General features: G+C 42.6%; 1 long non-coding RNA gene across 1 annotated transcript; it reads right to left on the bottom strand.

Annotated features, from left to right (window-relative positions):
- Positions 1-34898: 34898 nt before the first annotated feature.
- Positions 34899-50568, bottom strand: LOC134346341 (uncharacterized). Its single transcript, XR_010017910.1, has 4 exons — positions 50444-50568; positions 49434-49515; positions 36326-36459; positions 34899-34984 (listed from the first exon to the last, which is right to left on the bottom strand). It is a non-coding gene; the product is annotated as an uncharacterized LOC134346341 (long non-coding RNA).
- Positions 50569-72089: the final 21521 nt, after the last annotated feature.

The following is a 72089-nucleotide window of genomic DNA, read 5'->3' as shown; positions in this document are numbered from 1 at the left end:
AAATAAATGTGCTGGGTTTTCTAAAATTGACTCCTTCTACCTCAGGCCACGAACTTATCAATCACCCCTCGTAAACTGCGTAAAATGCAAGATGCCTGGCTGAGCGCCAAGGCAGATGAATTACAGGGGTATGCCGAGAGAAACGACTTGAAACGATTCTATGAAGCCCTCAACACTCTCTATGGACCTCAGTCTCTCGGGAGTTCACCCCTCCTGAGTATAGATGGTACAAATCTCATTACAGAGAAGGCTCAGATCCTACAGAGATGGGCTGAACACTTTGAAGCCGTCCTCAACCGACCGTCATCTATTAACAATGAGGTGATAGACAGGATTCCCCAAGTCGACATCAACAGCACCATGGATGACCTACCGGTAGTAGCCGAAGTCATGGAAGCTGTCAGCCAGCTATCCAGTGGCAAAGCCCCAGGGGCAGACGCCATACCCGCAGAGATCTACAAAGCCGGTGGTCCTGTACTTATGGATAAGCTCACCGAGTTGTTCCAGTCTTTTTGGAAGCAAGGATCCATTCCTCAGGAACTTAAAGATGCATCCATCGTACACTTCTAGAAGAAGAAGGACAATCAACCAGTATGCGACAACCACCGAGGAATCTCGCTGCTCTTCATTGCAGGAAAAGCCCTTGCAAGAGCCCTGCTAAATTGTCTGGTCACTCATCTGGAGTTGGGCCAGCTGCCAGGGTCACAGTGTGGCTTTCACAAAGGTCGTGGGACTATTGACATGATCTTTGCCCCGCACCAACTTCAGGAGAAGGGTCAGGAGCAGAATCACGAACTCTACACAACATTGGTTGACCTCACGAAAGTCTTTGACACTGTCTGCCAACAAGGCCTGTGGAGGAACATATCAAAGTTTGGCTGCCCCGCCAAATTCATTCAGATGGTATGCCAGTTCCATGGTGGCATGGTGGCCAGAGTGCTGGACGACGGAGAATCCTCTGAGGCGTTCCCAGTCACCAATGGTCGCACCCACACGATTCAGCATGATGTTTACTGCCATGCTGAATGATGTCTTCCAGGACAGTGATGCTGGAATCAGCCTCAAGTACAGAGTGGATGGGAAGCTCTTCAACCTGAGGAGACTTCAAGCTTTGACCAAAGTGAAGGAGACTGCTCTGAGAGACTTCCTCTTTGCCGATGACTGCGCCCTGTATGCTGGCTCGGAGCCAGAGATGCAAGTCAATATGGACAAATTCTCCACGGCTTGTAACATCTTTGGACTCACCATCAACATCAAAAAGACTGAAGGCATGCACCAGCCTGCCCCTCATGCACCGTACACAGAGCTAAAAATCACAGTCAAGGGACAGAAACTACAGGCAGTTGACCAGTTTACTGACCTTGGCAGCACCCTCTCCCGAGCAGTGACTATTGATACAGAAGTTAACTGCAGAATAGCAAAGGCAAGTTCTGTTTTTGGTAGACTACGCTCCACTGTATGGGAACTTCGAGGAATCAGTCCAGCAACAAAACTGAAGGTCTACAGAGTCGTGGTAATCACTGCCCTCCTGTATGCCTGTGAAATGTGGACTGTGTATCGAAGGCATGCAAGACAGCTCAACCATTTCCACATGACTTGTCTTCGCAGAATATTAGGCATCGGGTGGCAAGACAAAGTACCAGACACTGAAGTTCTCTCTGGAGCAAGTCTACCATCAGTCCACACATAATTGGTTAGAGCACAGACCTGGTGGGCAGATCATGTCATCCGCATGCCGGACGAGTGCATATCCAAGCAGCTCCTTTTTGAGGAACTCTCTGCTGGAAGACGCTCACATGGAGGGCAGAAGAGATGTTACAAAGCCACACTAAAGGCCTCCCTGAAATTGCTTGACATAGACACGGCCACCTGGGAAATGCGGGCACAAAACCACCCTACCTGGCGTGGCCTCATCCACAAGGGCTGTCAAGCTTGCGAAGCAAGGTGCAGTGCTGAAGCACAACATAACCGCGAGCTGCGCAAGTCCAGAGCCACCAGCGCAACAACTGCAGTGCCTACACATGTCTGCCCAACATGTGCCAGGACATTCCGTGCCTGAATTGGCCTGACCAGTCATCTTCAGACACACCGCATCCAGTCTCAGAAGTGACTAATGGTGTCGAGGTCTTCATCGACGATGACAATGGACGAACAACATTTTCCACCTGTCACCCTTCAGCTTCTCACTTCGTACCCCCTCCCCCACCCACTCACCTTCCTCCTCACCTGGTTTTAGCTATCGCCTGCCAGCTTGTACTCCTTCCCCTCCCACCACCTTCTTATTCTGACTTATTCCCCCTTCCTTTCCAATCCTGATGAAGGGTCTTGATGTGAAATGTTGACTGATTATTACCCTCCATAGATACTGCCTAACCTGCTGAGTTTCTCCAGCGTTCTGTGTTTGTTACTTTGGATTTCAGCATCTGCAGAATTTCTTCTGTTTATAGTTACATTGCCTCCTCTGATTGATTCTTCCCAGAACAGTCAGCTATTAAAGTTCCTTTGACCAATTGAACAATATACACTGCCTTTGACTGTAGTGGGGAATGGAAGAGAGTGGACAGGGAAGAAAAGCTTCACTGACAAGAAACAAGTAGTTCCTAATATTTGCAGACCTCTTTTGGTTTGTAAGAATGATGGGGTACAGGGTGGAAAATGGGGCTCTCGCCAAAATCTTAACTTCCCTTAAGTCCTCATTTTAATGGGTTCCGAGCGTAGCATGTTGCTGAATTCTTCTTCATCTTCTGCTACCTCGACACTAGAAGACACTAGAATATTACAGCACAGTACAGGCCCTTCAGCCCTCGATGGTGTGCCGACCCATATATTCCTTAAAAAAAAGTTCTAAACCCACACTACCCCGTAACCCTCTATTTTTCTTTCATCCATGTGCCTGTCCAAAAGGCTCTTAAATACCCCTAATGTTTTAGCCTCCACCACCATCCCTGGCAAGTCATTCCAGGCACCCACAACCCTCTGTGTAAAAAACTTACCCCTGATGTCTCCCCTAAACTTCCCTCCCTTAACTTTGTACATAAACCCTCTGGTGTGTGCTATTCATGCCCTGGGAAACAGGTACTGGCTATTCACCCTATCTATGCCTCTCATACTCTTGTAGACCTCTATCAAGTCCCTTCCTATCCTTCTACACTCCAAAGAGAGAAGTCTCAGCTCTGCTAACCTTGCCTCATAAGCCCTGTTTTACAATCCAGGCAACATACCGGTAAGTCTCCTCTGCACCCTCTCCATAGCTTCCACATCCTTCCTATAATGAGGTGACCAGAACTGAACACAATACTCTAAGAGTGGTCTCACCAGAGATTTGTAGAGTTGCAACATGACCTCTCTACTCTTGAACTCAATCCCCCTATTAATGAAGCCTAGCATTTCATAGGCCTTCTTAACTATCTTATCAACCTATGCAGCGACCTTGAGGGATGTATGGATTTGAAGCCCAAGGTCTGCCTGTTCATCCACACTCTTAAGTGACAGACCATTAACTCTATACTCAGCCTTCTCGTTTGTCCTTCCAAAATGCATCACCTCACACTTATCCAGATTGAACTCCATCTGCCACTTTCCTGCCCCAGTCTGCATCCTGTCTATATCCTCTTGTAACCTTCGACAACCTACAGTTCCATCCACAACTCCTCCAATCTTTGTGTAATCCTCAAACTTACTCACCCATCCTTCCGTCTCTTTATCCAGGTCATTAATAAAAATCACAAAGGGCAGGGTCCCAGGACAGATCCTTGCAGCACTCCACTAGTCACCGACCTCCAGGCAGAATACTTTCCTTCCACGACTACCCTCTGCTTTCTTCCTTTAAGCCAATTTTTTTATCCAAACAGCCAAGGTTCCACTGATGCCATGCCTCATGACTTTCTAGATGAGTCTCTCACGGGGGACCTTGTCAAATGCCTTGCTAAAATCCATATGGATCACATCTACCACCCTACCATCATCAATTTCTTTTGTTATCTCTTCAAAAAACTCAATTGGGCTCGTGAGGCACGACCTTCCCTTCACAAAGCCATGTTGACTATCCTTGAGTAGACTATACTTCTCAAAGTACTTGTAGATCCTATTCTTAAGAATTCTTTCCAATAGTTTGCAGACCACCGAGGTAAGACTCACTGGTCTATAGTTCCCAGGATTCTCCCTATTACCTTTTTTAAACAAGGGAACTACATTTGCCATTCTCCAATCCTCCGGCACCTCCCCTGCAGCCAAGGAGGATTCAAAGATCATAGCTACTACTCCAGCGATCTCTTCTTTCACTTCCCACAGCAACCTGGGGTATATAACATCTGGCCCTGGGGTCTTACCAATCTTGATGTTTTTAAGAAGATCCACCACTTCTTCTTCCTTAATCTCCACATTGTCCAGCATGCAGGCCTGTTCTATTTTGACCTCACCCTGAACAAGGTCCTTTTCCCTTGTGAAAACTGAAGCAAAGTATTCATTTAGGACCTCCCCAACTTCCTCCGCCTCCAGGCACATGTTGCCTTATTTATCCTTTAGTGGCCCCACCTTCAATCTTGTCATCCTTCTGTTCCTCACATATGCATAGAACGCCTTGGGATTCTCCTTAATCCTACATGCCAAGGCCTTCTCATGCCCCCTTCGAGCTCTCCTAAGTCCTTTCCTAAGCTCCTTCCTGGCTACTCTATATTTCCCATGAGCCCCTCCTGCTCCTGCTTCTTATATCTAACATATGCTTCCTTCTTCCTCTTGATGAGCTGCCTCACATGTTTCGTCACCCACGGTTCTCTTTTCCTACCATTTTTTCCCTGTCTCAGTGGGACAAACCTATCCTGAAGCCAGCACAAGTGATCCCTAAACTTCCTCCACATTACTTCTGTGCTTTCACCCTTGAACATCTGTTTCCAATTTACTCTCGCTAGTTCCTGCCTCATCCCTTCATAGTTAGCCCTTCCCCAGTTAAGCACTTTCTCAATTCGTCTGTTTTTATCCTTTTCCATAGTTATGCTGAAGCTAAGGGAGTTGTGGTCACTCTCACTAAAATGCTCCCCCAACAAGAGGTCTGCCACCTGACCAGGTTCATTACCCAGAACTAGATCCAGTATGGCCTCTCCACTCATTGGCTGATCCACATACTGTGTCAGGAATCCTTCTTGAACACACCTGACAAATCAAGCCCCATCTACCCCCCCTTGCAGTCAGGAAGTGCCAGTCAATATGAGGGAAGTTGAAATCGCCCATAACTACAACCCTGTATTTCCTGCACCATTCTAAAATCTGCCTGCTTCTCTGCTCCTCGGTGTCCCAAGGGCTATTTGGGGGCCTATAGGCTACTCCCAGCACAGTGATTGATCCCTTCCTATTTCTGACTTCCACCCACACTGACTCAGTGGACCCTCCCTCTGCAGCGTCCTCCCTTTCTATAGCTGTGATGCTATCCCTGACCAGTAATGCTACTCCCCCCCCTTTTCTACCTCCCATCCTATTCCTTTTAAACACCTAAACCCCGGTACCTGCATCGGCCAATCCTGCCCTTCCTCCAGCCAAGTTTCAGTAACGACCACAACATCATAGTTCCACGTACTGATCCAAGTTCATCCCCTTTATTCCTAATACTCCTAGCATTGAAATAGATACACTTCAACCCCTCTAACTGGCTACATCTATGTTTTGTCCCCTGCCTCTCCTTCCTCACCAACTCAGAACACGTAGCATCATGCCCTTGTCCTTCTACCCTAATCCCTGCACTCACATTCTGATTCCTACCCCCCTGACAAACTAGTTTAAACCCTCCCCAACAGTTCTAGCAAAACTGCCCGCCAGGATATTGGTCCCTTTCCAGTTCAGGCCAGACCCTCCCCAGAAGAGATCCCAATTTTCCAGAAATCTGAATCCCTTGCCCCCTGCACCAACTCTTCAACCACACATTCATCTGCCATAACTTCCTGTTCCTACCCTCTCTGTCTCGTGGCACAGGCAGCAATCCCGAATCTTGAGGTCCTGCTTTTTAACTTCTTTCCTAACTCCCTATATTCCTTCTTCAGGACCTCATCCCTACTCCTATCTGTGTCATTGGTCCCCACGTGGACCACGATATCTGGCTGCTCACGCTCTCTCCTGAGAATACTGAGAACTCCATCTGAGATATCGCGGACCCTGGCACCAGGGAGGCAACAGACCATCCGGGATTCTCGACCTCTCCCACGGAACCTCTGTGCCCACTTCATTTCACACTGGATGTGGATGCATTCAGAAATTCATTCACATTTTTTTCCCAGTCCAAGGGACCGCGTGAGGCAGTTACAACCTGTTCTGCTCTTCCATGGAGAAACTACAGAACAGCCACAGTCAGTTTGCAGGACTGGCTCACAGTTTCCTGTGTTACGTACCCCGTAACTGGGTTGCCAAACCAGCAGAAATGGATCACTCAGTTGGAGTCTGGATTACTAGAACTAAGAAAGTTTTATTAAAGAAACAAGCAACACAGTACTCTAATCAAAAGGATAATGAATGCAACAGTTCAGCAATGATAAATATACATGTACACAGAATTAAGATAACAGGATCAATCAAGCTCTATTGTTGTCTAGGGGTAAATGACCAGTTTCAAAGTGACGCAAAGTTCAGTTCAGTTCGCAGTAATCGCTGCCGTGGCGATGGACAGTGGGGGGAAGGAGAGAGAGAGCAAAACGAATGAATATTCAAAACGACTTCCACACAGACCTTCGCAGTCAGCTTTCGGGCGAGTCCTTTGTGATGTCATCTGAGGTCACCGACCGTGACCCCTCCGTTTCCAGATACAAATCGTTTCCCAGCAGTGAACCTGGCACCCAGGCAAGGGTGGACACACACCAGGTTCCCGCCGATCGTGCCTTTCCAAAACTTCCCACCGACTTGTGAGAGACGCACCGCTTCCAGGGTCTCGTTACCTCGGGTGTCGTGTGTGTCTTGCCTTAGCGAACCTGTCCCTTTTTATCCTCCTGCTGGGGTATCGCCTGTCCATCACTTCAAACAGTTCAGGGTTCAAAGGGGGAGCCGCTCCGGACAGCTCTCCTTCCTTCATTAACATCTCCAGATGCTGCTCCATTGTTTTCCTTATCTCTCTCGCTCCTGAAGACAGGTGGCAGACCAACCGCTGATTCCACTGGTGCTAGCCCAGGCCAGCTACATCTTAATCTATGTGTATTCTTGTCATACCTGTTGCCTATATATTAATTCATTATCCCTCTTAGACTGTGTCCTCATGAACTGTAACAGCAGGGTCCAACAAAAGCTTAAGTAAACAACACCTCACCCTCGATCTAGGCATACTGCAGCCTTCTGAAAATATTCAGTTCAGTAGCTTCAAATAACCAGTGTCCATTATTACAACTGGACATGCCCTCTTCTCATTGCTACCATCCGAACAGCTGGTTCCTCTCCACCATCATGTTTCTGAATGGACATTGAACCCGCCTATGAACACTACCTCACTATTTTTGCTCACTTTTTGCACTACTTGTTTAATTTAATGTTATGCTTCTTACTGTAACTTATAGATTTTTTGATTACTATGTATTGCACTGTACTGCTGCCGCAAAACAACAAATTTCATGCCGTATACCAGTGATACTAAACGGGATTCTGGATTTGATCACTGCTGCAAATCATCCATCTCTGACATGACATCAGATTGACTGGAGCTAGGGCTATACTCTTTGGAGAAAAGGAGGATGAGAGGAGACATGATAGAGGTGTACAAGTTAATAAGAGGAATAGATAGAGTGGATAGCCAGCGCCTCTTCCCCAGGGCACCACTGCTCAATACAAGAGGACATGGCTTTAAGGTAAGGGGTGGGAAGTTCAAGGGGGATATTAGAGGAAGGTTTTTTACTCAGAGAGTGGTTAGTGCGTGGAATGCACTGCCTGAGTCAGTGGTGGAGGCAGATACACTAGTGAAGTTTAAGAGACTATTAGACAGGCATATGGAGGAATCTAAGGTGGGGGCTTATATGGGAGGCAGGGTTTGAGGGTCGGCACAACATTGTGGGCCAAAGGACCTGTGCAGTGCTGTGCTATTCTATGTTCTATCAATTACACAGCCTAACCTGCAGGACATGCCCTACCACCCTGTACTGGCTCTTTTACTCTTTGTTTCTATTCCCACTCCCACTCTGCCCTCATTCCATGGCTCATCCAGCACATCACTGGCAGGGGCGTACCCAGCATCAAGGACATGCATACAGAAAAGTGCCAGAAAAAGTCAGCAATGTCATGAAAGATCTCACCCAACCTGCTAACGGACTGTCCACCACCCCCTCCCCCCATCAGGGAGGAGGCTATGCAGCATTGATGCCTGGACCACCAGACAAAAAAAAAACAGTTACATCCCCCAAGCTACCAGACAAATCAACACCTCCACCAGTCAGCCAGTTCCAGAATTCCCTCTGTCTACACTATGTCCACATCATGTGCCTATCTAAATATCTCTTAAAAGTCTCTAATATGTCTACCCAGGCAGTGCATTTCAGGCATTCACCATTCTCTGAGTAAAAAACTCGCCTCTCACATCTTTTTTGAAATTCCCCCCTCACCTTTAATGCATGCCCTCTACTATTAGATATTTCAACCGTGGGCAAAAGACACCCTCTGTCTACTCTGCCTAAGCCTCCCAAGATCTTATAAACCTCAAGCAGACCTCCCCTCAGCCTTCACTGTTCCAGAGAAAAAAATGCAAGTTTGTCCAACCTCTCACTGAAGCACGTGAACCTTTTCTGCACCCTCTCCAAAGCCTCAATGCCCTTCCAATAATGCTGCATCTGGAGTGTTTGCAATACACTAGATGCAGCCAAACTAGAGTTTTATAAAGTTGCAACATAACTTCCTGACTTTTGAACACAATGCCTCAACTAAAAAAGACAAATATGCCATTTGCCTTCTTAACCTCCCCATGAACCTGTGGAGCGATGAACTTGGACCCCAAGATTCCTCTGCTCGTCACCACAATTAAGCATCTTGCCCTTAACAGTGTACGGTTTCCTCACATTCTACCAAGGTGCAACACTTTACATTCTGCCAGGTTAAACTCCATCTGCCACTACTCCACCCATAAGTGCAACTAATCTATATCTCGCCATATCCTTTGCCAATTTCTTACGCTATCCACACCACCCCAATATTCATATCATCTGCAAACTTACTAATCTAACCAATCCATCTATATTTTCATCCAGGTCATTTATATACATCACAAGCAGCAGAGGTCCCAGTACAGATCCCTGCGGAACACCAATAATCACAGACCTCCAGCTAGAATGAATCCTTTTGACCATTACCCTCTGTCTCCTATGGGCAAGCCCGTTCTGAATCCAAATGGCCAATTCACTATGGATCAGAATCTTCTAGATGAGCCTACTATGAGGGACTGTGTCAAATATCTTACTAAAATCCATGTAGACAACATCCACAGCTCTACCTTCATCAATCACCCTCGTCACCTCACCAGAAAACTCCATCAAGGTAGTAAGTAAGACACAGCTTGCTTTGCACAAAGCCATGCTTTCTCTCCCTAATTAGGGCATGGTTCTCCAAATGTTCATAAATCCTATCCCTAAGAATTCTCTCCAGTAACATCCCTACCACTGACATGAGACTCGCCGGTCTATATTTTCCAGGATTATCCCTGGTTCCCTTCTTGAATAATGAAACAAAATTAGCCAGTCCTCTGAGGCCTCACCTGTGGCTAGGGAAAACACAAAGACGTTGGTTAAGGCCCCAGCAATCTCACCTCTTGCTTCTCTCAATAACCTGAAGTATATGTGATCAGGCTCTGGGAGCTTATCCACCTTAATGCTCTTTAACAGAATCCTCCCTTACTTCAAAATACCCTTGCATATTAATACTCTCGATACTGATCTCCCTATGCTCCATGTCTTTCTCCTTGGTGAATACTGATATAGAGTTCTCTTTTAAGACCTCACCTACATCCTCCACATCCAAGCATATGCTGCCCCATTTATCAATCAGTGGTCCTACCCCCTCCCTAGTTATCCTCTTGCTCTTGATGTAATAATAGGATGCATTGGTATTCTCTTTAATCCTACTTGCCAAGGACATTTCATAGCCCCTCCTGAATTTTCTAATTCCTTTCTTGCGCTCTTTTCAGAGGACCATTCCTGGCCCCAAAGCGTATGAGCAATTATGACGAAAGCATAGCAGTGCCTCTATTTCCCTAAAACTTTACAAAGATTTGGCGCAACACCTAAAACTTTGACAAACTTCTATAGATGTGTTGTGGACAGTATATTGACTGGCTACATCACAGGCTGGTATGGAAAACACTAATGCCCTTAAGCAAAAAATCCAACAAAAAGTAGTGAATATGGTCCAGTCTATCATGGGTGAAGCCCTCCCCACCATTGAGCAATCTACATGGAACATTGTTGCAGGAAAGCAGCGTCCATCATCCAGGTCATGCTCTCTTCTCACTGCAGCCATCAGGAAGAAGGTACAGGAGCCATAGGGCCCATGCCATCAGGTTCAGGAACAGTTATTACCCCTCAACCATCAGGCCCTTGAACCAGAGGAGATAACGTCACTCAACCTCACTCACCCCAACACTGAACTGTTCCCACAACCTATGGACTGACTTTCAAGGTTTTTTCATCTCACGTTATCAATATTTATTGGTTATTAATTAATTAATATCTCTTTTTTATCTTTTGTATTTGAATAGTTTGTTGTCTTTTGTACACTGGTTTTCTGCCCTGTTGGGTATGATCTTTGAATAATTCTATTATGGTTATTGGAATTACTGAAAATGAATCTCAGGGTTGTATATGCTGGCATACATATGTGTACTTTGATAATAAATTTAATTTGAACTTTGAACTTTCTGGCTTCTTTATAAATCTCAAGGGCTCTGTTTTATTCTAGCTTCTGAACTTTACATGCTTTTTCTTTTTCTTCTTGACTAAATTCATCACCTTTCTTGACATCCAAGGTTCTCTTACCTTGCTATCCCTGATCTTCCTTCTGACTGGAACATACCTGTCCTATACTCTGTACAGCCAGTCTTTAAACACCCTCCACATGTCACTTGCCCAAAAACAGCTGTTCCATACGTCCTGCCTAATGTTCGTGTAACTTTCCCCACTCCAATTTAATACTGTCTCACAAGCTCCATACTTATCCTTATCTATAGCTATCTTAAAACCTAAAGAGTTGAGGACACTGTTCCCTAACAGCTCACACATTGAAAGGTCAGTCAGCAGGTCGTGCTTGTTACCCAACACCAGGTCCAGTACAGCCCTCTTCTCACTGGACTGTCTACATATTGATTTAAGAAACCTTCCTGGATGCACCTAACAATTACTGTCCCATCTAAGCCTCTTGCACTAAGAAGGCCACAGTCCCCATGACAACAGCACTATTTTTTGCACCTTTCCTTAATTTGTCTTCGTGTTTGTTCCTCAATATCCTGGTGGATATTGAGGGGTGGAGGGGGGGATATAGCTTGTAGTACAAATCCCCCCCTCCCACCTTGTACCTCCTTCTCCATCCTTACTAGAACATAAAGGCCCTGGGACATGAAGCACCCGTTCCTGTTCCTCTCTCAAACAAGTCTCTGTAAAGGCTACAACATCATTGTTCTGTGTACTGATCCATCCTCTAAGTTCATTGCCTCTACCCATAATACTCCAACCATTAAGACACACACACACTTCAAACTATCTCTCCCATTGAATTTATTATTTAGCTCCTGCCTGTTTTTACTGGCCCTGACATCTGCCTGCCTCTCCATCCCTCCACTTTCTGACCTGGTGCTCTAGCTTCCAGTTCTATATAACTGTAGAAACTTTAGCAGCTATTTGGCCCATCGTATTTGTGGCAATTGAAAAAGAACTCTCAATTGTAATTCCATCATGCATCACCCTGGCCCTAGCTCTGTAGGTTACATCTCTTCATCGTCACTCGCAAGCTATGTTCCCCCTAAGCTGTGCGCATGTGCGCACGCACACCCGTTTTTCAACCAGCGCACAAAGGAAATTAATGTGTGCACCAAAGGTTAGTTACTGAAATAATGTAGTAATTAATAGTTATACTTATTGAAACTAATCTTTTAGCTAAATGTTTCTGTAAACTAGTTGGTCGGTTTTTCAAATACCACAATGCATGTCACTAATTTACATCACGTCACCTTTCTTGTTCCGGTTTGTACAGCTGCATCACGGCGGCAGCCATCTTTGGCGGACAGTGTTCATATCGTAAAGTTTACAAAGATCTGTTTCAAATCCTGTAGATAGCTTACTAAGTTTTTATTGGAAAAAATATTGATTCACTATGTCGAATTCAAAAGAAGCGAAGGGTGTGAAGCGCAAAAGAACTGCAAATTTGTTTAAAGTTGAATAGCTTAACAAAATAGTAGAAGCTCCTACACTGAAAGCTCATGAGGTCATTAACGTTCAGCTACGAGAAATATTTATGTATGACTCAGAAACTGGAGTTATCTGTTTGCATTGTCGTGATGTGAAAGTTGCTGGAGAATTTGCTAGTGGAAAGGAGTGGGATGATATTTGGAAACTCGACTTTTTGAAGCGTCATTTGGCAAGTAAATCGCATTTGGACGGTGTACAAAAGCTCAGGCAACAGAACCCGTCATTACCCGTTACAGGAATGCTACACATGTTACGGTTGAGTGCAGATGAGCGACAGTGAAAACCATCAAACCCAGGGGAGATCAAAGTGGAGGTACAAGAATGGTCAGCTTTTGATTTCTCCGCAATTGCAGATTGTGACTTCACATTTGGCGATGAACAGGTTAATGCCTTATGTCTAAAATATCATGATTTTCTAGCTGAAAATACTGTAATAGTTAAACAGTTTAATGATTTCAAATTTTCTGTGCAAGAAAGAAGTAAATCCAAACTGATTTCAAACTTTGCTCAAGTGGTGGCATTTGTACTTCAAAATGAACAGTTTTGTGACCTTGCACAGTTGATGGACATTGGGGGAACCTTTCTTGCGTCTCGTGCGGACTGTGAGCGAGGTTTTAGCCTAATGAATCAACTCAAAAACAAGCTGAGAAACCGTTTAGGTGAATGTCATTTCAATATGTTAATGAGAATCAAAAGCTATCAACTGGATGGATGTTCTATTAGTCTAGATAGAGTTTACAAAGAATGGGCAAATGCCAAAGACAGGAGAGAGAGAAAACAACTGAGTGACTTAAATATGTATGTTATTTTGTTGTTACTCTGTGCAGTTTTACATCAAATATTTTGTAAACCTACATAAACTGTGCCATGTGTGCATTCAGTGCGCACGTACTTTTGTCACAGGAAAAACATTTGCACAACATAAGATTTTTGCACACACTGAGTACTAAAAATTAGAGGGAACATTGCTTGCAAGTATCTTAGAAATGTGACAAAGGGTTTCTGCTTCTAGCTCCTTTTTGGTGGGGTGAAAATGTTTTTCATCGTGTCCTCCGCCCCACCCAATAAATCTGTTTCCCTCACATCCCTCCCCCTCCGCCCATTACCCAGCATACCTCTTCCCCTCCACCCATCCTCACCAACTCCACCCTCCACCTTTCATCTCAGTCAAATCTTCCTTTGGCCTCAAACATCCTCTGCATCCTCCCCAATGCAGTCACATATTTTGGTAATATGGTCACCAGAAATGTATGCAATAGTCAACCGACTAATTTATTGTGTTTCTGCGTGATTTCCATGGTCGTATATCATTTCTCAGTCAATAACTTATAGCATTAAGTATGTTTATTTTTCCAACATAATTGATCCCTCCTGCTATCTTTGAAGGTCACTGCAGTAATCTCCAAAATCCACCAGTTCCTCTCATCTACACCTACGCTTCCAAATATTATACATTCCCTCGCCGGGTTGCACCTCTCGAAATGCATTACCACACAGAAGCCTGGATTATATTCCACTTACGATTTTCTGTAGAGACCATTTATATCATCTTAGTCTAAAGCATCCCCACTCACTGTCAACCACACTGCCAATTCTGTATCATTTGTAATCTTCATTATCATGGTCCCTGCATTCAGGTCTATCCATTATTATATACTATATAAAGCAAAGCAAACTACTCATCTCCTTGGAACCTGTTGATAATACCCTCCAGCCACAAAAACACCTACCAACATATAACCAATTACTCCCTTTCTGGTGAGCCAACTTTGGATTTCGTTTGCCACAATTCTTTGTATTACATATATTTTTTGAACAAGGAACCTATCAAAAGCCTTGTTAAAATCCACATTGATACATCAAATACCTCAATTCATTTTAACTATTAAATGAATTCAGTCAAGTTCACTGGACTTGACCTTCCCTGAATGTGTGCTGACCGTCTCTGATTAATTTTTTGTTTTTCTAAATGATGATTTATATTGTCCCTCTGAATGAATACTAATCATTTGCACACTGCTGAAATTAAAATAACAAGTTTCTACAAACCTGGTTTGTCCTTATTTCTCTTTTTTAAATATACTTACAATATAAGTTAGAATGGTGTTTTTTTTTTGGAAGTGAACTTACAGGATATTGTGCTCACGGATACTGGAGAATTCAGCATGGAAAGAGGCCCTTAGGCCTATATGGACTTGACTGAGGCATCTGACAAGCTCTAGCATGGTAGGTTGGTCATAAAGGTTATGAGACATGGGATCCAAACTAATTGCAAACTAAATTGGCCTGACAATAGGAAGCTAAGGATAGTGACAGAAGGATGCTTTTTTAATTAGATGTCTGTGACCAGTGGCTATCACAGGAGGTGGTACTGGGACCTTTGTGACATAAATCTGTAACTTGGATATGAATACAGGAGATATGATTAATAAATCTGATGGATGATGGAGTTAAGGGAGGAAGATTGTCTAAATCAGGGGTTCCCAAACTTTTTTATGCCATAGACCTCTACAATTAACGAAGGGATCCACAGACCCCAGGTTGGGAAACCCTTGCCTAAGTGAACAGCAAGATACAGTATACCATATATCAGATGGAAAGTTGACCACTTCAGGCTTAAAATGGACATGTTCCCCCAGGCTGTCAGTCCTGCCCTTTGGTTTTATATTTCTTTTACCTGAGAGATCAGTGAAGTATTTAATGGATTCTTCCACTGCTCATAATGATTAGTGCTGGAACATGTGGCAAGCAAGTCTGTATTGATTGAGCTTCTATTGGCCATGTTATTGGGTTCACTGAAAGGTTTTCATGAGATTATTAAGCTGTTTTGAACTATCAATAATAGTTTACCTGTTTTGGTATTAGACTAAAGAGGTCCATGTGAGTATATGCCTAGATAAAAAGAACTGTGTGTGTTTGTGTCTTGTCATACCAGAACTTTGCCAAACTTTGTTCAGGCATAAAACTTTTTCCTCATTTAGGAGGATGAGCTAGTAACAGAAGTCTTACATTGGATCTTCCTGAGAGAAATAGTTCTATTCTGTAATACTTCTCTCAGTGTGATTTTCAGGGATGGGAGCTGCTTTTTCTATGTTCTTGGACTCTTGCAGATTGGCCTGACCAAGCTATTTCCCAGAGAAAGCACAGATAAGAAAGAAGTGACTCACAGGATTGAAGTGAAATATAAATTCGGCACTATAGCCTTTTGCTGATGACTGCTGACCAGAAGTAACATATGAGGTGATTAAGAGATAAGATTATGCTTGGAAGTAAGCTTTTGCTCACAGCAGTGCTCTCCTATGGTGTATGTACCATCCAGTGTTAGGAGAGAGCCCACTGCTGCCCCGTGATCTGTGAAGGCATTTCGTCAGTGTTATCACTGGGTCCTTACAGCAAGATCTGCTTATGTGGCTTGCAACAAATCAGCACTTGTTCCTTCTCAAGCCTTGAATTCTCACAGTCATTCTTTTCTGCAGTGCTTGTAAAAATATAATTGGCATGGAAACCATCCAGCATAGTAATTAGGTAGGACATCAAGTCTGCTTTCATAGCCTACCTTGGAAATTGGAATGTTCAAATGTACTAATCCTCTAACAAGACAGAGGTATGTACATCATTACTGCCAACCTCCCCCAAGAACATGTCCTCCACAAGTCAATAGGAACAATGCAGACATGGAATAAAAAAAAATTCTGCCCACTTGCACTGGACTACTTAAATAAACTATTGCATACAGCCACTCGATTGCATTCCTTGAGGCTCATTATATGTAGACATGAAGAGCACTTCCCACACAACCTTTGAGATATGATATAATTGCGAGTTCATTTGAAGATTTCAGTTTTCTATTGTTTGCCATTTGCATGAAAAGTGGGTGGAAGTGCCTTGTTACAGACCTTGGGTGAGTTTTTCGATCGAGTTTGCTAATTTACATCAGATAATTAGGTGAAGTCAGTTGGAACATGTATCTTATCATTAAAATGAACTGTGCTGAATCACGAAGATCAAGAAGGACCTAGTTTCTAAATGTATTCGCATAGGTGGCGGATGTCAGTCTAGGAAGCTGTGAAGATGACAGGGGATTCAATTAAATGTGATATCCCCCAGTATTTGAAAAGCCCACTGACGCTTAAAGTCACGGCTCACTTGATAAACAGCAGGATCTACCACGCACTGATATATATATATCACGAACAGTAAACACGTCAGGTCAAGACCTTTCACCTAGTCTGAGAGATGGTGTGGAAATAGCCAGCATGAAGAGGTGAAGGAAAGGGGCGGAGCAAGAGCTGGCAAGTGACGGGTGGATCCAGGACAGGAGGATGATAGGCAGATGGAGGAGGGAAGAGTGGAAGTTGTGACAGAGTCTGGAAGGTGAAAGGTGGAGGTGACAAAGGTCTGCAGATGATGGGAGTTGATAGGAAAGGGAGATGGCACATGAAATCAAATAAAGGAGGTGGGAGGAACAGTGAAGGAGGGGACCCGGTGGAAGGGAGTGTGTGGTTGATGGGTAGATGGAGTGAGAGGAGGTGGGGAAAGAGACGAGGTGATGAGGGGCTGAGGGAAGTGGGGTGGGTGTAGGAGGAACTAGGTAGATCAGGAGAAGAGGCATAGAGTAGAGCAGTCTACCTGACACTGGGGAATTCTTGATTACTTTTTAAGTATGTTTGAAACATAATCAAGAATATAATAAGTAAATAGTGTGGCTAATTCAAGTGTAGCGAGATCCCACAAATAAAATGAAGTACTTGTTATCTAATGACATTGGTCGGCAGATAAATATAAAGGAGGAAATAAATTGTGCAGACTAGTTATCTACATCTTACATCCATTTATAGAAATGTATTCTTTTATCTACCTGTTCCTATCTGCTGCATTCTGCATGCTGAACTCCTGATTGCAATTTATCTTTCCTTCATGTAGTTTCTAACTGAAGAGACCTCCTGGGCTAAATCACAATATCTTACAACCATTCAGCCCATCTTGTCTGTGCTCACTTTTGAAACAGCTATTTAATTGGCTCATTTCTCCTGCTATTTTTGCATAACACTGTAACATCAACATTCACCTTCTGTTTCCAAAGCTTCTGCTGGACATTTCTCAAACTTCTTTACAGGCCAGGCCTTCCAGATCATAACAACTTACTGCAAAAATAAAGTTCTAATTTCACCTCTACTTCTTTGACCAATTACTCTGAATCTGTGTGCACCTATTACTGAAACTCTTGTCCATAAAAGCAGTCCCTCCTTATTTCCTCGATCAAGACTCTGTCATTGTTATGAACAGCCTGATCCAAGCCCTGCCCATAAAAACCTCACCATATCCAGCTGACCATTATCCCCTGCATCATTTTGTTTTTCTTCACTGATTTATGAATTTCAGAAAATATAAATCTGGGATCAGATATACAAGATTCTAACATATCATTAGTCACATGGACTAAACATGGTCGTGGAGAAGGATATTTGCACTTTACATCAATTCTAAACTTTGGAACTAAGTTTTGGAAGTCAAATGCATATGCACTTGGCACAGCCAAGGAAAAAGTTCTACTCCATGTTTGTGGGATGTTGAAACTAATTGGGCTCAAATTCCCTTCTATTTGAATATTTCTTTCATGAAACAGCATTATTCTTCCAGTAAAGAAATTAAGTTTCTAATTAAGACCTTTTCTTTTGTGCATAACCTACTTTTGAGCCAGTAGAATATTTTATGCATTGCAGACTGACTTGCAAGAGGACGCCTATTTTAGCATTACATCATCGTCTTCTTTTAGCGCATTAAATCATTCACAGCAAGTCATTCTATTCGTGGCTGCACTTTGCAATCCGGGTATAACATATTGTGCACGGTGGGCTTCTCCGTGATGGAAGGATGTTAAAAAAAGATAAAAATAAAACTGAAAAAAATTGCTTTCACTCTTTTGGAAACAAATAGCCTGAGAAAAAAGTGAAAGCTAATTAGCAGCTGGCAGTACTCTAAAGGAAAACTGTACCTGGAACACTTAAATATGAGTCAGAGACAGGAAAAAGGCTCTGCTGTTTATTGAAGTTCTCATTTCCATTATCCTAACTCTTGCGATACCACATTCAATTGTGATTTAAACAATGTTTTATTGCTCCAATTTGACTGGGCAGACTATTATAATACCCTTTTTGATTAAAAAAATTCCTAAATTTAAAAAAAGTAGCATTTAACTAATTTCCATTATCTGTCTGGGCATTGGTGACTTGGACACGAAGATGTCCAGTGTCCTCACACATGACTGGGATGACCCCCTGACGTTACATCTGCCTACTCTATTACATCACTGAGCCATGTTTAACTTAACCCTGCCTCTGTTAATTTCAACTTTTCAACACAACAGCTTTTCCTATGAGTCACAGATAATGGGCTGGTCATCCTCCAAACCCCTGTCTCCGCTAATGTTCCCAAACACAGTAGACAGCCACATTGGCAAAGCACCTGAGCTAGCAGACTGTTGAGCTCTGGTAAATCAGCTTTCTTGCCGAAGCCCAGGAGTCCAATTGTGTTTTCACTCCAGTTGGTCAAGGATCCCATTCTGGGATGTGTGGACATCTAATGTCCAGATCAGATAACTCAAACCTCCAACTATGCAAATTGCCAACATCAAACGTCGACATGAGGCAGTGTAGGAAATGTGTAGGACCAGGAGGTATATTGGCTAAATAAAGTTCCTTGTCAACCACTTGCTTCTTTGTCAATCACTAACTTTCCAGTCAATTTCCTAATTTCCCCTTACACTGTACAGCATTCCTATAGCATTGTTGAGGACGTCTTTAAAAGACAGTGCCCCTAGAAGACAGCATCCATCATTAAGGTCACTCAGCATCCAGTTCATGGTCTCTTCTCTTTACTACCATCGGGGAGGAGGTACAGGAGTCTGAAGACACACTATCAACATCTTACAAACAGTTTCTTCACCTCTGCATCAGATTTCTGAACTGTCCATCGACCAATGAACCTCATTGTTTTTTCACTACCACAATCTATATACAGTGTATATAGATAGATATAGATATAGATTGATATTATAGATATATAGTAATTTACAGTATTTTTATGGACTGGTGTTACAAAACAACGAATTTCAGAATGTCGCTGATAATATAGATGATTCTGAACGGGGTGTTACAGTTACATGATGCAGCTACAATGAAGGAATTGCAATATCTTTTCCAGGTGAGGTTGAAGCTTAACCAGGGGGTGCTTTGCTCATCGGTTGTTATTCTGGACTGACAACCCAGGTTTGGGAGTTCTTTTGAAGAGTTCTTAGAAAATTGCTGCAACATTTTGTAGATAGTGCACTATGTACTGGTGGTGAAGGGAAGAAATATTTAACATGGAATCAATTAAGCAGATTGCTTCATTCTGAAATAGTGTCCAGCTGCACTCCTCGAGGCAAACGTAGCATAGTCCTTCACACTGCTCACTTGCAATTAATAGGTGGTGATTTTAGAGATTTGCAAAGTGAATCATTATCCACAGAATAAAATCATAAGATATAGAAGCAGAGTTAGACCATCTGGCCCAACAAGTCCACTTCCATGGTTGATTTACTATCCCTAATTGTGCTCTGCATCTGCACGTTGGCTTTTAGTGATATGGTCAAGTTTGAGTTTATTGTCACATGTGCAAATATATGTACGCATGGCTGCAAACAAAAGCTTACTGGCACGTCAGATAAGAGTATTCGTGAAAAAAACGTAAGTTAGACAACTTGCAATTTTTTTTGAAAAACAGAACATAATTACAACAAAAAAACTAAGCCACGGTCAAAGGAAAATAGCTGTTTTGAGCCTGGTGGTGTGGACTTCAGACTTCCCAGATACAATTTTTTCCAAATTATGTTCCACCTGCCATGGTGTCACCACTCACTCATCTTGTCCATATTCCCTTGAAGCCCCTTCACTCCCTTCTCTGTGCACGGAAGAGCCTTTGTGTACGGAGTGAGGTGACGTTAAATGTGGAGGAGGCAAAGGCATAGATGAAAGACCGGCTGTAGGACTAAAATACTTGTCTGTTGCATCAGGGCTGCCTGGAAAATGATGCCACATAATTTAATGCAAACTGGAAAATGAAATGTGTCAAAAGGTTCTCCTCATTTATTGCTTGTCAAGCTGAATCTACTTTATAACATGAGCATTTTTAGTTGCATTTTCATGCATCGCCATCCTTCAGCAGAGAGCCACTGTGATTCCATTCCTGATATCTTCCTCCAGAATCAACTTAGACATGTAGCAGCAATTAATTATCCCTGCAAAATGTGTGATTGTGCTGGCCCAAGGCACCTCATAGTGTTCTGAACAAAAGATGATCAAAGTTCAAAGTAAATTACTACCATGAGATTCATTTTCTTGTGTGCATTCACAGTAAATACAAGAAACACAATAGAATCAATGTAAAACCACACACAACAAGACGGGCAAGCAACTAATGTGTAAAAGACAACAAACCGCAAATAGAAAAAGGGAAAAAAAATTAATAATAAATAAATAAGCTATAAATATTGAAGGCATGATATGAAGAGTCCCAGAAAGTGAGTCCATAGGCTGTGGGAACAGTTCTGTGTTGTGGTGAGTGAAGGTGAGTGATGTTATACTCTCTGGTGCAAGAACCTGATGGTTGAGGGATAATAACTGTTTCTGAACCTGGTGGTGTGGATCCTGAGACTCCTGTACCTCCTTCCTAATGACAGCAGAAAAAGAGAGAACAGCCTAGATGGTGGGGTTCCTTGATGATGGATGCTCCTTTCCTGAAACAGTGCTCCTTGTAAATGTGCTCAATGGTGGGGAGGGCTTTACCCATGATGGACTGGGCTGTATCCACTACATTTTGTAGGCTTATCCATTCAAAGGCATTGCTGTTTCCATACCAGACCATGATACAACCAATATACTCTCCATTGTCTAGCCATAGAAGTTCATCAAAGTTTTAGATGACATGCTGAACCTTCACAAACTTCTAAGAAAGTGGAAGTTCTTTATACATAACATGAGTTACTAAGAACAAACCATATTCTAGAAACATAGAAACATAGAAACATAGAAAATAGGTGCAGGAGTAGGCCATTCGGCCCTTCGAGCCTGCACCACCATTTATTATGATCATGGCTGATCATCCAACTCAGAACCCAGCCTTCCCTCCATACCCCCTGACCCCTGTAGCCACAAGGGCCATATCTAACTCCCTCTTAAACATAGCCAATGAACTGGCCTCAACAGTTTGCTGTGGCAGAGAATTCCACAGATTCACCACTCTCTGTGTGAAGAAGTTTTTCCTAATCTCGGTCCTAAAAGGCTTCCCCTCTATCCTCAAACTGTGACCCCTCGTTCTGGACCTCCCCAACATCGGGAACAATCTTCCCGCATCTAGCCTGTCCAATCCCATTAAAACTAGAACTTTTATTTACAACAGCAAACAGCAACCACGTTTTCACCATACAATTTCTAGATCATTCTGTCATTTCTGCGCATGCTCCGAACTCTGTCCAATCACATTCTTACATGTGACACGTGATATCACCACATCTCCCTTTCCTTAAAAAGTAAAACAATTAGCAACATTAACCAAAACAAATGCATAATTTAACATGTCTCTATCAGTCTCTCTGGGGGTTTACAAACATGAGTAGACCCTCTAAGTGGTTCACACAGTTCTTGTGTTTCGTTGTTATTTTCATGTGTTGTCTGGTCTGCATCAGTTAAATGAAACTCTGAAGTTGGCTCTTTCTTGAGGTATGATCTGGGTTGTACTTCTTCAAGTACTGTAGCTTTCTGTGTCCATGTGTCCATTTTGTCTTGTATCCTAACTTCATCTCCTTGGTGCAGCTCAGGTAATGGATGAGAACATCTGTCAAAGTATGTTTTCTGCTTTACTTAGTGTTCATCTTTCCATCTTTTCACTTGTTCACCTCCTTCTGTTCTCAGAAGGCTCTCATCTACTGGTAGACTAGATCTCAAACGGTGTCCCATCAAGAGCTGAGCAGGTGAAAAGATGAAAAGATGAACTTTGTTTTCACAAAGCACATCTATATAAAATTCCTCGCCTTCATTTTCAAACACTGCATTTATGTGTTTTATTTCCTTTCTACTTCTGCAACAGCGTGAAAAATGATTACTCTTACCGTAGGTGTTGCATATTTTTCGATACGCTGGACACATTTTTTAGATGATGTTGCTGTCCACAGCGATCACAAAGTTTTTCTCTTTCAGATGACGTCTTGCTCTCTGTCGGTTTCATTGTCGCTGCATTATTTTTTTCTAATATGTTCGCACTTTACAGCATCTACGCAGCCGTTATTTTATACAAAGCGCTTTAGCCTACAACATCACAGTCTCAGAAGCTTTGCAGAGTGCCACCGCCTTTTCCAAATTCAAATCTTGTTCTAACAGTCTTTCTCTCAGACCATTATCCAGAATGCCGCAAACAATTCTGTCTTTAATGAGAGAGTCTGTAAGCTCTGCAGACTCACATCTTTTACTGTGGTTTCTCAACTCCATAACAAATTGATCAATCGTTTGACCAGGTCTCTGCCGACATTGGAAAAATTTATAGCACTGATACGTCACATTACGCTTCAGTGTACAAAATTCATCAACTTTGTCGATTATCGCTTTTAGATTCAAATTATCTCCATTTTCAAAAGTAAAATGGTTATATACCTCAATTGCGTCATCCCCTATTATGTGGAGTAGAACTGCAGCTCTCGTTTTTTCTGTTTTATTACCTGCTCCAATTGCCGATAAATAAATTTCAAAATATTGTTTGAATCTTCCCCAGTTCTCAGCTACATTCTCAGATAAATGAAGTGACGGTGGAGGTTGCAGTCCTTCCATTTGTAAAACCGTTAGCAAGCACCAAAACAGCTCGCACTCTTTTTTCAGAAACTTATCTTTGTTTCTCTCGTGTTAGCGAACGTACTATTCTTCCAGATCGACTTCTGACACCATGTTGTGTTGTTTATACATACCGTGGGTTACTAAGAACAAACCATATTCTGGAAGAATTAAAACTAGAACTTTTATTTACAACAGCAAACAGCAACCACGTTTTCACCATACAGTTTCTAGATCATTCTGTCATTTCTGCACATGCTCCGAACTCTGTCCAATCACGTTCTTAGACGTGACACGTGATATCACCACACTGTCATGCTTTCGTTTTAATAGCGCTTACATGCTGGATCCAGGACAGATCCTCAGAAATGATAACACCAAGGACTTTAAAGTTGCTGATCCTCTGGCATAGTTTAAGGAGAGAAGGAAAGACTTAAAGAGGACCTACGAAGCAACTTTTTCATACAGAAAGGTGAGTATGTGGAATGAGCTCCCAAAGGAAGTGGTAAATTACAACATTTGAAAGACATTTGGACAGATAACGTTGAGGAATTTAAAGTTGCTGGCCCTCTCCACCTCTGATCCCTTGATGAGGATTTGCTCATGGACCTCCTGTTCTCTCCTCCTATGGACAATAATCAGTTCTTTGGTTTTGCTGACATTGAGTAAGAAGTTGTTGTTGTGGCACCATTCAGAAAGATTTCCAATCTCCTTCCTAAATGCTGATTCGCCACCACCTTTGTTTCAGCCAGTGATAGTGGTGTCATCAGCAAACTTAAATATGGCATTGAAGCTGTACTCAGCCTCACAGTCAAATGTATAAAGCAAGAGGACTTGCTGACCAACACTTTAGGTCATTTTTCGTAATACAAGGCAGGCCAGTTGATTGGTAGAGATACTAAGAAAAGTGATAACCTTGTGACCTACTTCCAAGCCTTTTTGACGATTTTGCTGCAACAATCCCTTCTGCAGTTTGTAAAGCCCTGTTCTGTGGAGCTGAAACACACTGGGACATTTGACCCATATAATTGCCATATCACTGCGTTTATCTGAGGCCATCTCTACAATAAAAGTTACTCAGTGTGTTGGACCTAATTCTCTGAACAGGCCAAGTGTCAGAGGCTGTAAGTAAAACTGCCAATTGAGTTTTTCTTCTTCTATCAGTTGATATTTATATTACAAGTTTCAGAATAATGAAAAAGTACAGGGCATATAAAAAGAATATTCACCTCCCTTGGAAGTTTTCATTTTTTATTGTTTTATAATTTTCAGTCACAGTAGATTTAATTTGGCTTTTTTGACACTGAGAAAGAAAAAGATCACTGAAGCAGGAAAAGATTCTTTTGTGTCAAAGTGAAAACAGATATCTACAAGGTGATCTCAATTAATTACAAATATCAAACACATACTAAATGATTGCATAAGTCTTTGCCTCCTTTAACATGACACACCAAATCATCACTGGTGCAGCCAATTGGTTTTAGAAGTCACATAATTAGTTAAATGGAGATCATCTGTGTGCAGTTAAGGTGTTTCAGTTGATTATAGTAAAAATATGCCTGTATCTGGAAGATCCAACTGCTGTGAGTCAGTATCCTGGCAAAAACTATGCTGTGAAGACAAAAGAACACTCCAAACGACTCCACAGAAAGGTTATTGAAAAGCACAAGTCAGGAGATGGATACAAGAAAATTTCCAAGTCACTGAATATCCTTTGGAATACAGTTAAGTCAATCATCAAGAAATGGAAATCTGCCTAGAGCAGGCTGTCCTCATAAACAGAGTGACAGTGCAAGAAGTGGACTAGTGAGGGAGGCCACCAAGAGACCTATGACAACTCTGTAGGAGTTACACACTTCAGTGGCTGAGATGGGAGAGATTGCACACACAACAATTATTGCCCAGGTACTTTACCAGTTGCAGCTTTATGTGAGAGTGACAAACAGAGAGCTAATGTTGAAAAAACCTCAAGGATAGTAAGGGGGTCAGATAGGCGATTCTGTGGACGCAGTCCAGAGACTCGGATGGTAGTTTGCCTCCCTGGTGCCAGGGTCCGGGATATTTCTGATCGTGTCCAAGATATCCTGAAGTGGGAGGGTGAAGAGCCAGAGGTCCTGGTACATATAGGTACCAATGACATAGGTAGGAAAAGGGATGAGGTCCTGAAAGAAGAATATAGGGAGCTAGGAAGGGAGTTGAGAAAAAGGACCGCAAAGGTAGTAATCTCGGGATTACTGCCTGTGCCACGCGACAGTGAGAGTAGGAATGCGATGAGGTGGAGGATAAATGCGTGGCTGAGGGATTGGAGCAGGGGGCAGGGATTCAAGTTTTTGGATCATTGGGACCTCTTTTGGCGTAGGTGTGACCTGTACAAAAAGGACGGGTTACACTTAAATCCTAGGGGGACCAATATCCTGGCAGGGAGATTAGCGGGGGCTACTGAGGTGACTTTAAACTAGAATGGTTGGGGGGTGGGAATCAAATTAAAGCGGCTAGGTGTGAGGAGGTTAGTTCACAACAGAGGGATGGGAACCAGTGCAGAGAGACAGAGGGGTGTAAAGTGAGCGTAGAAGCAAAAAGTACAAAGGGGAAAAGTAAAAGTGGCAGGCCGACAAATCCAGGGCAAGCATTAAAAAGGGCTAAGAGAGTTGTAAAAGAGCGCCTGAAGGCTTTATGTGTCAATGCAAGGAGCATTCGTAATAAGGTGGATGAATTGAAAGTGCAGATTGTTATTAATGATTATGATATAGTTGGGATCACAGAGACATGGCTCCAGGGTGACCAGGGATGGGAGCTCAACGTTCAGGGATATTCAATATTCAGGAGGGATAGACATGAAGGAAGGGGAGGTGGGGTGGCGTTGCTGGTTAAAAAAGAGATTAACGCAATAGAAAGGAAGGACATAAGCCGGGAAGATGTGGAATCGATATGGGTAGAGCTGCGTAACACTAAGGGGCAGAAGACGCTGCTGGGAGTTGTGTACAGGCCACCTAACAGTAGTAGTGAGGTCGGAGATGGTATTAAACAGGAAATTAGAAATGTGTGCAATAAAGGAACAGCAGTTATAATGGGTGACTTCAATCTACATGTAGACTGGGTGAACCAAATTGGTAAAGGTGCTGAGGAAGAGGATTTCTTGGAATGTATGCGGGATGGTTTTTTGAACCAACATGTCGAGGAACCGACTAGAGAGCAGGCTATTCTGGACTGGGTTTTGAGCAATGAGGAAGGGTTAATTAGCGATCTTGTCGTGAGAGGCCCCTTGGGTAAGAGTGACCATAATATGGTGGAATTCTTCATTAACATGGAGAGTGACGTAGTTAATTCAGAAACAAAGGTTCTGAACTTAAAGAGGGGTAACTTTGAAGGTATGAGACATGAATTAGCTAAGATAGACTGGCAAATGACACTTCAAGGATTGACGGTGGATATGCAATGGCAGGCATTTAAAGGTTGCATGGATGAACTACAACAATTGTTCATCCCAGTTTGGCAAAAGAATAAATCAAGGAAGGTAGTGCACCCGTGGCTGACAAGAGAAATTAGGGATAGTATCAATTCCAAAGAAGTAGCATACAAATTAGCCAGAGAAAGTGGCTCACCTGAGGACTGGGAGAAATTCAGAGTTCAGCAGAGGAGGACAAAGGGCTTAATTAGGAAGGGGAAAAAAGATTATGAGAGAAAACTGGCAGAGAACATAAAAACGGACTGTAAAAGCTTTTATAGATATGTAAAAAGGAAAAGACTGATAAAGACAAATGTAGGTCCCCTGCAAACAGAAACAGGTGAATTGATTATGGGGAGCAAGGACATGGCAGACCAATTGAATAATTACTTTGGTTCTGTCTTCACTAAGGAGGACATAAATAATCTTCCAGAAATAGTAAGGGACAGAGGGTCCAGTGAGATGGAGGAACTGAGCGAAATACATGTTAGTAGGGAAGTGGTGTTAGGTAAATTGAAGGGATTGAAGGCAGATAAATCCCCAGGGCCAGATGGTCTGCATCCCAGAGTGCTTAAGGAAGTGGCCCAAGAAATAGTGGATGCATTAGTGATAATTTTTCAAAACTCGTTAGATTCTGGACTAGTTCCTGAGGATTGGAGGGTGGCTAATGTAACCCCACTTTTTAAAAAAGGAGGGAGAGAGAAACCGGGGAATTATAGGCCGGTTAGCCTAACGTCGGTGGTGGGGAAACTGCTGGAGTCAGTTATCAAGGATGTGATAACAGCACATTTGGAAAGCGGTGAAATGATCGGACAAAGTCAGCATGGATTTGTGGAAGGAAAATCATGTCTGACGAATCTCATAGAATTTTTTGAGGATGTAACTAGTAGAGTGGATAGGGGAGAACCAGTGGATGTGGTATATTTGGATTTTCAAAAGGCTTTTGACAAGGTCCCACACAGGAGATTAGTGTGCAAACTTAAAGCACATGGTATTGGGGGTAAGGTATTGGTGTGGGTGGAGAATTGGTTAGCAGACAGGAAGCAAAGAGTGGGAATAAACGGGACCTTTTCAGAATGGCAGGCGGTGACTAGTGGGGTACCGCAAGGCTCAGTGCTGGGACCCCAGTTGTTTACAATATATATTAATGACTTGGATGAGGGAATTAAATGCAGCATCTCCAAGTTTGCGGATGACACGAAGCTGGGTGGCAGTGTTAGCAGTGAGGAGGATGCTAAGAGGATGCAGGGTGACTTGGATAGGTTGGGTGAGTGGGCAAACTCATGGCAGATGCAATTTAATGTGGATAAATGTGAAGTTATCCACTTTGGTGGCAAAAATAGGAAAACAGATTATTATCTGAATGGTGGCCGATTAGGAAAAGGGGAGGTGCAACGAGACCTGGGTGTCATTATACACCAGTCATTGAAAGTGGGCATGCAGGTACAGCAGGCGGTGAAAAAGGCGAACGGTATGCTGGCATTTATAGCGAGAGGATTCGAGTACAGGAGCAGGGAGGTACTACTGCAGTTGTACAAGGCCTTGGTGAGACCACACCTGGAGTATTGTGTGCAGTTTTGGTCCCCTAATCTGAGGAAAGACATCCTTGCCATAGAGGGAGTACAAAGAAGGTTCACCAGATTGATTCCTGGGATGGCAGGTCTTTCATATGAAGAAAGACTGGATGAACTGGGCTTGTACTCGTTGGAATTTAGAAGATTGAGGGGGGATCTGATTGAAACGTATAAGATCCTAAAGGGATTGGACAGGCTAGATGCGGGAAGATTGTTCCCGATGTTGGGGAGGTCTAGAACGAGGGGTCACAGTTTGAGGATAGAGGGGAAGCCTTTTAGGACCGAGGTTAGGAAAAACTTCTTCACACAGAGAGTGGTGAATCTGTGGAATTCTCTGCCACAGCAAACTGTTGAGGCCAGTTCATTAGCTATGTTTAAAAGGAAGTTAGATATGGCCCTTGTGGCTACAGGGGTCACGGGGTATGGAGGGAAGGCTGGGTTCTGAGTTGGATGATCAGCCATGATCATAATAAATGGCGGTGCAGGCTCGAAGGGCCGAATGGCCTACTCCTGCACCTATTTTCTATGTTTCTATGTTTCTATGAAATCTTGGCTAGAGTTTACCCAGAAGGCATCTGGGAGACTCTGAAGTCAGCAGGAAGAAACCAAAATTGAGCTTTTCATCCCTCAGATGAAATACTATGTTTGCATAAGCTAAACACTGCACATCATCAAAAACACACTATCCCTACTGTGAAGCATGGTGGTGGCTGCATCATGCTGTGGGCATGTTTCACTGCAGCAGGCTCTGGAAGGCTTGTGAAGGTAGAGGGTAAAATTAATGCAGCAAAATACAGGGAAATCCTGGAGGAAAACCTGAGGCAGTTGGCAAGAGAACTGTGACTTGGGAGAAGATTTGTTTTCCAGGAAGACAAAGGCCCCCAGCATAAAGCTAAAGTTGCACAGGAATGGCTTAAAAAGGAGAAAATAATGTCCTGGAGTGACCAGGTCGGAGTCCAGAGCTCAATTAATTTGAGAATTTGTGGCTGGACTTGAAAAGGGCTGTTCACTCACGATCCCTATGCAATCTGACAGAACTAGAGCAGTTTCGTGAAGAAGAATGCAGAAAGACATGCAGTGACCAGATGTGCAAAGCTGATAGAGACCTATCCACACGGACTCAAGGCTGTAATTGCTGCCAAAGGTGCATCTACTAAATACTGACTTGAAGGGGGTGAATACTTATGCAATCAATTATTTTGTGCTTTATATTTGTAATTATTTTAAATCACTTTGTAGAGATCTGTTTTCACTTTGACACAGAAGGGTCTTTTTTCTGTTGATCAATGTCAAAAAAGCTGAAAATCCAAAAAATTAAATCCACTGTGATTCAACGTTGTAAAACAATGAAACTTGAAAACTTCCAAGTGAGGTGAATACTTTTTATAGGCACTGTATGTAAATGAGAATATTGTATTATAACGGTACTTAAAGCACCAGTAAAGGACTCTTCCAATCTGTGAATCAGTTCCAGTGCAAATGAGTAAACTTAATGAATTAATACAACTAGTTACAGGGAGGGACAAGGTCATAGCTGCAAAAGATCACTACTGCCCCCAATTCATTGGGGAGTAGGCAAGCTGTCTGATCTTTTGTTCTGTACACTTGTTCTTCCACTTAAAGCCAATTACTTCTCCATCCCTAAGAGCACATGGTCTCCATCCTCAGCCAATCAGTAGCAGCCTAACTGGTATGTACACATCTACAATGACTTGCTTTCATTTTGTTTCTACTTGCCAATGCAAAATTAGTTTTGGATCACAGAAGTGTAATAACACAGCATTGTGCATGTTGTAATTCCAAACTCAAAACAGAAAATGCTGTAAAGTATTAAGGATGTGAGATGCTTAATAGTGAGTGACTTTAACACCCAATCATATTTTTGTTATTAGTGAAATTAAAGAGTGAAATTAACACAGTTATTACTTCACTGATATTAAAGCCAAGAAATAGCTTGAAAGTCACCTAGCCATCAGCCACCCAATGATCCCTTACTCCCTTTTTTAACCACTGTAAATCTACTCTCATGCTGTGCAGAGTTGAGGAGATAGATGTAGCCCTTCTATCTCAATATTATTACTTCTTTGTTGAATATTTTTCCACAACTTATGGCTGCAGACTTTATTTTGGTTTTTTTTTGGCAGGTTTAATCATGTACAACTGTAATGGTATTTCAACTGGAAATATGCAGTTGTTAACTGTAACACAGAGGTTTATAAAATTATGAGAGGCAGTGAAAGAGCAGACAGCCAGTCTTTTTCCCAGGGTAGAAACACCTAATGCACTTAAGCTGAGAAAGGGAATGGTCAAAGAAGTGCAAGGCAACACACAGAGACTGATTTATAGGTGGACGGCAAGGGAGCTGCATGCCTTGGTGGTAGCAACGTCTAGGCCTCCAGCCGCAGTGTTGCCTGTTTGCAGTTGCCCGGGAGAGAGGCATCGGAACCGGTGCGTTCCACCAGAGGGGGTGTGACGTGGCGTCCAACTTGGAGTCAGAGCTGCCTTCCGGTGTTCGCTCGGCAGAAGACAAGCTATGTTGTTTTCAACTGCAGACTGCTGCAACATTCATGGAGTCAAGGTCTTGGACTGTGATGCACGACCAATTACTCCAAAAGACTGGAAATAGAGTAAATACTGAAAGGCTTTTATTAACAGTAAATGGACACTCGTCCATGCTGAATATCTGTCCTGGACTGAGGGAGGAGCAGTGACACAGTCGCCTTTATTCAGGGGTCTGTGGGAGGAGCCACAGGAGCAGTCAGCGGAGGGGCATGTCCAGACAGATAACCCAGTTACAACATATATACATGGTTTACCACAGACTATATTTTTTGTGTGACTGTTTTCTACTGATATCTTATATGTGCTTGCTATCTTGTATGTACCTTGTGCTGTGTGTGACTGTTGGTACTGTGTTTTTTGCACCTTAGCCCCAGACTATCACTGTTTCTTTTGGATATATTCATGGGTATTCATGTATGGTTGAACGCCAATTAATCTTGAATTTGAACTGCTTAAGAACTCAGTGGGTCAGGCAGCATCCACAGAGAGGTATGATTAATTGACATTTCAGGCCTAGGCCCTTCATTATGACTGGAAAGGAAGAAGGAAGAAGCCAGACAAGGATGGTGGGGAAGGGGAAGGAGTACAAGTTGGCAGTTGATGGGTGAAACCAGGTGAGGGGGAAAGTGGGTGGGTGGGTGAAATGAGAAGTGCAGGACAAGATTATTTTACACAGCGAGTGGTATAGTCGATCCATGTAAAGCACTACCAGGGGTTGTCATGGAGGAAAATACAATTGTCATTGAAGAAACTCTGAAATGTCTCTATTTTATTTGTATATGAATATGCAGGAAATGGAGGGATATGGACTATGTGTAGGTGTGTAGGCAGATGGGATTAAGTATCATTGGCATAATTAGTTCAGCAGAACATTGGGGCTAAAAAGATGTGTTTCTGTGCAATAAGTTCTGTGTTCTAACTCCAGAAGTTTCAGGTATCAACAATGTTTAATTCCATGAGTTCCTCTATCAGTTTATGTCTGTCAGCGTTAGAGCTTTATGCTAATCCTCTTCCATTGAGCAAACTTCCACAGATTGATCACCTCAGCCAGGAGATTGATCTTTGAATTTATATCAAGGAACAAGACAGAGGAAAGCCGAAAGACCCTAACGATTGACGTCCTCAAGTTGAATTGTGCAAGTCGTAGTCTAACATCATGCAACACTGAGAATACCACATTAAAGTGGCTTGGCAGGTTAGGTTATTTGGCCATTCTAAACTGGGTAGTGACAATGGGTGTGTGCGGCTCAGACAATACGTTGAAAGGAAATAAGTGAGAGAAATGAGACTGGTGGATTGTCCTGGCAACTGGCATGGACTCATTAGGCCAAGTGGCTTCTTAAGTTGTGTACATACATCTATTGATGCTTCTGGACACATCTTCAGTGATGTTCCTGGAATCATCGGGTGTTTCGGGTCTTTCAACATTATTCAACCTCCTCCAGGTGACCCAGCCGGGGCTGATCAGACCCCAGCTTGTGTCCAGATGGCTAGCTACTTATGACTCCATAGCCCCCCTCTTTTGAGCCACAGCCATCTTGAGGCCCTCTCTGCCGCATCGGTGGTACTGCGGATGGCTCTCCTCTTCCTCGCTCCCTCGATGCAGCTTCCTATCAACCCCTCCCTTCACCGTTGCCTCCAGAATTTGGTTAACATCGTCATCAAACTGCTTCCACAGTGAAGTCAAGTTAGCTGCAGGCCATTTGATCTGCCTCCTGTTAGACTTCATGTTCGAGGGATTAGTTTGCAACACTTGGAGGTTCCGGGCACTAGTAAGGAAATATGGAAATACAGTCAATACACATTGTAGATTGGGAAAGATATTGCAGTGCCATGAAGTTAGGTCAGGCACCTAGTTCTCCAGAAGGCTTCGACCCACAATTTCTGGTAAAAATAATGGTTTTCAGAAAACGATTGGGAAATCCCACATTTTTTTGTTTTCTGACAGCAAACTTTTGTAGAAGAATTTATCTGGCAGGAAATCTAGAAAAGGGGAACTCATTCTTATTTTGCTGTTTATTCATGGGCTATGAGGCTGACTAACAAAGTGAGGATTTATTGTAGGCCCAATTGCTCCTGAGCAGGTGCAGGTGAGCTGCTAAAATGAGTCATGCGGAGATGCTGTTTGGGCTAAAGACTCCAGATTTTGACTCAGTGATAATGAAGGAAGCTGAGCTCCCCAAGTTAGGACAGTGTGCGACTAAGAACAGAACTCGAAGAAGAACCAAACAGAGCTGTGCTCATATTCCTCAAAGCCTGAAAGTACTACATTTTTTCATGAATTTATACAAAATGATAGAGGAAAATCCACCAAGTTTTCAGCGCTGAGTTATGACACCAAGAGCAGTAATTGTAATTATTTGGCTTGCTAAGCGATGATATTTTTTAAAACGTAATTATTAACTTACAAGAATACAAGAGCCACAAGGTAATATTGCAGCTCTATAAAACATTGGTTAGACCATGCTTGGAATATACTATACTATGCTGTAATGTTCCTGCCAAAGGGTCTCGGCCTGAAACGTCGACTGTTTACTCTTTTCCATAGGTGCTGCCTGGCCTGCTGAGTTCCTCCAGCATTTTGAGTGTGTTGCTTGAAATATTGTGCTCATTTCTTGTCTCCTCATCCTAGGAAGGGTGTGGAAGTTCTAGAGGGGATTTACCAGGATGCTGGCTGGACTAGAGGGCATGTCTTATGAGGATAGGCTGAGCAAGCTAGGGCTTTACTGGAGTGATGGAGCATGAGAGGTGAATAGATAGAGAAGTATAGGGCATTAAGAGGTAGATCGAGTGGATAGCCAGAGACTTTTTCCCAGGGCAGAAATGGTTAAGATAAGGGGCATAATTTTAAGGTGATTGGAGGAAAGTACAGGGGAGATGTCAGATATAAGTTCTTTACACAGAAAGTGATTAATGCGTGGAATGTCCTGCCAGATGCAATGGTAAATGCAGTTACATTAGAAGAATATAAGAACCTCTTAGCTAGGCATGTGGATGACAGAACAAAATGGAGTAATGTAGGACAGAAGGGTTAGAATGATCTTAGAGTAGGCTTAAAGGTCAGCACAACATCATGGGCCAAATAGCCTGTACTGTGCTATAATGTGCTATGTTTTAATGATGGCAAATTTGGGTGCTTACATTTTAAAGTAATGGCCAATACTTCAGCTGTTGTTCACAAGGGCCATCTTACATCTGCACCGTTCTGTAATGAATCTGACAATATTTGCATTCTCGTTTGGATCATTAGTGCATGACTGTCTCATTAACCCAATATGCGCACGTATCATTACCTGCTAATCCTAGAAGCTAGGAGACAGGAAAAGGATATCCAGCCTGTTGATTCCGTGAAAGAGCTATCTGATTCATGCAGTTCCCCTTGCTCATTTCTCCATAATCCTTACAATTCTCTCCCCTTCAAGTATTTATTGAATTTCATTTTGGAAGACAGGACTGGACCTGATTTCAGGCTGTGTATTGCAAAGCATAATAAAAGCTGCTGTATAATATAAAATCTCAATTCACCATAGCCTCTTTTGCCAATTACCTGAAATTTGCATCCTCTGGATACCAATCCAGTTCCCCCTTCCTGCCAATGCAGAACAGGACTGACATCATCCCTGGACATGGAGTGCAGATCTTGCATGGACAGAGGGTAGGGAGGATTAACTAATCAAAGTTCTGATTGGCAGATCTAAAGCTCTGTATTTTGCATGTACCAACTAATTATAAGAAAATCCTGCAATTGCTTTTGCCTCTGAAGCTAAAGTAAAGGACAACTAATGAGTGAGATTTCTTCTTTTCAATTTTGTGCATAGCCTACTTTCGAGCTAACAGAATACTTTAGATGCTGCAGCCTGACTTGGAAAAGGACGCCTCTTTTGACATTTACATTACATCATCGTCTCTTTTTAGCACATTATGTCATTCACAGCGAGACGCATCTTCTCGCTGGCTATCCACTGCAGCCAGCCTGTAACATTGTGTGCAGGGTGCTGTTCCATGGTCGGAAATCTGTTGAGGAAAGGATTATAAAAATAGTACTGCAACACTTACTTTTGTCGTTAGAATGATTTAATTGCATAACCTTAAGAGCAAGGAAACGAAACAAAAATGTGGTGGTGTTCTCTATTCACATTGAACCTGTGAAGCAAAAACAATAAGGAATTTCACCATTGATGTTAGCATATTAGCACACAAGTATAAACACATTAACACCGATTTAATGTTTTCTAAATTGGAGGGGGAGGGGGATGCACCTGTATAGATGCCTGTAGTTCTTAACATTAATCAAAAGATTGTAATAATTTAGGCTCCCCTGACACAATACATTTACTGCAGGGGTATTTTATACCTTTGCCATCAGTGTGAATAACTAGGACAGTAGATTCTGGGCATTCGGTTGTCATGAAGATCTCATTTGTTTGCAAATCATGAGCACAACAGATTCTGCAGATGCTGGAAATCCAGAGAGAGAGAGAGACACACACACACACACACACACACACACACACAAAATGCTGGAGGACACAGCAGGTAAGGCAGCAGAACAAACAGTCAGCATTTCTGGCTGAGGCCCTTCATCAGGAAGAGGGGAGATGCCAAAATAAAAAGATTGGGGAAGGGGAAGGAGGCCTAGCTAGAAGGTGATAAGTAATGCCAAGTGGGTAGGAAAGGTAAAGGGCAAGGACAAGTTCCTAGGAAGTATACGCTGCCATGGTTGCAAGCCTGGGTGAGGACTTGGTCAATGAGTTGGATCACAGAAGCGGAGCAGTAAGAGAGGGTCTCACTAAACTCAAATCGAAGAGAAGATTTAAACTTCCTCAAGGCAGGCATCCCTCAAGCAGCTGCTCTGAGTTAAATTACTTTCTACAATGTAAACTACTGGAAACTTGCTGAATTGAAAATCCAGGTTATTGCAGATGAAAGTCTGTGACTCTTAGTAACACACACAAAATGCTGGAGGAACTAGGCAGGTCAGGTAGCATCTATGGAGAGGAATAAAGAGTCGATGTTTCTGCCACATTCCTTTCATCAGGGCTGCAAAGGAATGTAGCAGAAGCCAGAACAAGAAGCTGGGGGTGGGGGTGAGGGGGGAGTACAAGCTGGCAGGTGATGTGGTGAGGGGGAAGGTAGGTGGTAGGGATGCAGTGAGAAGCTGAGAGGTGATAGGAGGAAAAGGCCCCAAACATCGATTGTTTATTCCTCTCCATACATGCTGCCTGACCTGCTGAGTACCCCCAGCGTTTCCTGTGCTATACTCTCGATTTCAAGCACCTGCAGATTCTCTTGTGTCTGGGATTCTTACTTCTAGAGTCAAACATTCAAAAAGGGATCATAACAAAAGTGAAAAGAAACCCAAAACAAAACTAAAATACCGACGAACTTGCTCTATTACTCTGCCTAACTGCTCCCACTACACTGTAATGACCAACAGGAAAGATCAAAGATGAGATCCTGGATAATGTGGATCAACTTTCATACCTTGGGAGCCATCCCTTGGCAAAAGAGAAATTGATGATGAAATTCACCATCAACATCAGTGTATCAGCTTCACTTGTGAAAGGAGGGTGGTCAAAGGAAAAGCCCATCAATGTATCCCACTCATTTTAGTGAACCTGCAAGATTTGGAAACACAAAGTAGGCACCTCAAAGTGATGGAGAAGTGCAACTGACGTTAGGCTTACAAAATCTTCCAAAACCATTGGAGGAATAATCAATTCAACATCATCATCCTTCCCAAGGTCATCTCCCTAGGACCCGGGCTCTAGTCATATGGAGCTAGCTTCCAAGTTCCTAGGAGTTCACATCGTGGACATTCTCTCTAAGGTGTGTGCGTGCAGACACATCTTTAGCTACTAGTGCAGAAAGGAATTTAAATTGTGCATGAAAGGTTGTCACCCTCTACCTCGTTGGTGTGATAAGTATATTTCACGATCGTTCACGATCGTACACAATCACATTTCCTTTTCCGGTTTCTGATGCAGATGGTGTTGACAGCATGGAGTTTGCAATGATTTGTCTGCAGATTTTAGAACTGGCTTATTTATACTGTTTTTAATTGGAAAAATTATTCAGTGTGCACATGTTGTTATCACTGGGCAAAAAAAAATTGCACAGCACAAGATTTTTGTGCACACTGTTCATTACAAATTAGAGAGAACATTGCTGACCTGGTCCCTTGATATCACCTTCCTGAACAAGAAGGCACAGCAGCACCTCCTCTTCCTAAGGAGATTGAGGCAAGCAAGGCTCCCCCCACCCCAAATCTTCCCTGAATTTTATAAGAGCACCATTGAGAGCACCCCGGCAGGCTGCATCTCCATCTGGTATGGGAGCCGTGAGTATTGGACCGGAAGGACTGTGAGAACGACTGAGAGGATCAAAGGGGTCTCCCTACCATCCGTCAGAGACATTTATCAGGAGCGCTGTGTTCGCAGGGCCCTTAGTATTATTAAGGATCCCACCCATCCACCCAGCATCCTCTCTGACTTTCTATCGTCGGGCAGGAGACTCTGATGCATAAAAACAAGAATGGACAGGATGAGAAACAGTTTCTTCCCCCAGGCCATTGAGCTGGTGAACTCCCTGTCACGTTGCGTTGAAAGTGCCACTGGTTCATCTGTTCTGTACCTGACAATATTTAATTTACGCACTTTGTTAGTTTATGCATAATTCATTCATAGATTTTATCCTTACTTTCCTAAGTTTGTGTGTTATGTGCAGTACTGTGCTTTACACTTCGGTTCCGAGAAACATCATCTCATTTGGCGGTATACATGTACGTAGTTACATGACAATAATCTTGACTTGACATGACTTCAGAGAGTGGACAAGACATTCCACGTGCCAGGCAACAGATTCCCATAATGGGCATTCTTCCCTGACTTCTGTCATGGCAAGATAAACCTGTTGTGAGGGGGAAAAAAAAAGCCTTTCATCATCATCTGTTATCTTCTTAATGCCACCATTCATCCTGTGCATCACACAAATTTCGTTCCTTCTTCTCAAAGTCTCCTTGAAACTAATGCAACATCCTAGTGGAAATCCCTGACTCCTCAAAACGCAGAAAGGGCATCAAGACAAGTAATAAAAGCATGTAGTCCCATAGTCAGCACCACACAAGAGTCCAATGAAAAGAATGAAGCCTTCAAACCATCTGCGTCTGGAAGCGTCTGAATATTCCACACCGGTCACATCAGCCGCCTCAGAAAACACGCAGCCAGACTGGAACCAACCCAGAGGGACGGCCAATGCGGAGAAACAGATGATCAATATTCAGATGGAAGGGCAAATGTGCTGAATGGTTTTGCAAGCGTTTTGACCAGGTCAAAAGGTAGAAATACCTTTGTGGAGCACATGCACTTCCTATGGGTGTAAGTGACTTCCAACACTCAGATTACAGAGCAGGATACAGTCAGTCAGGAGCGTTGCACTGACTGGGCAGAAATATGATGTGAAAGCAGCAGTAACAAATACTCAGCAGCTCACTCAGCATGTGGGGGCAGTAAAATAACAAGCAATTGCTTCCAGTGATTTGTTTCAACCTTTCAAATTTAGTAGACCGTGTTTATTACAAATTGATTTAATGTGAAGTTGTTACATTGCTGCAGGCAGGCACAAATATTACTTTCTGATCTAACAGTATCATACATTGAATTCACTCAGAATCAGAGATGGCTTTGTAAGAATGCTTCAGAGTCCGTGTCTCACTTTGACCTCTTGGTCCTTCTCAGGGAAGGCAACGCCTCATCTTTCAGTTCGGCAACTTACAGTCTTCTGGATAGAACATCAAGTTCAGAAGTTTCTAAAGATAGCCATAGCCATTTTATGCATCTTAGCACCTCCTATTATCTGCCATGTCACATGCATCTTGTTTCTTCTTCTCTTCCCCCTTTTCTTGTATTTTCTTGAAAAAGACTGTTACATTTTTAGTTCAATTTCTGATGAAAAATAATCAATCTAAATATTGTCTCTAACTTCCTGTCAACCAGATGACCTCTTCCAGATTTCTTACAAAGAGTATGATACCAAGCCTCACGAGATATTAGTGAACTCTGACTGGTGGCAGGTATCACTTCCCCTTCACTGTCTTGTCTAATTTATATTCTGTGTTATTATTTATAACTGCGTTGGCTGAACTGTGCAAAAGACTTAGGCCCCCGAGAATTTTTATATGATTCGGACGGTATGGCCTCCACAGAGCCCTAATCTCAACATCATCAAAGCTGTATGGGATTACCTGGAGAGACAGAAGCAAGAGAGACAGCCAAAGTCTGCAGAAGATCTGTGGCAAGTTCTGCAAGATGCTTGGAACAACCTACCAACCAACTTTCTTACTAAACTGCATGACAGAGAATTGATACACTTTTAAAGGCAAAGAGTGGTCACATCAAATGTTGATCTGATTTAGTTTTTTTTTACTGTTTACCTTATAGTTTAAAGTTTAGAAACTTTTCATTTCATTATCTTCACTTTACAAAATATTCTTACATGTGCCTGAGACTTTTCTACAGTACTCGACATGTTTGTGAAGTTGCTGCAAGCCAGTTTTACTTTGTACTGGTATCTCACCAGACTAATGCACATGGTAATAAATTAATCTAGATCTTTTATCTGAAAGTATGCCCCTTCTCTCTACATCTGGAGAAAGAACCTGTAAATCTGTCTGAGAAACTCAAATGTTTTAGTGAAATCACTATTCATTCCTCTTAAGGTTATTACAGAATGCAAAAGCTCATGGCTGCCCTCTAATGTGTTAGAAGTGGGAATTGAGATGCATTGATGTTAATTTTGCAAAATTCCACAAACTCATGGAAGGTTCAATTAGATTGGAAAATAATAACTGGAACTGGGTTTTTTTTAAATGGAAGCAGTAGGAATCTACAGCCTATTTAGTTTATGACATAAAGAAAATGTTATATTACTAAGAACAAGTCACTTAGAAAATTTCAAGGAATGAAGCATATTTTTGTGAAAGAGAAATCAGGTATGACCAACTTATTGAAGTTCTTTGAAGAACTAGCCTGTGTTATGGATAAAGTGTACGTTTAAGACTTCCAGAAGTTATTTGACAAAGCATCATATTAAATGTTATTGTGGAAAATAACAGCTCATGGTGTGAGCAATAACATATTAATGAAGGTAGAAGATTGGCTGGCTAATATGAAATAATAGATCTTTCCTGATTAGCAAGACATTGCAAATGGCATGAACGGAGATCAGTCCTGAATTCTTTAGATTTTACAATTTACAGTATATAAATGGATGAAGAGGTCAAACGCGTGGTTGCTAAAGTTGGTAATGGTGTAGTATATTTATAAATTATAGGGAAATAAGGCTTCAACCCAACTCAATCATGCTGAACATGTTGCCTACCTGAGCTAGCCTCATCTGCCTGTGTCTATTTAGCCTATATCTCTCTAAACCTTTCCTACCCATGTGTCTGTCCAAATATCTTTTAATCGTTATAGTCGTATCCTCCTCTACCACTTCCTCTGTCAGCTTATTCCATATATACCTCTGTCTGAAAAAATTGCTTCATAGGTCCTCTTTAAGTCTTTCCTCCTTACCTTAACTTTGAATTCCTGGGTGATATCATTTCAGAGGATCTGTACTGGGTCCAGCCTGTACAAAACAAGCAGGGAAGAGCCTCTGCTTTCTTACAAGTTTGCATAGTTCGCATGTCATAAAAAAATGGCAAAGCTCTATAGCTGGGCAGTGGAGACTATAGTGACTGGTTGCATCACAGCCTGGTGCGGAAACACCAATGCCATCCAATGGAAAATCCTACAAAAAGTAGTGGATATGGCTCAGCTCATCACAGGCCTAGCCCTTCCCACCATTGAGTACACCTTTACGGAGCGCTGTCGCAAGAAAGCACCTTCCGTCATCAAGGACCCCCTCTCCACCAATGTTCCCTCTAATTTGTAATGACCAGTGTGCGCAAACGTCTTGTGCTGTGCAATTTCTTTTGCCCAGTGATGACAGCATGTGCAAGCTGAATAATTTCCTCAATAAAATCAATATAAATAAGCCAGTTCTAAAATCTGCAGTCAAATCATCGCAAACTCCATGTTGTCCACACCAGAAACCGGAAAAGGAAATGTGATTGCGTATGATTGTGAAATAGACTTAACATGCCAACAAGGTAGAGGGTGACAACCTTCTGTGCGTAGTTTAAATTCCTTTGTGTGTGTATACACACACACCTTAGTGGGAACTTTGCCCACCATCCAGGCCATGCTCTCTTCTCACTGCTGCCATCAAGAAGCTGGTACAGGAGCGTCAGGACCCACACCTCCAGGTTCAGGAACAGCTATTACTCCTCAACTATCAGGCTCTTGAACCAGAGAGAGGGGAGGGGAACGTCGACTCAGACCATGAGAGGCCTGCGTCAGGCATTTTCATGCCTTACAAGGCACAGATTGGAAGTCTGTGTGGGGTACTACTCCTCGCACAAACACTAGAGCAATGTGTGGTTAAATGCCTTGCTCAAGGACACAACACGCTGCCACAGCTGAGGCTCGAACTAGCGACCTTCAGATCGCTAGACAAACGCCTTAACCACTTGGCCACGTGCCAGAGGGGACAACGTAACTCGACTTCACTCACCCCAACACTGAACTGTTCCCACAACCTATGCTCCCATTTTCTCAATATTTATTGCTTATTTATTTATTATTATTATTTTGTTTGGGTGTTATTTGTTTCTTTGTATTTACTGTGAATGCCCGCAAGGAAATACATCTCAGGGTAGTATATAGTGACATAAATGTACTTTGTTAATAAATTTACTTTGAACTTTGGAATTTGAATGCCTTTTAGCTTTTAGATGTTGCCACTTCTGGCAGCTCATTCCACATGCTCACTTGTTCGTATGAAAAAAGTTGCTTCATTCATCTTTCAGACTTTCCTTCTCACCTTATCCTGGGAAAAAGACTGTGACTATACACCTTTTCAATGCCCCTCATGATCTTATAAGCACCTAAAATGGTCACCCCTCAGCCTCCCTGCTCCAGGCAAAGAGCCTCCGCCTATTCAGTCATTCCTGATAACTGAACACCTCCAATCGCAAGGGTTTGTGATGGCGAATATAGGGAAGTTACAGAGAGATATACACAGGATTTGTGATTGAGCGAGACGAGGGAAAATGCTAAACCGTCTCTTTTGACAGGGAAAGAAAAGCATATTATTTAAATAGCAAGACATTGAAGAGCTTTGAGAGGCGAGAGGATTTGGATGTCCAGTGATAAATTTGTTAAAGATCAGATTGCAGATGGAACAAGTTGTTAGGAAAATTAACAAAATGTTTTCATCTGTCACGAGGGGAATTGAATTCAGATATAGGGAGGTTGTGCTTTAGTTATAGAGGGTGTTGTTGAGACCATATTTGGAGTGCAGTATAGAAAGCAGCTGATAGAATGTTTCCTGGACTAATACTGGGTAGGAATGGACAGGTTGCCTTATGAGGAAAGGTTTGAGAGGCTAGTATTATATCCACTGGAGTTTTAAAGAGGGAGAGGGAATTTGAATGAAACTCTCTTTTCTGCTCAAGTATGGAGTTTTGGTGACCCCCCCCCTGACACAGCGGTGAGGAGTAAAATGCGAGCTGTAGCAAGAATCGTCAATGACAGCTAATGACCCCAGGGCTCAGGAGGACTGACCTCTGAACTCCATGGGGAAATAAAGCCATGTCAGTGTTTGCATGAGATCACAGATCTTGGTGAGATAAGGAAAGTAGTTTGAGTGTTATCTCTTTAAATAGCCTGGCTTCAAGGGAAATAGTGCCAGTGAAGGTTGTTCTGTAGTTAAATAAGAACTGCAGTTTTTCAGCAAGGTTGTAAATCTCATTGTAGACAAATGCTCAGTTCTACACAGTTGCTGATGTCACTGCGAGAATACAGAGTGAAACTCTTGCCAAGATTTGGAGTCCAATTTCCTATATGTCTTAAGACACCAGGAATGAGTGGAAAATTACTGTGCCCTGGGTTAATCCAATTTTCCAGCACTCCCCATTGTTCTCAGTCCTTACAAAGCCCCATCCTCACGTTGCCAGCTATTAAAGCTATGAGTGACATTTAATGGTTTTAAAGTTTAATAAGTAATAAAGAAATACATATAATTTTTGAAGGTTTGAAAATAAAATTAATTAAAAGCACTTAAAACCCAAACAAAATAATTAAACAGAAATAACTTAAATTCCCCTTTGCCCTTTAGCCTACAAACCCATGATACCAGCTAAAAATCAATGGGGTCTCAGATCTTGGCTTAAGATCAGAAGGGGGGATTCACAGTCACTATACAGCCAGTCCCTACAATTCTGTCAGTGTACAGGTCACAATTAAATGTCCCGGTTTCTTTCATTTAAATAACTACCCAGATCACTTAGAAGTGATGGACTGGTAATCTTATACAATACAGTCACAAAGAGAAGGCAACCATTTGAGCAGGTACTAATATTGCAGACATATGATACAAGGCAACAGAATTAATTGATTGCACTGTTTTTGAACTTTATCCATGGAGATTCTTATTGATTGCTTCGAACAAGACAATATCACTTTAGAAGATCGGCACTTTATGTTGGATGAGGATTGAGGTTTAAGACACATTAACAGGAGTTTCCTTGAAGTTTTGGCATTCTTTCAGAAGTACAATTTCTGAGTACTGAATATCCTGATTTTTTATGATTTTCACATATATTTTTGCAGCTAAATGCCCATGGGCAATTGCTGCACCTTATTCTAGACTTGAGCCTGGCATGGTTTTCGAAAAATGGAGGAGGAGGTAAAAGGGGAGGGGAGTTGTACTACTAATCAGGGACAATATCTCAGTTGCACTCAGGAGGGACATAATGGAGGGGTCAGACCCTGAGTCCATTTGAGTGGAATTTAGGAATAGGAAGGGTACAATCACACTGATGGGATTGTACTACAGACCCCCTAATAGCTGCCGGGACATTGAGGGACAGAAATGTAATCAGATTAAGGAAATGTGTAAAAATTATAGGGTTGTTATCATGGAGGATTTCAACTTCCCTAATATAAACTGTGACCTTCCTAATATAAGGGGTTTAGATGGGGCAGAATTTGTTAGGTGTATCGAGAAAAGTTTCTTAAATCAATATGTAGATGGTCCAAAGAGAGCTGGGGCCGTACTAGACCTGGTGTTGGATAATGAGCCTGGCCAGGTGACTGACCTTTTAGTCAATGAACAGTTGGGGAACAGCGACCACATTTCCTTAACTTTCAGGATAGCTATAAATAAGGATAGATATGGTCCTTGTGGGGAGTTTTAAATTGGAATAGGGAAAATTGGAAGAGCATTAGGCAGGAACTAAGAAGCGTCAATTGGAAACACCTTTCTTCTGGCAAGCTCACATCAGACATGTGGAGGGTGTTTAAAGATCAATTGCACAGACTACAGGAAAGGTATGTTCCTGTTAGAAGGAAGGATGGGGATGGAAAGATAAGAGAACCTCAGATGTCCAAAGAGGTGATGAATTTAGTCAAGAAGAAAAAGGAAAAGCATGTAAAACTTCAGAAGTCAGGATCAAACGAAACACATGAGGTATATAAAAAAGTCAGGAAAGAACTAATGAAGGAAATCGGAAAGCTAGGAGGGGCCATGAAAAGTCCTTGGCAAGTAGGATTAAGGTGAATCACAAGGCATTTTATACACACATCAAGATTAAGAGGATAGCTAGGGAGATGGTGGGGCCACTTAAGGATAAAGGGTGGAACATTTGCTTGGCTGCGAAGAATGTGAGTGAGGTACTTAATGAGTACTTTACTTCAGTATTTACCAAGGAAAAGGATATGGAGGACCAAGAAATCAGTGCTGAGTGTAGTAGGACATTTAGACCTAAAGGAGGAAGAAGTGTTGGGCCTCCTAATGAGTATTAAGGTAGAAAAGTCCCTGGGGTCTGATGGGATTTACCCAGGTTATTGAAGGAGCCAGCACGGCGTTGTGCATGGCAGGTCATGCCTTGCCAACTTGACTGAGTTTTTGACATGGTGATGAGAGAGACTGATGAGGGTAGGGCCGTGGATGTTGTCCACATGGATTTTAGTGAGGTGTTTGACAAAGTCCCACATGGGAGGCTAATCCAGAGGATTAAGTTACATGGGATCCACGGTGGATTGGCTGGTTGGATTCAGAACTGGCTTGCACATTGAAGACAAAGGGTGGTGGTTGAAGGGACTTATTTGAGCTGAAGGTCTGTAGTTAGTGGAGTTCTGTAGAGATCCGTGCTGGGACCTCTGCTGTTTGTAAAGCATATAAGTGCCCTGGATGAAACTGTAGGTGGGCAGATTAGTAAATTTGCAAATGATACTAAGATTGGTGGAGCTGTGGATAGTGTAGAAGACTGGCAAAGAATAGCACGATATAGATCAATTGCAGATATGGGCTGAGAAATGACAGATTGAGTCTAACCCAGATAAATGTGAGGTGTTGCACCTCAGTAGGGCAAATGCAAGGAGTCGGTACACTGTTAAGTGCAAGATCCTTAACAGCAACAGTGTTGCTGAGCAGAGAGATCTTGAGATCCAAGTTCATAGCTCCTTGAAAGTGTCTACACAGGTCGATAAGGTGGTTAAGAAGGCTTATGGAATGCTTGCTGTTATCAGTCGAGGCAATGAGTTCAAATGCAGGTTATGTTGCAACTTTATAAAACTCTGGATTACTGCGTACAGTTCTGGTTGCCTCACTCTAGGAAAGATGTTGAGGATTTGGAGAGGGTGCAGGTTTACCAGGATGCTGCCCGGTTTAGATGGCACGTGCTATCACGAGAGGCTGGGTAAACTTGGTTTGAGTACCAGAGGCTGAGGGGAGATCTGATGGAGGTTTTCAAGATTATGAGAGGCATAGATCGAATGGACGAGGAGTATCTGTTTCCCAGGGTTGAAATGTCCAGTACCAGAGGGTATGCATTGATGATGAGAGGAGGTTGGTTCAAGAGGGATGTGAAGGTAAGTTTTTTTACTCAGAGAGTCGTGGATGCCTGGAATGCGCTGCCTGGTGTGGTGGTAGAGGCAAATACATCAGAGGCTTTTAAGAGACGTTTGGATAGGCACGTGGCTGTAAGGAAGGTGGGGGGATAGGAACATCGGATGAGTGTTTGGGTGTTTTGATTTGCTTTTTAGTTGGTTCGGCACAACATTGTGGGCTGAATGGCTTGCTCCTGTGCGGTACTGTTCTCCATTTAACCCCTCAGTCTCACTTGCTACTGGGAAAACAGTTCCAGCATAACCAGTCTCCCCTTGTAACTCAGGCCCTCTAGACCCAGTAGCATCCCTATGGATCCTTTCCGTGTCCTTTCCAGATTAATGACATCCTTCCTATAGTGAGGTGACCACAGCTACACACACTACTCCAAGTGCCTTCTCTGTAGTTGATGTAAGATGGGGGGGGTGGGGAGGCACAAAGAACCATTCATGGCTTCTTTGAACAAAGCAGACTGGCTAAACGTGCATGCTAGTCTGCACCAAAAAGGAAGCATTACATGTAAAGGTAGCAGTTTTCATGATTTCTTCAAACATGGAAAAGGCTTAGTGAAAATTTTCCTGCATCAGACAGAAAAACTTTGTGCTTACTTCCGAGTTGGGCTGGAAACTGTGGAGGCAATTCTCCTTTCTTGTCGCCAGGTGGTTCAAAAGTTCAAAGTAAGTTTATTATCAAAGTACATATATGTCACCATATACATCCCTGAGATTCATCTTCCTCCGGGCATACTCAGTAAATCCAAGAACCATAACAGAATCAATGAAAGACCGCACCTAACGGCCGACAACCAGCCAATGTGCAAAAGGCAACAAACTGTGCTAAAGAAAATAAAAAGATAATAATTAGTAAGTAATAAACATCAAGAATATGAAGTGGAAAGTCCTTGAAAGTGAGTCCATAGATTGTGGGAACAGTTCAGTGATGGGGCAAGTGAGGTTGAATGCAGTTATCCCTCCTGGTTTAAGAACCTGATGGTTGAGAGGTTATATCTATTCCTGAACCTGATGGTGTGGGTCCTGAGGCTCCTGTACCTTCTTCCTGATGGCAGCAGTGAGAAGAGAGCCTGGTCTGGGTGGTGGGGGTCCTAGCTGATGGGTGCTGATGATTGTGCTTGAGCCTCAAGAACTGAATAATGCCAGATACAACTAGTCTGCCACCTGGAGTTCCTATAACCCCCTGCTACTTCTGTCACTCTTTCCCAAGAAACATTGTCTGAGGGGAACACTGAAATCAGTCCTCACAGCTTACAACTGAGTAGCTGTAAAGCAAAACATTTCGGGTTTCCTTTATCAATATGCCAAGCTGATTCATGACACTTCGTGCAGAATAAAAAGCCCTCTCTGATCACTGAACTAAGAAAGAGTATGGAAGTCTGTTGGGGGGTGTGGGGTGGTTACTGGACAGGATCAAAGGAAGCTAAGGAAAGGTGTAAAATTAGTCACCACCATCATGGGTACTAGCCTCTGTAGTATCCAAGTCACCTTCAAGGAGCGGTGCCTCAGAAAGGTGGCATCCATTATTAAGGACCCCTCATCAACCAGGACATGCCCTCTTCTCATTGCTACTGTCAGGAAGGAGGTGCAGAAGCCTGAAGGTACACACTCAACAATTCAGGAACAGCTTCTTCCTCTCTGCTATCCGATTCCTAAATGGACGTTGAACCTACGAACACTATCTCACTTTTTTATTATTTCTGTTTTTACACCACTATTCTCAATTTAACTATTTAATAAACATATATATACTTACTGTAATTCATTTACCCGTTTCTATATTTATCATGTATTGCAATGAACTGCTGCCGCTAAGTTAACAAGTTTCATGACATAGGCCAGTGACAGTAAACCTGATTCTGATTTTGATTTAAATAGAAAGCATTGGAAATACTCAGCAGGACAGGCAGCATCAGTGGAGAGAGGCAGTTAATGTTCCAGGTCAAAAACCCTCTATTAGGTCATGGTTTAATGTGGGTATCACCTTGAAATGATTGTGCAATTGAACACACTCTCCATGGGCTGGTATTTTGAAGGACAACAGATACTGTCTGACTGCCAGGTATTTCCACCATCTGTTTTATTTCAGATTTTTTGCATCTGCAGTGTTTTACTTAAGGAGGAAATAATTTAAAGGCCATAATATTTAAACATATATGCCTTTATTTCATATGTGATACCTGACAGTCTCCTAATTTTGTTATTTTAAAGGTTGCTCATAAATGAAAAATAATTGAGATTTAATTGCAGGCAGCTGTTTAGACTGTGAGACTGAGATCCTCTTGCACAGATCCACCTGAGACATTTAAATAAACATGGTTCATGGTTACTGATTAACCAGGGTAAAGTCCCTGAGGTCACATATGTTTAAATTACAGTAAATGGGCTGTTGGTGTTTCCCTCTCTGCTGTGAGAAGTTGGAAAATGTCTGAGATGGCTAGAGCCCAATGCCTCCACTTACAACTTCACAAAGGAATCTGGGACAGCTTTGAACAATGGTGTTCTTTATATCCAACATTCCTCAGTGACAGTGATGGAAGGCCTGATGTATGTGTCACTTGGTCAAGATCATGCATTTGAATGTGACCAGTCACCTCTAAGCTTGTCTAAAAATGATTAGTGAGAAAGCACTCAGGCCCTCATTGGATATTCAGATGGATATTCTGCCTGCTGTGTCCTACAGTCTTACCCTTACGCAGAATATTTCATAGAGATTTCCACGTTGTTTACTCTTTGACAACATAAGGACATGGAAACAAGCCACTCAGTCCAACTCATCTATTGCAATGTCTGTGCACCTTACATGTCTCCTCACATCCCTCTTCATACTTTATACTTTATACTTTATTGTCGCCAAACAATTGATACTAGAACGTACAATCATCACAGCGATATTTGATTCTGCGCTTCCCACTCCCTGGATTACAAATCAATAGTAAATATTAAAAATTTAAATTATAAGTCAGAAATAGAAAATAGAAAAATGGAAAGTAAGGTAGTACAAAAAAACCGAGAGGCAGGTCCGGATATTTGGAGGGTACGGCCCAGATCCGGGTCAGGATCCTTTCAGCAGTCTTATCACAGTTGGAAAGAAGCAGTTCCCAAATCTGGCCGTACGAGTCTTCAAGCTCCTGAGCCTTCTCCCGGAGGGAGGAGGGATGAAAACTATGTTGGCTGGGTGCTCCGTTCATATAACCTATATCCTTCCTTATTCCCACACTTCTTAAGCTTCTCTCTAAATGCATCTCTGGCTCATGTGGTTCCTGTGGAAATGACATGTCAGCATCAGGATGCTGTAGACAGGAGCAGTTAATGCTGTTTCAGTCCGCTTGGGAGGGGACCTGAGTTGGAATCGAGGTTTGGTGAGGCAAAAGGCAGCAGTGGAGGGAAAATTGGAGTTTGATATTGGGGGCAAATGGCAAAAGCAAGGCTACGACTTTGGGCTGGAGAGCGGGAGAAAGTTCGGCTATCATCATTGGTAGATATCAGTGGAGGAGTGGTTCAAGGCTTCCTTGAGCACCATGAGACATATTCCTGTTCCACCTGGCTCACAATGAGTGCTCTGAAAAGCATGTTATCAGACTTCCCACCTCAGTTTCATTGCAGATATCCTCGAACATCTGCCCGTCAACTGTTCAACTGAACTAGTGTTCCCAGCTGCACTGCTGGAGTCTGAAAAAGAGAAGATAGAAGTTTTGCACATTGCAAAATCAGGACAGGGTAGTACAGTTGCCATGCAGTGTCTATGGAGGGGAATAAACAGTCAACATTTCGGGCCTGATGAATGGTCCTGGCCTGAAATGTCAACTATTTATTCCTCTCTATCGATGCTGTCTGACCTGCTGAGTTCCTCCAGCATTTTGTGTGTTGCCCTAGCTTCATATGCAATAAGGCAGGGACACATTCTTTATTTTAACCTTTCTAGCTATTATCTTGTCCTCTCATGCCCATCATAGAGAAAAGAGACCTTTAAATGGAAAACTTCCTGTGATAATATCACATGCAATCATTCTCAGGCTACATCAAGGAGAAAGATTGAGTACAGATTCTTCAGTGGATAGACGAAAAGTTTTATTAGAAATTCATCTTTAGTTTCTTTCTTTAAATCCATACCTCATTGCTATTATATCACTCTTGCAGGGTTTAATTTATCTACAGGCATTACATCATTGAATTTGCAGACAGCACTGTGCTTTTAAGTAAGAATTTTCTTCACTTCTATTGAAATGCTGTACAATTAAGGAAATGTGATTGCAAACTATCTATCAGTACAATGCCATTATTAGCAGACCATGGCATAATTGTTCTATTTTGATATCTTTCAAGTTGCGTTCATTACTGTCAGTAGGCATACTTGTTGGTTATACTTCAATCAGAAGCAAGCAGTTAAATATTATACTGCACATAATACAGCTTTAATAAATAAGAACAAAAATCTGAAAATTAATATGTAAGCAAAGAAGATTATGCAGAATTCAGAAATGACGGTCTATTCTCAAAGGTATACTGTAAAAACAGAAAAAAGCCACAATAAGAAAATTCTGTATCCTCTGCCAACTAATTAGTATTAAATTAAATCTTGATTTTTATGACCTCCTACCTGCTAAGCAATTCCTTGCACACACCTCTGAAAAATGATGCCTTCAAGCCTGTCACCCTCGGCAGTAAATCTGAGCTTTTTCTTTACAGTAATAAGAAGCAACAATGACTTTAATGATTTTCAAACCCGTCCCATAATTTCATTAATTTAAAAAAAACAGATGCAGCCAGGATGATGTCATTCCTTTCCACACAGTGAAATCTGAGTCAGATTCCAGATATAGAAACTAGTGTTATTGCCTTCTAATCGTATTATTGCTGCGGAGCTGTGATCAATAGATGCTTTTTTTTTGTTGTAATCTATTAATGCTGAAGCAGTCCTTCCATACTTCATGCTGTACATCAATTCACAACCACCTTTCACCATGCTACTCTTCTCATTCATTCAACTGACCTCAAGAAACCTTGGACTGTTATCAAGTTATACCTTTAGGGACTAGATCTAAAATAGGGAGCTAACAATTATTTATTCTTTCAGTTCTAGTAAGTGCACTCCAAGATGGTCCAGCCTTTTCTGTCTTTACACTTCATTTCACCAGTAAAACATCCTTAGGATAATGACTACTTTTATACATTGCTATATCAGCAATAGTTGTACATTCAGTGATCACTTTGTTAGGTAAAGGAGGTGCCTAAAGTAGCCACTGAGTGTATGCTTGTGGTCTGCTCCTCCTGTAGCCCATCTACTTCAAGGTTTGATGTGCTGTGCATTCAGAGATGCTCCTTTGCGCACCACTTTTGCAAAATGTGTTTATTTGAGTTCTGCCGCCTTCCTGTCAATTTCAGTCTGGCTATTGTCCTCTGACCTCTCTCATTAACCAGGCATTTTTACCCACAGGGCTGTCACTCACTGGATGTTTTTTCATTTTCCGTCCCATTCTCTGCACGGGAAAATCCCAGGGGATCAGCGGTTTCTGAGATACTCAAACCACCCCATCTGGCACCAACAATCATCCTACAGTCAAAGTCACTTGGTTCAAATTTCTTCCCCAGTCTGAACAACAAATGAACCTCTTGACTATGTCTGCATGCTTTTATGCATTGAGTTACTGCCACATGATTGCCTGATTAAATATTTGCATTAACGAGCAGGTGTACTGGTGTTCCTAATACCTAATGAAAGAATTATATTATTTTATACCTACAGTATATATGAAGTCACGGAATACAACATTTATGCTGAATAAACTGCTCCTGTCTGTGGCACCTGTGTAATTGAAATCAATTCTCTAATTGCAAGGGTAGTGTGATGACCTTCTCCTAAAGCTATCTGTATATTTTTGAGGAAATTAGAGGCATTTTTCACATTCCTATATATTAAATGGTGCCATGCCTAAAATGATAGTTGAAGCAGAGATTGAAAAGCATATTAGAATTGAAGGACTTCTGGTGCTAGCAGGGTGTAGGAGGGGGGAGGGTGTCACTGTGTGTTAGCGCTGGAATACTAAGTGTGGCTTTTATTGAAAGGGATAGTTAAAACCAAATAGGAACCTGAATCTGAGAAGGTGATTTGAATGTAGCAGCAAAATTTAAGGCAAGATTTGCCCACTTACTTAAGATAAATGACCTGCTTTTTCCAAATTTGAAAAAAAAGCATTTAGTGTAAGGGTGAAGAGTGAGCAAAAATCACGTGTGTGGCGTTGTTCCTCATCTTGTCCGTTATTGAGAGATGGTAAAACAAGTGCATGTTACTGAATGTGTTAATGAGGTTATGATTCATGTCATGCAGAGCCACTGTTGCCTAGTAACATTTACATGTGAGGAATGTTACTCAAAAGAATGGTGTAGATTAATTTAAGAGGCACGCTGGCAATGTTTTATACTAATCAGAGATACTCTCAGCAATATAAAAAAAGACTAAAAGGAAAAATAAATGCTTGCATTAGAAAGATAGCATTCTTCACTTTGGAACTTCCCAAAACGAGAATCTGGATTGTTTATTCTGGAACATCAGAGGCTAAGGGATGACCTGAATGAATTAAGTAAAATTATGAAAATCATAGAGTAGATAGAGCATTTCCTCCCAGTGTCTCTATGTCAAGTACTAGAGTGAGAATGGGAAAGTTTTAAAGGAATTTATGAGGCCAGTTTATTTTTTTTACACAGAGTGATAGGTGCCTGGAACTCATTGCCAATGGTGGTAGCAGAAGCAGATATGACAGCAGTGTTTAGTAGGCATTTATATGGACACATGAACAGGCGGAAAACCGAGGGATATGGACCATGTGCAGGTAGAGGTGGTTGTTTTACACAGGCATCATGCTCATTGCTGACATGGACCAGAGATCCTGAAATTTAAAGATAGTTGTGAATGAAGACAAGTTTCGATCTGGAGGAAAGTATAAAGTAGGAATAGGGGAAATTGTAGCGTTGTTCGGCAGAAGTTTGAGAGAGTAAATTGGGAGCAATTGTTATTGGTTAATTCCAGATCTTACATGTAGGAGTTATTTAAAGACCAGCTGACCAACGTTCAAGACAGTTGTAAGAGGAAGTAAGAAAGGTGGTAAAGTAAGGGAAACCTTAGATAGAACATAAACTAGTACAGCACAGTACAGGCCCTTCGGCCCACAATGTTGTGCTGACCCTCAAACCCTGCCTCCCATATAATCCCCCACCTCAGATTCCTCCATATACCTGTCTAGTAGTCTCTTAAACTTCACGAGTGTATCTGCCTCCACCACTGACTCAGGCAGTGCATTCCACACACCAACCACTCTCTGAGTAAAAAACCTTCCTCTAATATCCCCCTTGAACTTCCCACCCCTTACCTTAAAGCCATGTCCTCTTGTATTGAGCAGTGGTGCCCTGGGGAAGAGGCGCTGGCTATCCACTCTATCTATTCCTCTTATTATCTTGTACACCTCTATCATGTCTCCTCTCATCCTCCTTCTCTCCAAAGAGTAAAGCCCTAGCTCCCTTAATCTCTGATCATAATGCATACTTTCTAAACCAGGCAGCATCCTGGTAAATCTCCTCTGTACCCTTTCCAATGCTTCCACATCCTTCCTATAGTGAGGTGACCAGAACTGGACACAGTTCTCCAAGTGTGGCCTAACCAGAGTTTTATAGAGCTGCATCATTACATCGCGACTCTTAAACTCTATCCCTTGACTTATGAAAGCTAACACCCCCATAAGCTTTCTTAACTACCCTATCCACCTGTGAGGCAACTTTCTGGGATCTGTGGACATGTACCCCAAGATCCCTCTGCTCCTCCACACAACCAAGTATCCTGCCACTTACTTTGTACTCTGCCTTGGAGTTTGTCCTTCCAAACTGTACCACCTCACACTTCTCCGGTTTGAACTCCATCTGCCACTTCTCAGCCCACTTCTGCATCCTATCAATGTCTCTCTGCAATCTTTGACAATCCTCTACACTACCTACAACACCACCAACCTTTGTGTCATCTGCAAACTTGCCAACCCACCCTTCTACCCCCACATCCAGGTCATTAATAAAAATCACGAAAAGTAGAGGTCCCAGAACAGATCCTTGTGGGACACCACTAGTCACAATCCTCCAATCTGAATGTACTCCCTCCACCACCACCCTCTGCCTTCTGCAGGCAAGCCAATTCTGAATCCTACCTGGCCAAACTTCCCTGGATCCCATGCCTTCTAACTTTCTGAATAAGCCTACCGTGTGGAACCTTGTCAAATGCCTTACTAAAATCCACTGCACTACCCTCATCTATATGCCTGGTCACCTCCTCAAAGAACTCTATCAGGCTTGTTAGACACGATCTGCCCTTCACAAAGCCATGCTGACTGTCCCTGATCAGACCATGATTCTCCAAACACCCATAGATCCTATCTCTAAGAATCTTTTCCAACAGCTTTCCCACCACAGACATAAGGCTCACTGGTCTATAATTACCTGGACTATCCCTACTACCTTTTTTGAACAAGGGGACAATATTCGCCTCCCTCCAATCCTCCAGTACCATTCCCGTGGACAACGAGGACATAAAGATCCTAGCCAGAGGCTCAGCAATCTCTTCTCTTGCCTCGTGGAGCAGCCTGGGGAATATTCCATCAGGCCCCGGGGACTTATCCGTCCTAATGTATTTTAACAACTCCAACACCTTCTCTCCCTCAATATCAACATGCTCCAGAACATCAACCTCACTCACATTGTCCTCACCATCATCAAGTTCCCTCTCATTGGTGAATACCGAAGAGAAGTATTCATTGAGGACCTCACTCACTTCCACAGCCTCTAGGCACATCTTTCCACCTTTATCTCTAATCGGTCCTACCTTCACTCCTGTCATCCTTTTTTTCTTCACATAATTGAAGAATGCTTTGGAGTTTTCCTTTATCCTACTCACCAAGGCCTTCTCATGCCCCCTTCTTGCTCTTCTCAGCCCCTCCTTAAGCTCCTTTCTTGCTTCCCTATATTCCTCAATAGACCCATCTGATCCTTGATTCCTAAACCTCATGTACGCTGCCTTCTTCCACCTGACTAGATTTTCCACCTCACTTGTCACTCATGGTTCCTTCACCCTACCAGTCTTTATCTTCCTCACCGGGACAAATTTATCCCTTACATCCTGCAAGAGATCTCTAAACATCGACCACATGTCCATAGTACATTTCCCTGCAAAAACATCATCCCAATTCACACCCGCAAGTTCTAGCCTTATAGCCTCATAATTTACCTTTCCCCAATTAAAAATTTTCCTGTCCTCTTTGATTCTATCCTTTTCCATGATAATGCTAAAGGCCAGGGAGCGGTGGTCACTGTCCCCCAGATGCTCACCCACTGAGAGATCTGTGACCTGACCCAGTTCATTACTTAGTACTAGATCTAGTATGGCATTCCCCCTGGTTGGCCTGTCCACATACTGTGACAGGAATCCATCCTGGACACACTTAACAAACTCTGCCCCATCTAAACCCTTGGAACTAATCAGGTGCCAATCAATATTAGGGAAGTTAAAGTCATCCATGATAACAACCTTGTTATTTTTGCACCTTTCCAAAATCTGCCTCCCAATCTGCTCCTCTGTATCTCTGCTGCTACCAGGGGGCCTATAGAATACCCCCAATAGAGTAACTGCTCCCTTCCTGTTCCTGACTTCCACCCATATTGACTCAAAAGAGGATCCTGCTACATTGCCCACCCTTTCTGTAGCTGTAATAAGAGAGGCTGAAAATTTAGACAAAAAGAAAAAGGAAGCACATGCCTGATTAAGGAATCTGAAATCATTTAGGACCCTTGAGGAATATGAAGAAAGCTGAAAAGAACAAAAGCAAGGAACTGGGGGTGGGGGGGAGGAGTGGAAATGAAATATCCTTGATAAGTAGGATTAAAGAGGATCCAAGGCATTTTGGACATATATTACTAAGCAAGATGGTGACTGGGGAAAGGGTAGGACCACTCAAGGATAAAGGAGGGAACTCATGCTTGAGGGTTGTCAGCAAAGTACTAAACAAGTGCTTTGCATCAGTCTTCCTTAAGGACAAGGACATGGAGGATAGTGAGATCAGGGTGTGGTCTTCTAATTTTTGAGATCAAGAAGGAGATGGTGTTTGGTCTCTTGAAGAGCTTTAATGTGGATGCACTACCAGGGCCTGATGGGATCCATCTCAGATTATTGAGAGAGGCAAAAGAGGATATTGCTGGCACCTTGACAAAAAAATTTTGTATCCTCTTTAGCCACAGACTTCCAAATGACTGGAGAGCAGCCAATATTGTCTTTTTGTTCAAGAAGTGAAATAGAGATAACCCAGGAAATTATAAGTCAGTGATCCTCAGTTCAATGGTAGGAAAGGTATTAGAGAGGATTCTTAAGGATAGCATTTAACTGACATTTGGAAGAGTGCAGACTAATAAGGGATGGTCAGCTTATTTTGTGTGGGGCAGGTCACTGCTTACAAACCTGAATGAGTTTTTTTAAGGAAATGACCAATGTGATCCATGAAGATTGGCAGAGGTATTTTCTACTTGGACTTTACTAAGGCATCTGACATGGTCTCTCTTGGTAAGTTGATCCAGAAGATTAAGATGCGTGGGATCTTGGTAGTACAGTTTCAGAACTGACTTGTCCATAGACCAATGGCAATAGTGGAAGAATGTGGAGGGGTCTGTGATCAGGGCTGTTCTGTAGGGAAATTGCAGACAGGGAAGAAGGTTGTCAAAAGATACAGCCGGATATCGATTAGTTACACTCGGAGATTAATCCAAGCAAGGGTGAAACGTTACACCTTGCACTTCCTCTCTCTTTCTTCACAATTGCTGCCTTACCCATTGAGGATTTCCACATTTTCTGTTTTCAGAGTTCCAGCGCCTGCAGTACTTTGTTTTTGATGAATGGAAAGCATCAAAAGTGAGGAAGGAATGTGAATGATTCTACTTGGCATGGGAAGATGAATGGAGCAGAAATGGCCCTACAGGGTTAATTCTAACCAGGTGAATGGGCAGTTAAAATTACCAGGGATACTCCCTACAAGAAAGGCAGGGAGATTTGTGTTGTTCTGATATTTGATATTTATGTTGTTCTGAGCAGTTTACAAGGTCACCTAACAAGAACTAGTGGGATCTTTTCACAATGGGACCCTTCTTTACACTCACAATAGGACCCACTGGTGATTTGCATTTCATTGGTGATCTGTGCCTTCCCCTGTAGTTGATGACAGTAAAAGCACAGGCAGGCCTAGAATTCCCCAAGTAGTTCTGTTTGTTGGGATTGAGAAGGAAGAGAAAAGTTGAAGTCTCAACTCTGGTTTGAGTCTTCTGCTTACTTTAGGATCTTTCCTTGATATTAGGAAATCCCAAATGGTGACACAATCAGGTTGCAAGGAAACTCCAGAAACAATAGAAAAAAGGACATTATACAATGACTTGTCCAGCCTCATCACATCCCAAAGCATTATATTGTTAATGATGCACATCTCACATGAAGTCATTGTCATTGGAAGCAGCATGACCATTTTGCTCACTGCAAGTCTCATCGAATAAAGTGAGGTCCTGATGAGGTACATTGCTAGAAACGTTGGCCTGAACACCCAGGATGAATCCACTGCGTTTCATTGCAATAGTCCTCTGCAGACTTTTGCATCCATCCAAGTAGGCAGATCAAGTATAGGCTGGGCCAGACTTTAGGCAGGGCTAGGCTGGGCTGCAGCCCAGGGGCCCGAGCTGCAGAGGGGCCCAAAATAGGTAGCTATCATCATGGCAGACAAAACAAAATGAGAGTGGAGCACAGAAAAGAAAAAAGAAACAAAAAAAAGAGGACCATGAGAAAAGCATTAAAAAAGACATTGAAATTGACAGAATTTTTTAAACCTGTTCTCGATGATGTAGAAGTATCATCACTCCTGTCACAGTCTGAGACCGGTGGACAAACGGAGACTTGTTCAACAGCTAGCGCTAGCACCAGTGTTAGCACAGGACCACCGTCCTTGCCACAGTCAACAGCTAACGTTGAAGAGGCAGAAAGCATGACTTTGGGATTCCCACACACAGAGGCCTCCGAACAATCAAGACGGGCCGCCATTAATGTTAACGTTACCGCTACTGAGGATCCTTACGGCACCGATCCTGCTCGCTGGGGAAAGGAAACGTAAGATGATTCAGTCCGAGCATACTGGGCTAAGAAAGGGCCGGAGTCCTGCCAGAGTAAGGACGTGGATTTCAAAGCTTCGGAATGAGTATACAAACAGCAGAGACATTTTTTCTCCAAATTTCACTTCAAATGCAGGCTCGTAAATGTTGAGTACATATCAAGGCAATGGCTCTTATATTCCCCTTCCACCGGCTGTGTGTTTTGTTTTGCATGCCGCATCTTCAGTGATGGTAACTGTCAGTCCATCTTCGAAACTGGCTTTAGCGACTGGAAACATGTGCTGAGTGCATAAATAGCGAACACCGCAGGAAAACGATACAGACCTACGTTACACTAGCATCTGACAGTGGAAGAATAGATACGGAACTGCAAAAAACAGTTCGAACTAGAGTGTGTCTACTGGACTGACGTATTGAGAAGAGTGTTGGTGGTTGTCAAGTTTTTGGTCGAGAGGGGACTGGCTATCCGAGGCTCCAGTGACATTTTTGGCAGGCCTGATAACGGCAACTACATAGGCTCAGATCACAATGGGACCGGACAGGCTGAGTCATCTTACTCTGATGTCACTTGAAAGTGATCTTGTTCGGAAACTGGATTTTACTGATCTGATCAAGGACTTTGCTGCGAAGAAATCCAGAAGACCTAGGCTTTAATTTTGAAAAACAAGCATCTGACTTTGTAAATATCTAGGCTTGTGTGTCAGTGCTGTTCCTGTTTTTGTGGCAATAGGCTAGTAGTTGACTGTTTACAAACTTAGTAAGTAATAAGTGGTCTTTACTCTGCCAGCCACACAGCACAGCAATAGGTTAGTATGTGCTAGATCTCATTTTTCAAAAAGATTGTTGGAGTATTGTCAAGTTTCCCAGTTTGCCATAGTGCCATCTCTCTTGGCCTTTTTGTCTCTCATTTCCATTTCACTTTCTCAGACCACACAGTTGAGAAAAATACCTAGATAAAAACGCTTTGGCATTGTTTGAGAGATAAGACCTATGGTATGTGCAGCAATAGCTAAATAAAGATTTAAGATTGGATACATTATACTTCGTCTCCCTCATAACTTTACTAAGCCAACTAAGCCTAGGTCAATTTTTGAGTGCTTTAGATGCTGTCCTTCAAACTAAGAATCTGCATTACTTTCTGCCCTCCCTCTTAAGGCCTGTAAGCTTATAGCCTACGTATTGTACTAAACCAATGTCTTGGTCCTCAGCTTTGATATTTAGACCAGTACGACCTTTGCTCTTGATCTTGCCTTTTTTTTGCCTGGTACAGCAGCATTTTACAGTGTCCGCAGGGGTCCATCAGGGCCTTCCAGCCCAGGGGCCCAGGCCCCACTAAATCCGGCCCTGAGTATAGGCTATTCAAATTCTTGAATCTGTTCCAGCTTACAGTGACATCATGGCTGAACTATGACCCAGCTCTGAACAGCTACCTTCCTCATGATCCATTTATACCTTGATCAAAAAATTAACAGCCACATGTTTAAAATTAACAACTGGTCTAAAATCAGTCAGTGTTTACAGAAGAGAAATCCATTGCCCTCTGCTCAAAGAAGCACTTCCAAACTTTGCTCTAATTTGGAGGTGCTTTCCCTGGTCCTAGAGTCCCCAGCCAGCAGAAGTATCTTCCTGTCATCTCATTGTGTCATTTTCCCTGTAAAATCATTCTGATTTCCCCATCCTCGTAATCTTGCAAATCCTGAGAAATTCCCAAAGTACACAGGTTATATTGGGAGGGAAGTTTCCGTATCATTCCAGTAAATCAATGTTAAACATCCTCTAGGACCACTATTCCTTCCCAAGAAACAGTACCTGAAGCATTTAGTGCTCTGCATTTAAAACTCAGCACTATTTTATCCATTGGTTTTCGAACAATAGAACCATCTCATTTGAAAGACAGTGCATGCACTGCATGAAGTTTGAGGATAGCAGAATTGTTTAGGTTGCCATGTCTGTAAGAAATCCTGAGGGACACTGAGTACTTGAGTTCAATTTAGCAACATCTCAACACATCAGGAAAAGGTGGGTGAGTTATGGCTGGTGGAATAGCTGAAATATTTTCACCAAACTATGGTGACAGCTTAGAGCAAATTAAGAATAGGAAGGTGTGTCAGTCCAAAAATAGGGTAAGGCATAGTTTGGCGATGGAGAGAAGGCTGCACAAACACTGGGGTATACTCAACAGGCACAGCACCTCAACAGGTAAAGTTTCCTCCCCGGCTACTTAATCTAATCAACTATTCTAGTTAGCCACCCCCACCCCTCTTTATCTATTATCTCCATCACTGCCCTGCACTTTAACCCACTTTTTCTCATGCTGTTTACATTGTAGATACATGCTGGTTTTTATGTACATTTATTCCATATCCATACTTTAACATCTAACTTTATTTTTATATAATCTTTTATCCTTTATAATCGTTGAATGTTGCTTTTTGTCACATGATGCGTCCTGACCAACACACCACAGTAAGTGTCTGATACATGAATATAGTTGATTCTTGGTACATTTCATGTGAAGAAAAGGGGAAAGGCTAGAGGATAGATTGAATTCTAACCATGACAGCCAGTCCTCGAGGGAAGGTTCATTAACTAGGTTATGGTCAAAGGGGATTCAATCATTTAATGTTGCAAATAAGAATCAAGGATAATGTCTCACCTGCCTGGTAACAAACACACCTTAGAGCAATTAGAGATGAACTTAGCAAGGAAGAAGAAAGATACAGTGATCACTGTCCACATGCATCAATGACATATGGATGAGAAGAGAGGAGATCCTGCTTATTGAGGTTAAGAATTAAAGGGCAGGATTATTGATCTAGGAAGGTAGATGTAGGTAAGGGAGAGGAGGTGTTGGAGTTGTTAAAATACATTAGGACGGATAAGTCCCCAGGGCCTGACGGAATATTCCCCAGGCTGCTCCACAAGGTGAGGGAAGTGATTGCTGAGCCTCTGGCTAGGATCTTTTTGTCCTCGTTGTCCACTGGAATGGTACTGGAGGATTGGAGGGAGGCAAATGTTGTCCCCTTGTTCAAAAAAGGTAGTAGGGATAGTCCGGGTAATTATAGACCAGTGAGCCTTATGTCAGTGGTGGGAAAGCTGTTGGAAAAGATTCTTAGAGATAGGATCTATGGGTGTTTAGAGAATCATGGTCTGATCAGGGACAGTCAGCATGGCTTTGTGAAGAGCAGATCGTGTCTAACAAGCCTGATAGAGTTCTTTGAGGAGGTGACCAGGCATATAGATGAGGGTAATGCAGTGGATGTGATCTATATGGATTTTAGTAAGGCATTTGACAAGGTTCCACACAGTAGGCTTATTCAGAAAGTCAGAAGGCGTGGGATCAAGGGACGTTTGGCCAGGTGGATTCAGAATTGGCTTGCCTGCAGAAGGCAGAGGGTGGTGGTGGAGGGAGTACATTCAGATTGGAGGATTGTGACTAGTGGTGTCCCACAAGGATCTGTTTTGGGACCTCTACTTTTCGTGATTTTTATTAACAACCTGGATGTGGGGGTAGAAGGGTGGGTTGGCAAGTTTGCAGATGACACAAAAGTTGGTGGTGTTGTAGATAGTGTAGAGGATTGTCAAAGATTGCAGAGAGACATTGATAGGATGCAGAAGTGGGCTGAGAAGTGGCAGGTGGAGTTCAACCCGGAGAAGTGTGAGGTGGTACACTTTGGAAGGACAAACTCCAAGGCAGAGTACAAAGTAAATGGCAGGATACTTGGTAGTGTGGAGGAGCAGAGGGACCTGGGGGTACATGTCCACAGATCCCAGAAAGTTGCCTCACAGGTGGATAGGGTAGTAAAGAAAGCTTATGGGGTGTTAGCTTTCATAAGTTGAGGGATAGAGTTTAAGAGTCGCGATGTAATGATGCAGCCCTATAAAACTCTGGTTAGGCCACACTTGGAGTACTGTGTCCAGTTCTGGTCGCCTCACTATAGGAAGGATGTGGAAGCATTGGAAAGGGTACAGAGGAGATCTACCAGGATGCTGCCGAGTTTAGAAAGTATGGATTATGATCAGAGATTAAGGGAGCTAGGGCTTTACTCTTTGGAGAGAAGGAGGATGACAGGAGACATGATAAATGTGTACAAGATATTAAGAGGAACAGATAAACTGGATAGCCAGTGCCTCTTCCCCAGGGCACCACTGCTCAGTACAAGGGGACATGGCTTTAAGGTAAGGGGTGGGAAGTTCAAGGGGAATATTAGAGGAAGGTTTTTTACTCAGAGAGTGGTTGGTGCGTGGAATGCACTGCCTGAGTCAGTGGTGGAGGCAGATACACTCGTGAAGTTTAAGAGACTACTAGACAGGTATATGGAGGAATTTAAGGTGGGGGCTTATGTGGGAGGCAGGGTTTGAGGGTCGGCACAACATTGTGGGCCAAAGGGCCTGTAATGTGCTGTATTATTCTATGTTCTATGTATGTTCTATGTGTGGCTGAATAAACAAAGCCGAAAGGAAAGGGTTCTATCTCCTGGAGACCCGATCATTGCTGGAACAAGATACACTGCAGGAGTGTTCCTTTGACTCCCTTTTCATGCCCCCAGCCACCCCCAGCCATTACCTAAGCTCTATCCCCTCCTTCACCTGGTTTCAGCTGCTCATTATCCCTCCCTTACCTAATTCCTGTTAACACACACAGCCTCTTCCCTTTTCTTCCTGCTCCTTTCCCACAGCAGGCTCCATCTACCCATCATCCTCCACCTCTCCTCATGGGACGAGGCAGGGTCATAGTACAGAATGGTTTAGATGAGCCCAAGGCCTGTTTCTGTGACCAACCCCTGCCTGATCCCTCCCTCCCACTTCTCTTGACTAATTATCTTCCTTTTACACCATCTGTGTCCTTATGCAGGGTCTTGACCCAAAACCTGGCCGTGCCTCTGTCCCCACAGATGCTGATCAACACCTCCCCACCCCAGTTTGTTTTTTGTCATCCAGATTCCAGCAGTCTCTGGTGCCTCCAAGCAGTACTGGGACAAGCTTCTCTTGTATGGGATAACGCTTGACTCCTGATGGAAATAATAAATAGAATAAGATGTGGATGGGATGTGGTTGGAGATGGGGAGAGACCCTAAAGAGAATGTAAATATGTATTAGAATAAAATATGTAAGTGAGGCTCAGATCGAGGTAAAGAATAATTGTCACCAGACAGAAATGGTTGTAGTTATAGAATGTAAGTATTAAACGGCTGTTAAAAAATAGACTAATTGGAACATAAATTACATTGCCTGAGCTTTAGTGTGCACTGCATCGAAAACAAGAAAGGAGACCTGAAGGCAATAGCTGAGATGTAGAAGTGATAACTAATTACTGGATGAACGGTCCATGAATTCAATCGCACAGCGCATGGTTTTAATGGGAGCAGTTGAACTGATTGGATAGCAGATATTTTTTCACAGGTCACTTGACACAGAAGGAAAAATGCTTAACGCGGTGTTGAATTGTTCACTACTGTACCCCTTGCTTAGTTATCGCTGAGCATGTTGCAATGACGGCATTTAGGGTGCAACACACAGGAACTCAGCAGGTCGGGCAGCATCTGTGGAGGGGAATGAACAGTCTGGATTTCAGATTGAGACACTTCATCCACATTGGAAAAGAAGGGGGCAGAAGTCAGAATAAGAAGGGGAGTGGAGGGGAAAGAATACGAGTTGGCAGGTGACAGGTGAGACTAGGTGGTGGGTGTGGGAGAGGGGATGAAGGAAGAAGCCGGGAAGTGATAGGTAGAAGAGGTAAAGGACTGAAGAGGAAGGAATCTTATCTGAGAGGACAGTGGACCATGGAAGAACAGGAAGGAGGAGGGAACCAAAGGGTGCAAGCCAAGTTTGATGGCGCTGGTGCCTTTTTAGACTATGAACTTGCAACTAGGAAGCAATATGATGTGATTAGGAAAGTAAATCTTTACAGAAGCAAGCAAGCCCTCCATAAACAGACAGATCATACCTACTCCATTTTGGAGAATCTACCATTGACGAATATAATGCATTCAGCTTCCATGAACCCAAAGGCTAGATTTTCAGAATCCTGGGGTCCCCACCTTTGGTAAAAAGGGAGTTTGTGGGATGAGGGGCTTGGCAACGACCACTCTAGAATACCAGTCCACTGCAAACTATTCCCAGTATAGATGGGTGGCAGGGGAATCAGGAAAGAGCTTACACGTATATTAGAGAACACAAAATATTCTGCAGATCCTGGAAGTCTTGAGTAACCCACACAAAATGGCTGAGGAAGTCAGAAAGTCAGCCAGGTTCTATGGAGAAAAATAAGCAGTCAATGTTTCATCACCTGATGAAGGGTCTCACCCGTTTATTCCACCATGCTGACAGACTTGCTAAGAGCTTCCAGCATTTTTTAGGTGAGAGAGAATGTTACAGGGAAAATAAGTGGGGTAATGGAATTGATTTAAATCGACTGAGAGCTGGCATAGACAAGATCTTGTATAGAAAGATGGACTCTTGTCCTCACAGTCTACCTTATCATGGCCTTGGACTTTATTGTCTGCCTGCACTTCACTTTTTCTGTAACTGTAGCACTTTATTCTAAATCATTTTATTGCTTGTAGTACTGTCATGTACCAGTGTGATGAAGTGATCTCACAGAATGGCTTGCAAAATGAAAATTTTCACTGTACTTCAGTACATGTGAAAATATAAGCCAATTTCCAATCTAATTTACTAGTTCACCAAGATAGCCCAAACAGTTTTCTTCTATATTGTTTGGAAAATATATTAAAAATAAATGAAATTCTGATTATTTGCACCAGATCACCACTACACTTCCCTCAATCGCAGGACTCTGCAGAGAATGGTGCAGACAGCCCAGTGTTTCTGTAGATGTGAACTTCTCGCTATTCAGGACATTTACAAAGATAGGTGTGTAAAAAGGGCCCAAAGGATCATTGGGGACCCGAGTCACCCCAACCACAAACTGTTCTAGCTGCTACCATCTGGGATACAGTACCGCAGCATAAAAGCCAGGGCCAACAGGCTCCGGGACAGCTTCTTCCAGCAGGCTATCAGACTGCTTAATTCACGCTGATGCAACTGTATTTCTATGTTATATTGACTATCCTGCACATAATATTTATTATAAATTACTATAATTGCACATTGCTCTTTTAGACAGAGATGTAACGTAAAAATTTTTACTCCTCATGTATAGGAAGGATGTAAGTAACGAAGTCAATTCAATTCAATTTATGCGGGCTACAGCTTTATGGATATACACTGCTAATGATATTATCGTGCATGAACTGTTGAGTAGGTTTTGTTCTGGATCTCTACTTAGCTGAACCAGTGCTTTGTTCACAATCTACCAGTGCCTATCTGACACCTACCCCAGTCCTATCATGTTTTATTCATGCCAAATCTCTGAAATGAGTCATCAGGGTTAAATCTACTTTACACCAGTGTGCAATGATGCAACAAAGCTTACACTGAAACTTAGCGATCAAATAATTCTTACCTAGCTTCCTGTGTGACACGTGTAATAAATGCTTGCTGGCATGTTTTGCCTCTAATTGGAATATTTTTGTCAAATACTCAACAATTAGTCATTGATTGCATTCAAAGCAAGGGCCAATATTGAATATGAATAAAATAAGGGGGTTAGGGATAGGAGAGGAGATTGATCAGCTCTGTAGATGTACTAATTAGTAAGTTTAGATGACATGAACATTGGCAGAGATGTGAAATTAAGGATATTTTATCAAAACATTCAGCAGGATATAAACATAGAAAATAGGTGCAGGAGTAGGCCATTCGGCCCTTCGAGCCTGCACCGCCATTCAGTATGATCATGGCTGATCATTCAACTCAGAACTCTGTACCTGCCTTCTCTCCATGCCCCCTGATCCCTTTAGCCACAAGGGCCATATCTAACTCCCTCTTAAATATAGCCAATGAACCGGCCTCAACTGTTTCCTGTGGCAGAGAATTCCACAGGTTCATCACTCTCTGTGTGAAGAAGTTTTTCCTCATCTCGGTCCTAAAAGGCTTCCCCTTTATCCTCAAACTGTGACCCCTCGTTCTGGACTTCCCCAACATCGGGAACAATCTCCCTGCATCTAGCCTGTCCAATCCCTTTAGGATTTTATATGTTTCAATAAGATCCCCCCTCAATCTTCTAAATTCCAACGCGTATAAGCCTAGTCGATCCAGTCTTTCATCATATGAAAGTCCTGCTATCACAGGAATCAATCTGGTGAACCTTCTTTGTACTCCCTCTATGGCAAGAATGTCTTTCCTCAGATTAGGGGACCAAAACTGCACACAATACTCCAGGTGTGGTCTCTCCAAGGCCTTGTACAACTGCAGTAGTACCTCCCTGCTCCTGCACTCGAATCCTCTTGCTATGAATGCCAGCATACCATTCGCCTTTTTCACCGCCTGCTGTACCTGCATGCCCACTTTCAATGACTGGTGTATAACGACACCCAGGTCTCAATGCACCTCCCCTTTTTCTAATCGGCCACCATTCAGATAATAATTTGTTTTCCTGTTTTTGCCACCAAAGTGGATAACCTCACATTTATCCACATTAAATTGCATCTGCCATGAATTTGCCCACTCACCCAACCTATCCAAGTCACCCTGCATCCTCTTAGCATCCTCCTCACAGCTAACACTGCCACCCAGCTTCGTGTCATCCGCAAACTTGGAAATGCTGCATTTAATTCCCTCATCTAAGTCATTAATATATATTGTAAACAACTGGGGTCCCAGCACTGAGCCTTGTGGTACCCCACTAGTCACTGCCTGCCATTCTGTAACGGTCCCGTTTATTCCCACTCTTTGCTTCCTGTCTGCTAACCAATTCTCTATTCACATCAATACCTTACCCCCAATACCGCGTGCTTTAAGTTTGCACACTAATCTCCTGTGTGGGACCTTGTCAAAAGCCTTTTGAAAATCCAAAACCAATTTGATATATAGGCAAAATATGACAGATGGAGTTTAATTGGGACATGTGTGAGGTGCTGAACTTTGGAAGATACAGTAAGTGGCAGGACACTTAAGAGCAATGAGGTAGAGAGGAATCTGGCGTACAAGTCCATAGTTCTCTGAAAATGGTAGCTCCCAGTAAATGGATAGTGCAGAAAGCATACACATATACTTGCCTTCATCAGTTGGGGAATTGAGAGTCAGGTATAAAACTTGCAGCTGTATAAAACTTTGGTCAGACCACATTTGGGTCTTGTGTGTAGTTCTGTTTGCCACATTATAGGAAGGATGTAACGACTTTAGAAAAGACACAAATGAGACTTACCAGGATGCTGCCTGGATAAGAGAGTAAAAATAGATTAGCGTTAATGTCACATACACATAGAAGCATGAAAACATACAGTGAAATGCATCATTTACATCAAAGACCAACATAACCCGAGGATGTGCAGTGGGTAGCCCGCAAGTGTTGCCGTACATCTGGCCCACAACCTATTAACCCTAACCAGAATGTGGACCTCCTGTCCCATTGACCCTCTCGTATCCCTTTTGCCTATCACCTGTCCAACTCTTAGCTCTATCCCTCCCCCTCCTGCCTTCTCCTATCATTTTGGATCTCCCCCTCCCCCTCCAACTTTCAAATCCCTTACTCACTCTTCCTTCAGTTAGTCCTGACGAAGGGTCTCGGCCTGAAACGTCCACTGCACCTCTTCCTAGAGATGCTGCCTGGCCTGCTGCGTTCACCAGCAACTTTTATGTGTGTTGCTTGAATTTCCAGCATCTGCAGAATTCCTGTTGTTTGGAGGAAATCCATGTATGTTTTCCAGGGAGAAGATACAAACTCATTACAGACAGTGGTGGAAATTGAACCCAGGTTGCCGGCCCTGTAAAGCATTATGCTAACCTCTATCCTATCATGCCATACCATATTAGGTATGAGGAGAAGCTGGATAAACTTGGATTGTATTGTCACGAGTTAAGGGAGCAACCAAATATAAGTATTTCAAAGTATGAGAGGTGGAGTGAGGTTAAGTAGTCTTTATTTCCAGAGTGGAAATGTCAAATACTAGAAGAGATAGTTTTATGGTGAGAGGGGGAAAGTTTAAAGGAGATTTTCAAAGGAAGTTTTTCTACACAGAGAGTGGTAGTGTCTGGAAAGTATTACCAGGGTAAGTGGTGGAAATAGACAAGATAGCTATTTTTCCGAGGCATTTTGACTTTACATGAAAAGGAGCAAGAGACAGAAGGATATAAACCACGTGCAGGCAGATAGTATGAGTTTATTTTGGCATCATGGTTAGCACAGACATAATGGGCTGAAAGGTTCCACTGTTCTATGTTCAATGTTCTATATATGGCATATAGAAAGTTCTTTCTGAGCTTTGATGTTTTAACTTGATACTCCTTTCAGATTTTGAATTGGGTAAGCCAGGTATGCACACATCCTCTGAAGAATCCAAAGTAATTGGTTATATTTTTCTCACATTGGTCATGCACTTAATAAATCGAAGAGAACCCTGCATTTGGTTTCAAATGTGAATGATAACCATAATAATGTCACAATAAATATAAACCAGTGCAATATCCAACACCAAGATAGGCACTTGTCAAACGTTCCCACTCAATATTTTTTTTTCCTTCTTGCTTTGATGGAACTGTTCAAATTTGAATTTTGAAACAGACTACTGGAACAATGGTATGTGAAAAGCAATGACAAGATACAGTGGCTAAGGTTATCTGTGGGCTCTGGGTCTGATCAACGTGAGGAAATAAAACATGTTCAGCTTCAAGCTGCTGCTATTCCCATGCATTCCACTGTGCTGTGAATGTGGCTTTGCAGAATGATCTAATGCGCTTGGTCACACACCATGTACTGACAATGAATCACAATCAGAATCAGGTCTAATATCATTGGCATATATCATGAAATTTGTTGTTATCTGGCAGCAGTACTTTGTGATGCATAATAATAAAAACTGTAAATTACAGTAAGTATATATAGTTTTTAAAATTAAATTAACTAAATTGTGCAAAAAAAGGGAAAATAAAGTAGTGAGGTAGTGTTAGACCATAAGACATAGGAATAGAATTAGGCCATTTGGCCCATTGAGTCTGCTGCACCATTTAATCATGGCTGATCCTTTTTCTCCTCTCCTCAGCCCCAGTCCCTGGCCTTCCCCCCGTAACCTTCGATGCCACGTCCAATCAAGAACCTATCAAGCTCTGCCTTAAATACACCCAATGACCTGGCCTCCACAGCTGTCTGTGGTAATAAATTCTACAAACTCACCAGAGGTTCATGGGTTCAATGTCCATTCAGAAATCTGATGGCAGAGGGGAATAAGTTATTCCTGAATTGTTGAGGTTCAGGCTCCTGTACCTCCACCCTGATGCTAGTGATGAGAAGAGGGCATGTCCTAGGTGATGGCGGTCCTCAGTGATGGATGGTGCCTTTTTCAGGCATCACTCTTTGAAGATGTCCTGGAAGCTGGGGAGGCTAGTGCCCATGATGGAGCTGACTGAGTTTACAACTATTCATCAATAAAGGTGAATTGAATCTTAGAGTCATAGCGTCATCAAACACTACAGCACAGAAGTAAGTCTTCAGCCCACCTTGAGGTTGCAGATACCAGAAAATAGAATTTATGCCTTTTCATAAATAATTAGTGTTGTCTAGTACCTTCACTTTAATTGCCTCTAAACATTTAAATTAGTTGTCACATGCTTTCTTATCATTTTAGCTCTGTGATGCATTCTCAACGGAAGTTATTGGGCTCCTGTAATCTACTTATTGGGTTCGTGCATTGCTTTCTGTCCTACTGACCCATATAGGGATGAATTCAGTTAATCCCTATACAACTAACCAATACCCCATAAGAGAAGAAAAATATCAATCACAGAGCTCGTACCCTGCTGAAAATATGTATTTACATTTAATTGAGATAAAATCAGAAAATGTTGCAAATGCTAAGCAAGTCAGGCAACATTTGTGAAGAGAGAAGCAGATAATATTTCACCAAAAGGTTAACCCAGTTTTTCTCATTTTGGATTCTGCCCATCCTTCTGAGTATCTCCAACATGTCCTGTCTTTATTTCAGATTCCTAACAGATGTATTTTTTCCTTTTGTGTTTCAATTATATTACATTGGGTGGATTGTGTCAAAACAATTACCTTACTGCCACCTTTTATGCATAATAAATGAAGCACACTCAGTAGCCACTTTATTAGGTACCCCTGTACACCTGCTCACCAATGCAAATGCCAATCGTGTGGCAGCAACTCAATGCATAAAAGCATGCAGGCCTGGCCTGGAGGTTCAGTTGTTGTTCAGACCAAACATCAAAGTGGGGATGAAATGTGATCTAAGTGACTTTGACTGTGGAATGATTGTTGATGCAATCATTGAATGATTGTGGAATGATGGTGTGGCTTGAGGATCTCAGAAACTGCTGATCTCCGAGGATTTTCATGCACCACGGTCTCTAGAGTTTAAGAGAATAGTGTGAGAAACAAAAATCATCCAGTGAGCAGCAGATCCGTGGGCAAAAATGCCTTGGTAAGGAAGAGGTCAGAGGAGAATGGCCAGACTGGTTAAAGCTGAGAGGAAGATGACAAATAACCGCATGTTATAACAATGGTGTACAGAAGAGAATCTCTAAATGTGCAATGTGGATGGGCTACAGCAGCAGAAGGTCACACCAGTCTCCACTCCTGTACCTAATAAAGTGGCCGTTGAGTATCTATCTTTTTGGAAGTTACTCAGGGGTTATACCTTCTGAATCAGGCAAAAGAAAAATTGTTGGGAGAGGGAATAAAATTGAAGATTCAATAACTTCTACCTCACTACGAAGGCTTTTTCACTCTCTAGCGACAGTTTAACAATAGGTAGCTTAAGTGGCAATGACCCTCACTCCTGCATTAACTTATGCCTTTAAGCACACTTTGACAGGGAGGACTACGACGTATCCACGTGAGACACCCACACATCTGGATATCCTTGTAATTTCTGTCTCTGAGTTTGACATCCGGGCATCCTACAAGAGAGTGAGCTCGCAAAAAGGTGTCTGGCCCAGATGCTGTATCTGGCTGAGTACTGAAGATTTGTGTGGACCAGCTGGCTGGAGTATCTACAAACATATTCAACTTTTCATTTCTGCAGTCTGAGATTCCCACCTGGTTCAAAAAGACATCCAGTGTCTAAGAAGAACATTATGACTTGCCTCAATTATGACCGTCCAATAGCACTGTTTCTACTGCAGTGAAGTGCTTTGAGAGATTGGTTATAGCATGAATAAACTCTTGCCTCACCGGTGACCTGGATCTGCTCCAGTTTGCCCACCACCACAACAGGCCAACAGCAGATGCAATTTCTACGGCTCTTCGTGCTGCTCTGGACCATCTGGGCTCAGTAACTCATTCATCAGGCAGTTGTTTGTTGACTACAGCTTGGCATTCACAATCACCACATCCAAGCTCATCATCAAACTTCAAGACTTGGGCTTCTGTATCTCCCTTGCAACTGGATAGTCAGCTTCCACATTGGCAGTGAGGATGGTAACAGCTCTCCTCGCTGACCATCTCAAAGTGCATGATTAGTCCCCTGCTTTACTTTATTATACATACATAACTATGTGACTAAGCACAGCCTCAATGCCATCTTCAAATTTGCCCATGATACTACGGTAGTTGAACAAATCACAGATCTTGATGATTCAGCTTACCAGAGTGAGATCTAGCGGTGCCTCAGTTACAATCTTTCACTCAACGTCAGCAATACTAAAGAGCTGACACTGGATTTAAGGGAAAGAATCGTGAATATGCACCAGTCTACACTAGGGGATCAGTGATGGAGTCAGCTGCTTTAAATTCCTGGGCATTGGCATATCAGATGACTTGGCTAAGCTCATAGATGCAATCATAAGGGATGCAGATCAATACCTTCAGGGGGTTAAGGAGGTCACCTTGGCATCGAGCACTCGCACAAATTTCTACAGTTCTACTGTCGAAAGTGTCCTGACTGGTTACAACATGGTTTGGTATGGTAATCTGAATGAGAGAGAACATACAAAGCTGCAGAGAGCTGTCAACTCTGCCCAGTACACCACAGGCACACCCCTCCACACTATTG

The sequence above is a fragment of the Mobula hypostoma genome, chromosome 5 (genome assembly GCF_963921235.1).
Source record: "Mobula hypostoma chromosome 5, sMobHyp1.1, whole genome shotgun sequence".
In the NCBI taxonomy this organism is placed as follows: Eukaryota; Metazoa; Chordata; class Chondrichthyes; order Myliobatiformes; family Myliobatidae; genus Mobula; species Mobula hypostoma.
This window is presented reverse-complemented; position numbering and strand designations above follow the sequence as displayed.